Source organism: Colletotrichum chrysophilum (genome assembly GCF_026319265.1).
Source record: "Colletotrichum chrysophilum strain AFK26 chromosome Unknown scaffold_197, whole genome shotgun sequence".
NCBI classification, from domain to species: Eukaryota; Fungi; Ascomycota; class Sordariomycetes; order Glomerellales; family Glomerellaceae; genus Colletotrichum; species Colletotrichum chrysophilum.
In genome coordinates, this window is record NW_026517484.1 from 1 (window position 1) to 67,708 (window position 67,708).

The 67,708-nt window shown below is 55.4% G+C and overlaps 16 protein-coding genes and 1 non-coding gene across 17 annotated transcripts; 6 read left to right on the forward strand and 11 right to left on the reverse strand.

The window, feature by feature from the left end:
• Window positions 1–10: 10 nt before the first annotated feature.
• Window positions 11–710, reverse strand: CRN1 (Coronin-like protein crn1; the record flags this gene model as incomplete). The annotated part of the gene is made up of 4 exons (XM_053185565.1): window positions 11–157; window positions 237–379; window positions 498–586; window positions 677–710. Coding segments are annotated over 4 exons (413 nt in total), but the record flags the coding sequence as incomplete, so codon positions are not given.
• Window positions 711–1,890: 1,180 nt separating this feature from the next.
• On the reverse strand, window positions 1,891–6,688 carry COL26b_012934 (uncharacterized protein; the record flags this gene model as incomplete). Its single annotated transcript, XM_053185566.1, has 5 exons — window positions 1,891–2,352; window positions 2,409–3,142; window positions 3,192–6,396; window positions 6,461–6,604; window positions 6,668–6,688. The coding sequence occupies 5 exons, from the start codon at window positions 6,686–6,688 to the stop codon at window positions 1,891–1,893; spliced, it is 4,566 nt and encodes a 1,521-aa protein (XP_053030475.1).
• A 2,459-nt stretch (window positions 6,689–9,147) lies between these two features.
• HIS7 (Histidine biosynthesis bifunctional protein hisB) lies at window positions 9,148–9,994 on the reverse strand (the record flags this gene model as incomplete). Its single annotated transcript, XM_053185567.1, has 2 exons — window positions 9,148–9,434; window positions 9,505–9,994. 2 exons carry the CDS (start codon window positions 9,992–9,994, stop codon window positions 9,148–9,150), a joined length of 777 nt encoding a protein of 258 aa, XP_053030476.1.
• A 608-nt stretch (window positions 9,995–10,602) lies between these two features.
• Window positions 10,603–10,684, forward strand: COL26b_012936. Its single transcript has one exon. It is a non-coding gene; the product is annotated as a tRNA-Val (tRNA).
• A 1,370-nt stretch (window positions 10,685–12,054) lies between these two features.
• COL26b_012937 (uncharacterized protein) lies at window positions 12,055–14,744 on the reverse strand (the record flags this gene model as incomplete). The annotated part of the gene is made up of 2 exons (XM_053185568.1): window positions 12,055–12,089; window positions 12,128–14,744. The coding sequence occupies 2 exons, from the start codon at window positions 14,742–14,744 to the stop codon at window positions 12,055–12,057; spliced, it is 2,652 nt and encodes an 883-aa protein (XP_053030477.1).
• Window positions 14,745–16,232: 1,488 nt separating this feature from the next.
• On the reverse strand, window positions 16,233–20,709 carry COL26b_012938 (uncharacterized protein; the record flags this gene model as incomplete). Its single annotated transcript, XM_053185569.1, has 3 exons — window positions 16,233–16,463; window positions 16,514–20,527; window positions 20,620–20,709. 3 exons carry the CDS (start codon window positions 20,707–20,709, stop codon window positions 16,233–16,235), a joined length of 4,335 nt encoding a protein of 1,444 aa, XP_053030478.1.
• Window positions 20,710–22,068: 1,359 nt separating this feature from the next.
• COL26b_012939 (uncharacterized protein) lies at window positions 22,069–23,835 on the reverse strand (the record flags this gene model as incomplete). Its single annotated transcript, XM_053185570.1, has 1 exon — window positions 22,069–23,835. One exon carries the CDS (start codon window positions 23,833–23,835, stop codon window positions 22,069–22,071), a length of 1,767 nt encoding a protein of 588 aa, XP_053030479.1.
• Window positions 23,836–27,703: 3,868 nt separating this feature from the next.
• Window positions 27,704–29,380, reverse strand: COL26b_012940 (uncharacterized protein; the record flags this gene model as incomplete). Its single annotated transcript, XM_053185571.1, has 2 exons — window positions 27,704–29,164; window positions 29,237–29,380. 2 exons carry the CDS (start codon window positions 29,378–29,380, stop codon window positions 27,704–27,706), a joined length of 1,605 nt encoding a protein of 534 aa, XP_053030480.1.
• A 1,181-nt stretch (window positions 29,381–30,561) lies between these two features.
• COL26b_012941 (uncharacterized protein) lies at window positions 30,562–33,064 on the reverse strand (the record flags this gene model as incomplete). The annotated part of the gene is made up of 4 exons (XM_053185572.1): window positions 30,562–30,609; window positions 30,663–32,018; window positions 32,222–32,338; window positions 32,552–33,064. 4 exons carry the CDS (start codon window positions 33,062–33,064, stop codon window positions 30,562–30,564), a joined length of 2,034 nt encoding a protein of 677 aa, XP_053030481.1.
• Window positions 33,065–46,649: 13,585 nt separating this feature from the next.
• COL26b_012942 (uncharacterized protein) lies at window positions 46,650–47,553 on the forward strand (the record flags this gene model as incomplete). The annotated part of the gene is made up of 2 exons (XM_053185573.1): window positions 46,650–47,076; window positions 47,165–47,553. 2 exons carry the CDS (start codon window positions 46,650–46,652, stop codon window positions 47,551–47,553), a joined length of 816 nt encoding a protein of 271 aa, XP_053030482.1.
• Window positions 47,554–49,025: 1,472 nt separating this feature from the next.
• On the reverse strand, window positions 49,026–49,289 carry COL26b_012943 (uncharacterized protein; the record flags this gene model as incomplete). Its single annotated transcript, XM_053185574.1, has 1 exon — window positions 49,026–49,289. The coding sequence occupies one exon, from the start codon at window positions 49,287–49,289 to the stop codon at window positions 49,026–49,028; it is 264 nt and encodes an 87-aa protein (XP_053030483.1).
• Window positions 49,290–51,734: 2,445 nt separating this feature from the next.
• COL26b_012944 (uncharacterized protein) lies at window positions 51,735–56,724 on the forward strand (the record flags this gene model as incomplete). The annotated part of the gene is made up of 3 exons (XM_053185575.1): window positions 51,735–54,656; window positions 54,707–54,985; window positions 55,039–56,724. 3 exons carry the CDS (start codon window positions 51,735–51,737, stop codon window positions 56,722–56,724), a joined length of 4,887 nt encoding a protein of 1,628 aa, XP_053030484.1.
• A 271-nt stretch (window positions 56,725–56,995) lies between these two features.
• On the reverse strand, window positions 56,996–58,106 carry COL26b_012945 (uncharacterized protein; the record flags this gene model as incomplete). The annotated part of the gene is made up of 3 exons (XM_053185576.1): window positions 56,996–57,307; window positions 57,379–57,863; window positions 58,013–58,106. 3 exons carry the CDS (start codon window positions 58,104–58,106, stop codon window positions 56,996–56,998), a joined length of 891 nt encoding a protein of 296 aa, XP_053030485.1.
• A 448-nt stretch (window positions 58,107–58,554) lies between these two features.
• Window positions 58,555–59,449, forward strand: COL26b_012946 (uncharacterized protein; the record flags this gene model as incomplete). Its single annotated transcript, XM_053185577.1, has 2 exons — window positions 58,555–58,588; window positions 58,641–59,449. 2 exons carry the CDS (start codon window positions 58,555–58,557, stop codon window positions 59,447–59,449), a joined length of 843 nt encoding a protein of 280 aa, XP_053030486.1.
• Window positions 59,450–59,554: 105 nt separating this feature from the next.
• Window positions 59,555–60,629, reverse strand: COL26b_012947 (uncharacterized protein; the record flags this gene model as incomplete). Its single annotated transcript, XM_053185578.1, has 2 exons — window positions 59,555–60,227; window positions 60,289–60,629. The coding sequence occupies 2 exons, from the start codon at window positions 60,627–60,629 to the stop codon at window positions 59,555–59,557; spliced, it is 1,014 nt and encodes a 337-aa protein (XP_053030487.1).
• A 652-nt stretch (window positions 60,630–61,281) lies between these two features.
• Window positions 61,282–62,220, forward strand: COL26b_012948 (uncharacterized protein; the record flags this gene model as incomplete). Its single annotated transcript, XM_053185579.1, has 1 exon — window positions 61,282–62,220. One exon carries the CDS (start codon window positions 61,282–61,284, stop codon window positions 62,218–62,220), a length of 939 nt encoding a protein of 312 aa, XP_053030488.1.
• A 3,657-nt stretch (window positions 62,221–65,877) lies between these two features.
• COL26b_012949 (uncharacterized protein) lies at window positions 65,878–66,900 on the forward strand (the record flags this gene model as incomplete). Its single annotated transcript, XM_053185580.1, has 1 exon — window positions 65,878–66,900. The coding sequence occupies one exon, from the start codon at window positions 65,878–65,880 to the stop codon at window positions 66,898–66,900; it is 1,023 nt and encodes a 340-aa protein (XP_053030489.1).
• Window positions 66,901–67,708: the final 808 nt, after the last annotated feature.

Sequence of the window (67,708 nt, forward strand, 5' to 3'; positions counted from 1 at the left end):
CGCGACGAACCTCGAGTGGCCGGCGAGCTTGCTGACGGGAGAAACATGGCCGGGCTCCTCGGCATCCGTGTAGAGGGTGAAGTTCTCGGGAACCTCCCAGATAAAGACCTTTCCGTCCTCAGAACCGGAGGCGATGATGCGGTCGTTGAAGGGGTTCCTGGCACGTGAGCCGTCAGCATGTCGCGTGCGCTTGAGGCAGGTGTAGGGGGGGCAGGGCGGTCGCGGGATCGGCGTACCAGTCGGTATCCAAGACGGTGGCGGTATGGCCTCGAAACAGCGGGATCTGGTCGGGGAGCTTTCCCTTCTCGCCGAGGGGGATGACGGCGAAGGCGCCGCCGCCGCCAGCTTCCCAATTGACCGAGAGGTATTCGGGGTTGGCCTAGCAGTAGAGAGAAGTGTCTCGTCAGCTTCTTTGCGTCTCTTCAATTTCGCGGGCGACCCATTGACGTGTCTCGTGCCCGACGACCGTAGAAAAAAAAAGTCTAGTCCCCCCTTACCTTCACCAGGTTGGTATCCCACGCATTTCGGCTAATGTGAAGGTTGTCGTAGCAGAACTCCTTGCGAGTCGGCTTTCCAAAGACGTGTCCTGTGTAGAGAGGGGCCGGGCGTCAGCAGTCAGCTCGTCGCAGCGCAACGCGGGCGGTTGCGACAAAGGGGATGACGGAGAGAGACCCACGATACTTCGACGCTCGTACAAAGCGGCCCGCCATATGGAATGATGTATTATGTTAAACGGGTATGGAAAAAACGGGGGTGAGTCGGGAGAGGGAGGGAAGGGGTATCGCAAAGATGCAGACGATAGACGATAGAGAATGCTGTGTGCAAAAGGCCAAGGCCTGCGACGAGTTTTGGTGATCCAAAAGCAAAAGGGGACGACGAGGACGACGACTGGGAACGCGGAGGAATCAATAGCTACAGTTAGCATTACCTTACCTCAAGGTACACTAGTGTAGTGTAGAGCTGCCCGCTGTTCCTCCCAATGGCGGGCCCGGCGGGACCTTGACAGATGAGTGTGGTGCTGCTGGTTCCATCCGCAGCACCAGGGTACCTTATTTCAGGTACCTTTTCCACCCACCTCACTGGACCTGCCTCTTCTACCTTCCCGCCGCTACGAGGAGCGACACTGGAGCGACATTGCTGCTCATTGCGCCCATCCCGCCGCCCCGTCACTCACAGGCTCGCAACCAGCCCGCTGCCCACGTCCAAGGAGCTACGTACCCACTTCCACTTACTGAAGACGTCCAGCGCTGGAATTACAGATGGATACCTTGCGTGAAACTCCCCCGGGCCAGCTGCGCCTCCGTGGCTCCCTCCACTTACAGCAAAATGATGGAGCAAGGGTCCAGCCATGGAAGTTCTCAAGTTCATGCACATCACGCCTGTGCTGCACGTGATCCTTTTCCTCACCGAGATGAGAGGCTGCATGCCGCGTCGACTTTATCACGACAACCACCACCAACCCGCGCATGTCAAAATGATATAAACCTCCCATTTTAGTACTACATCATACGTACACCTAAACGGGAAACCCGACTCCAGAATAATGCTTCCAGAGACCGCGTACGAATCTAGTAGGAAAAGAGAAAAACCACATAGACAATGACTCTCACAATCTCCGGAACTTCCACCCTTTGCTTGCTTGCTTGCCTTCCAAACCATGCCCAAACGCCGTCCTATCAGCCAAATTATTAAACATTGGGGCGAGGGTGCGCGAGGCAGACGCAAGCCATCTTTTTTCGGTCAAGAGCGGACGAGACACATTATCATCCGATCACGAACACCTGGTCCAAGAGAATCATAGATCATGCCGTGTCTCCCGTTCCTTCGTCCTCGTCCTCTCCGATCGTCCCGGTCATGCCAAAATCATAAAGAAAAGAAGGGGGTATCGCTTTAGTTGAATGTGCTCTTGGTCCGCGAGTGCACGCGCCGGCCCTCTGCCCGACGTCGCAGCGCATCCTCTCTCTTGAGCACGAGCTCGCACCACTTGCCCTTGCTGCGAGGTCCGTCGTCGCCCTCGCCTCCACCCTCGGGTCGACCGACGACGTCCGTGAGCGCTTGCATCCAGCCCTCCTTGTCCTCGGCCGTGTCGGCGTAGAAGTCGATGAGCTCGCCGTTGTTGAAACGGATGCGGAAGCCTTCCTCGACGAACATGTAGCCTTCTTCTTCTTCGGCAAAGGCAGACCTGCGGCGACGGCCACCCTTGCCTGTCGTCTCCTTCTCCGTCAATGCGCGTCGATCGTCAATCAGGCGCTTGGCATTGGCGAGGTTGATGGTGGCACGGGGCTGACGAGTTGCCTCGTGGTAGGCCGTCAGCTTGGTGCCGACGAGCTTGAAGTAGCGACGACGCCAGTACTAAGAGTGATGTTAGCAAAGAAGTCAAGTAACAGACATTAAGGTATCTATCTTACCGGGCAATCGCCACCCTGCTGACTCAAGTGGCCCTCCCAGTTCTTGGAGAGACGCTCCTCGGCAGCCTTGATCTCCCGAATGCAAGAGTTCATGCTCTTGGGCATGTCGTCGTCCGTGGCTCCCTTAGGGCGCGGGACGAAGAGGAGCTGGAGCTCCAGCTTTCCAATCTTGTACGGGGCACGGCGAACAACCGCGGTGCTACCACGCTTGCTCTTGACGCTGGACGCAAAGGCAGCCTCCTCCGTGGCCCACTCGTTGAAGCAGGCAACGTTGACGACGTATGGGCGACCGTAGCAGCGAGATTCGTGCTCCTTGAGGCAGACGTAGGAGCGGGCGAAGCTGCCATCCTCGGCGGCGAGGGGTGACAACAAATCCCAGGCGCTGGGCGCAACCCTCATTTGTCTGGCCTGGGCTTCACGCTGCTGCGCTGCCTGTCTCTCCTCCTCCTCACGGGCGCGCAGCTCCATCTCCTTGCGCTTCTTGGGGGACGCGAACACCCTGCTAAAGGTAGACGTCTTGGGCTTGCTAGCCTTAGTAGGAGACGACTGCACAACGACCTTCTTCGGCAAAGGCTTCTCGAGCTTGACGTTGAGCGTCAGTTGGAACTCGAGATCATTAGGCACAACAAGTTCGAACTCCTGGCCGATGGGAGCGTTGCGGGCGAGCTCAAGCCAAGCCGTGGTGACACAGTGAACACCGTTGTCGAGGGTCAAGCTGAACCAAGTTCGCTCGTCTGGGAATCGTTAGCATCATATGGCGCTTCAACGAACAGTACGACTCACTTCTAGGGATGGGAAGATCCAGATCCTTCACACCCAACACCTTGATGAAGAGTCTGCCGCGCTCACCGCTCTCCTCGGTAGCCAACTCGGGGTTCAAGTCCTCCTCAGCCAACGGGTTGAGAGTGTGGGCGTTGCTCTCCTGGCCGGGCAAGGGCGGCGCCGGTCCGCTGGTGTGGGCGCGCGATCGTCGTACGCTCTTCTGTCTGGGCCTACCATTCCAGGGCTCGACGGTCCACGACTGCGGGCGGTCGGTCTTGACCGGGGAGTTGCCAGCCGATCTGGTCTTCCACTTGTCATCAGATTCCTTGTCACTTGCGGTAACAAGCTTTGTGTTCTGACGCATGAGGTATCCGCGCTGATTACGAGACTTGATGTTAGCATTCTGTGATTGTGTTTCTTCTGCGATGATCTCTCTGTTGGATGCGGTCGGCCTAGACGCTTGTCTGCTGAGGCTTTTGCTCGCAATCTGGGAGGCTTCGTAAACTTGTTGAGAAAAAGCAACCTTTTGTTGTTCGATGACGCGATCGAAATCTTGGTCGAGACTGAGACCAAAGTCAAGATCCAGGGTGAGACTGCGCTTCTTGAAGCTCGGGTGGCGCTGTGTGTAGTAGTCTTCACCGACGTTGGACTCCTCGGTAAGATCGCGAGACAGTCTGTTGCGGTGACGCTCAGGGATAGGGGGAATATCTGGCACCTCGCGACTAACTTGACGCCGGGCTTCCCTCATGGCAATGATGTCGGAGGGAGTGTTGGACGGCCTAGTCTTGAGCTTGGAGCCGGAGGCCTTGATGGTTGCCTGACGCTCGGGAATAGCAGGGGACTCCAGGGGCTCCTCGGCAATCGAGGGAGGATGCTCGAGCATGGACTCCTCAAAGTCTGACTCCTCGTCCGAATCCTCAATCGGGCGATGAATGACGGACTCGGGCGTACCGGGTTCATCGTCGTATTCATCCTCCGGCTCGCCCCAGCCAGAGCCGTCGTAGAGACCCTGAAGCTGGGGAGGAGTAAAGGGACGCTGAGCCTGAACGTCAGCCATCTTGGGAGGGGGCTGAAGCTCTTCCAGGTCTTGAGCTGTGGGCTCGGGAGGAGGCGGCAACATGAAGGACTGTAGACCCTTGGAGAACTCATTCTCCTTGGCTTCATCCTTCATCTCAGGCAGACCAGAACGGATGGAAGCAGGCGACTCGACCTGCTTCTCCTGCTCTTGCTCAATCTCCTGAATCTCGGGTTCCATCTCAGCCTCAGGCTCAATGACCTCCTCAGGCTCGGGGGTAGGCTCCTTGGCGGGCAGCTCCATAGGAGACTCGACAGGCGACTCAGTAGGGGTGTTTCCAGTCTTGTCGGACTTGAGCTCAAGAGGCCTTATTTCAGAAGCAATATCGAAAGACTGGAAAGCCTGCTGGGGGCTAGCAGCACGAGGAGTGAGGATCTCCTCATCCACTTGAGTGACTTCAGGCACGCGAGCGGGGCCGTCAGAGTAGTGGCTTGCAGAGTCCGCATCGTTCTCATCCTCGGATCGGGCGTAGAAGTCAGTGATAGACTCAGTCTCGGCATCAGTGTCCTCATCGCGGTGGATGATGACACTGCCTTCCTCATCCGACAAGTCGGAAACTTCATCGTCCAAGATGGAGTCTTCGGTGGAAGGAATAGGAACGTCGGGGTCAAGGGGAAGGGGGAGGCGACGCTCAGGGCTTGGGCGCTCCGGGCTGGAGCTAGGCGCCGGGGAGGAGAAGTACTCGGCCTCTTGTGCGGTTTCGCCAGTGTTAACGCGGCGGAGGATGGATTCGCGAGAGATGCGAGTTGGCAGCTCATAGTCCTCGAGCGCCGAGATGTCACCGATGGTGTCATCCTCCTCATCGGCCTCGAGCATGCTCGATTCAGCAGTCTCCGTCTCGGACGAAGGGCTCTGGAATCTATCGCGTTGAGCGCCACGACGGAGACGACGCTCTCTCTGCTGCTCGCTGGCCGACTTGTGGTCGTCCGAAAGCATCATAAGCTTCAGTCTCTCCTCCAGAGTCATCTTGCCGTTGCCGATACTTTGGATCTCCGACTTGCTTGCAGCAGCGGCCGCGGGCGGCGGTGAAGGCAAGCTGCGGTGGGTACCCAGCATCCTCTCAGCAGTAGCTGAGATGCCAGGTGAGCCACGAGAATCGCTGAGGCGAGACTCGCTGCGGGTGAATGAGCCACCCATGCCGGGGAGAGGCGGCAAGGGGCGATGGTCTGAGGTGGAGGAGTCGGAGCGAACATGCTCTGGCCTACCGGGGCGGGCGGGCAGTGACTCGGGCATGGGGCTGCTCTCGAAGGGGTCCTCCATGCGCTCAGCAGACTGCCTCCAGTCATCGGGGCCGACGACAGGTGTCTTATCTGTGTCCTCCAAAGAAGCGTCGAAGCTGTCCTCTCCGATGTCGTGGTCGCCGAGATGGTAGTGCTCCTCATCATCATCCTCGTCATCCATAGAATCGAAGCTGCCCTCGCGGGAGTTGGATCCGATGGATGAAATGTCGGGTGTGGCCATCTCATACTCGTTGATCTGAGGCGGCGCCGCATCAAAGGTGACGCTCTTGGCGTGTCTGTGGAGGGATTTGCCGGAGGGAAGCTCGCGGTCGTCAAAGGAGGTATCGGCAGACCATGTGCCGGTCTCGGGGTCGAAGCTGCTCTTGAAGTTGCTGCGAGAGAGCGACGACTTCATGGGTGATCCGGGCTCCTTGCCAGGGCTCTTGGGAGGGCTGGAGAAGCTGGCTTGCATCGGAGTGGCGTCGCCAGAAGCCTTGATCGGGCTCGTTGCCGGGCTGTAGATGGGGATGTTCGACTTGCTGCTGTTGTTGCGCTGGTGGCCGAAACCCCTGCTCAGAGAGTCCGAGGACCGAAGCCCGTTGATGATGGCGGTAGGGGCGGCTGATCCTCCATATGCAGATGCCGAGTAGTTGGCAAGAGGGCGTTCGATCTGAGGCACTCTGGTAGGGTCGTATTCCTGCTTCTGCTCGAGAGCGAGGATGTTGCTATTCTTGACGCGCGAAGCCTTTTGCAGGCGTTCGATGGATGTGCGACGGGTTGGTGAGGGCGAGCCGTGGCGACCGCCGTATAGGTTCTGGGTCTCGGTGCTGATGGAGTCGAGGTTGCGCTTCTGCCAAAACAGCCTAGGTGACGTGGTGGTCTCCATTGGAGACGACTGGAATGGAGAGGAGTCGGTGTTCAGAGTCATCTTCTGCGCGGCGTTTGTAAGAGGAGGTTCTGGACCGGGGGGGCTGTCTAAGACACGATCCGCTTACCTTGGATGGCTGCTTGAAGCTGGGAGAGTTTCGTCTCAGGTCCGAAGGGGACAACTCTGAAAGTGCGCGAGGGAGGTTCGCTGCCTTGGGAGGCGGTGATCCCGTTGAGCCCGTGGAGCCCTTGGAGATGCGCAAAGGGTGTACCTGAGGTGACGGTGTTAGTCGCGAGGATGCAATGAGCACTGGGCTGCGGGCAGAGGCACTTACTGGGTCCTCTTGAGATGCCATTTTAGGTGATGTTTCTGTGGCCGCGAAGGCGCATCTGGCGGAAAACAGTCGTAGTAGTAGATGAGTTTTGGCGATGAATGCTCGAAAAGAAATTCAGGGTCGGGCAGGCTTTGCTGCGGCGGATCCTGCTCTCGGGGATTGTCGTAGAATTCGGAGCGGCTCGCAAGACACAAAGGGGAAAACGCGATGCGTAAAGGTTGTACTAGAATGAATGTTTGACGTATTGCGTCTCGTGGGGACACTTCTTTCGCTCTGCCCTTTTTTTTTTCCTTGCCGTGGTAAAATTCCGATGCTCTGGTGGGTGTGATTGATTGACGAGGGATGGCTGGAATGGAGCAGGAGAAGGTTCGGATGAATGGCGGGATGCGGGTAGAAGGTCGCAAAACAACAGGCAACGCACACAAAAAAAAAGACCAAAAGGCGGTGCCGCCAAAGTGCAGCAACAATAAGAGTAGCGTTCCTGACGACGGGGGGAAGGTGGTGAGAAGGCAACAAGAGAAGAAGCAGGCCGTGTTGTTGGTCGGTGTGGTTTGTCTTGTTGTTTAAGGGCAGGCGGCGGTTGCAATCGAGGTTGAGGCGGGGAAGCGGTGATTGGTGCGCGGGTGCGGGAGAAGTAAACAAACAAGGAAGGCAGCTCTTTGTCGGGCGGGCGTTGCTCCTGGCGACGGCGTATTTACTTCTACGAGGTACCTACCGTAGACGAGGGGCACACACGGCAGTCAGTGGATGGGGGGGCAGCTTCAGTTGGCAGGTGCCCCAAAGGCCGCCGCTATCCACCAGCTACCCGCCTGGAGCACCACTCCATCACCACTGTTTCTGCCGCACGTTCCCACTCTTTCTGTGACCTTAGCGAGCGAGTAATGGGCCTCGATGGCCAACCCAAGGAACACACTGCAGGGAGAAGAAGCAAGCAAGCAAGCAACATGGAGAGCAAAGCAAAGCCTCTAGCCGTGTAGTGGTCGGATGCCTGCCTGTCCAGGGACACCAAGCAAGGAAGGGCATTGTACTTAGTATGCAAGGCCAGGCATGGGCATAGGCAAGGCAAGGCCAAAAGCTGCAGACGGGGAGTCAAAGTAAACAACAACCTGCTTCCTGTGTTGTTGTCGAGCCGCCGTACATGCACAATTCGCCGGGCCAACACGGCAGCTGAGAGCAAGGATCTCGCCATCCCATCAGACAATGCCATTCAACCAAGTCCAAGTCATCGTGATGACCGTGGCCCAGCACCTTGTTTCCCGTCCCTGGTCCAGCTCCATAGAGCTCGCTTCTGTCCGGCGCAAGGCACACGATGTCGTGCTTTCTGTCTATCTGCGCATCGCATCTGTGTCGAGTCTGACAGGGCCCTCTCTCAGTCTTGGGTAGGCTGTTTATTAGTCTTTAGCCTCGAGGCTTGGGTTATGTATCCGTAGAAGACTATTCGTACTGGGCAGGCCATTTATGGAGTTGCTAGGGGTACTGCAGAGGTGCATTGCGTGTTGGTAGAGTATCACCATGCCCTCCGAAAAGCGGATATCTCCTTCCCGCTGTCTTATCTTGCCGTGGTCCCTCACTTGCGCAACTCGGGTTGCCTAGCTGCAGCCGTCCGTTTGCCTGGCGTGTTTCTCCTCTCTTTTGAAAGGTTGTTATCTTCTAGCTTCGTTATAAACCGTTGCGTCTGTCAAGTCATGATCCGGCCTCTTTCACATGTAGCTAACCTACGGTAAGGTAGCCGCGCAATTGATCGCCCGGACTTTGTTCCTAGAAGCTGCACCATCTGCGTCCCCGCCCCCGCCGGCGCAAAAGCCATCGCTTTTTTCCCAAGGCCCGATGTGCGCCGCGCCGCAACTGACTGACTCCCCCTCCCTCCCCTTGTGGTTCCTCCTGTCAAGATCCCATGTCCAGACGCCTCCAGTCTCCAGTCTCTGTCTGTCTCCATTCTCCATCCTCACTGTCTCTCTCCACGAGCCAGGTGCACCATCTGCCCCCATCCCATCGGATTGCCCCTCCCTTCCACTGCCTCCCCCTCCTCTTCCTTCTGTCATCCTCCTCAGCCCCGGCGAGAGAGGGGAAGATCGGATACGAAGGAGAATAAATGCCCAGCCGGAAGCACATCATCGATCGTGCATCTCCATGTACGTACACATGTACGTAAATCTCGCAGAACGGGGCCCTCTTAGTCCCCTTAGCCTCATCGTATCGCCACGGGCACCAAACAAAGAGGAGTATCGTGTGTTTTACTTTACAACTGGAAACTAAACTAACTCGTTGTTTTTTTTCTCTTTCTACTCTTCCGCCTTCTCTTCCGGTTTTCTAGCGTCGCACTGGCTGAAACGACTCAACGCCGCCGCCCTCGTCCCAGCCGCACGGTCACCCACCCGAATGTGACGCCTGTCATCTCAACAACTCTGCGAGAAAGATAGAGAGAGGTGTCTTTTCAATGTCCCAAGAACTTTTTTTGATATGACTGCTACCCTACTGCCTCATTGCTGGCCCTTGTTCCACTCCACACACTCCTCCAGCTTGACCCCGTTGCCACCGAAACAGTCCAGCGCGCTGCCAATCGTCAGGTCCACCTTGCCCTTGCTCAGCTTCTTCACCATCTCCAGGTCCTCGAGGTTCCTGCCGCCGCCTGCGTACGTGACCGGCAGGCTGCACCACTCCGCCAGCCTCTCCACGAGCTTCTCGTCAATGCCCTTCTGCAGACCCTCGTTGTCCGCGGCGTGGATGAGAAACTCGGAGCAGTACGGCTCCAACTGCTTGATAGATTCTGGAAAAATGTGTTTACCTCAGTCAGCCACTTCTTCAGCAAGTGATTGATTTCAAACGTGAAAACCAACCTGCGTTGACCTCCATGTCCGTGATGGTCTGCCACTTGTTCATAGCCACAAACCACTTATCGTCCCCGCGCCGCCGACAGCTCAGGTCGATCACGAGCTTGCCCCTGTCGCCCCCGAGGGCCTCCAGCACCGCGTCCAGCCTCTGCTGGCTGAACCGGCCCTCGGGGAACAGGTACGACGTGATGATGACCTTCTCCGCGCCCGCCTCAACCCACTCCCTCGCGTTCCCGTCGTTGATGCCTCCGCCGACCTGCAGCCCGCCCGGCCACGCCTTGAGCGACTCCCTCGCGGCCTCGGTGTTCCCCGGCCCCAGCATGATCACATGCGCGCCCGTGAGGTCATTGTCCCGGTAGAGCTTCGCAAAGTAGGCCGGCGGGTGCGTCGACACGAAGTTGGTCTTGAGCTCCGCCGTCGTGCTGTCCAGCGTGCCGCCGACGATCTGCTTGACCTGCCCCGCGTGCAGGTCTATACACGGCCTGAATCGAGTCATATCTGCGTGTACTTGTGTGCTTTTTTAGCCGTGGCTGAAAGGTGTTGAAGGAGGTTCCTCTTCGAGATGCGTCACCACGGATCCGCTGCTGTCCACTGAACTCAACCCCTCCTGTTCAGGTTTTGCGTGGGTGGTGGGGTTCGCCCCGGTACCGGCCTAACTTTTTGGATCAGCGTTCAAAGCTGTTGTGATGTTTGAGCTGCTTTCAATGCTTTGATTTCAGTCAAAGCAAGCTTCTATCAAGAACTACTGAGTCTCAATGCTCACCTGTGATCGAGACTAGGATGATTTATATGTTCTGAAGACGAATATGTGATGTGCCCTGTTGAGCAGAAGTTGGACGCTTGTTATGAAGCAACATCCAGCGATCAACCTCGCAACTAAAACTAAGAGCAAAAACCAGATGAATAGGGAAGCTCTCTCTCCCTTTGTCAATTGATGAATGCCATTGAGTTTCTCAGCTCATGCAAAAGCATTTGTAGTTGTTCCGGAGGATGTTGCGGTTCTATTCGGCTCAATGAGGTCCAGGTCAACAAAATCTCGCTGTAATCAAGCCAGCTTGTTCTGCAAGGGAACTCAGGCTCAGAATTGGCTAAAAAGTTCAATAAGGTCGTGTGTTCTAGTTGGTTAAGATTCTCGCCTCACATTGATGTCCGCGAGAGGTCGCAGGTTCGAGCCCTGCCACGATCAGTCTTTTGCGTATTCGTGCGAATACCAATCTCTTTTGCACGGTGATGTAGTTTAGCAATTGGTCGTGGATAATGTGTCTCAATCACACAGATGAGTTAGGCGTCAGCCTGGGCCAAAACAAATAAGAGCTGTAGTAATTTTTGTCCCATCCCATGGGCACTCCTTTCTGCTGCCCACCGACACACACAAGTCACAAACTTTTGGTCGGGCCAAGCCATAGCCATCCCTTTGTCGTGGTCAACTGAATTGCACCGCTGAACGATTGAATGAAGCGCTCGCGCTGCTGATGGCCTAACCTCTGACGAGATACTGAACGCGTGGCATTCCAGCATTAGTGGATTGCGCAGCTAAATGAATCTATCAAGGTCACAACGAATACAGAATTGCTGAGTTGGCATTTGAGTTAAAATAGCATGCGAGAGGTGTGTTGCCCTCTTATCGTCGCCTTATCCGTCGTCAGGAGTGTTGGCATGGGGGCTGGTTTGACGTCATTGTAAGATGCGGCCATCCAGCGAGGAACCCGAGCTCAGCAGAGCAGCAAAACCACAGCAATGCAGCTTTCTTCCAAAAGGCCTAGTCCACCTGAGCTTCAATGCAACACAATACCCTAGATTTCTTAGAGGAACTACGGTGTGCATTCCACCTACCGTGTCGGGACTGACGAGTCAATCCCCATACCACGTACGAACATCATGGCTATGTCCGTCGGTGAGGGGAGGGTGAGCAAAGTATCTAGGCGGTCAAGCTCGACTAGCACACGAATGCAAAACATTGAGGAACACTAAAATACACATCCCCTGAACATGGGATTCATGGGCAGATCCAATGGATAATCTCGAATCCTACCATGTGACCCCCCATCTTCAGATTTAGCTCCAGGTTCGGACAATTGACGTGGGATGAACCACGTGGATCTGCGCCGTTCCTGGATCAAGCGGGGATACATGATTGGGGTTTCTGAGGTAAGCTCCGCGAGACTTTGGGGTGATCTGCAAAGCCGTTCAGATTCACAGGCAGACAAAACGCTGTCGGGCATCGATGAGCATCGGCCATGTCTGGCTTAATACCTGAGCAGGACAGGCAGTCAAATGGCGAGATTGAACATGCATGATTCATATTAATTGGGTCATTGCGAAGTCCGAAGAGTAGAGCTTGTTTCCGTGCTCAGAACACCAAGCATCGTAGGCCACACAAAAGGCATCACCTAGATGTGCCCTCAACTACGTTGCCAACCCATCGTCAACCACCTGCTAATCATAAATCACCTCAGATGGCCCCCCATCCAAGATCCTGTTCACTACAACTATCTGAACAAACTTCCACCTCATTTTCAACCCACGGCCAAAGGCACACACTACCCAAGCAATATCTCAACCCGATCCCTCGCAACCGCATCCCAAACTCGCTGCACGACATGCCCCAGTCCTCTCCGGTAGCACACACCTCCCACCCTCTCAACCCACAGCACATTAACAAAGTCCACAATCTCGTCCTCGTCCATGTTGTCCCGGAACGCCTGGATATCAAACACGTGGCTCCCGCCCCTCTCGCTCGCCGTCGACACGGCAATGAACTCCAACTTCTCCTCCCCGGTGTGGTTCGCCCCCTGCAGGCCGAGCCAGCTGTCGTGCGCCGTCACGTTCCCGCACCACTTGCCCGTCCGCGACCAGATGTTCCCGATCGCAAGCGGCACGCCATATCCCCTGCCGGGCCCAGCGATTCCCACGGCGGAAGCACCATTGACAGCAGCTCCCGCGGCGGCGGCGGCGGCACCTTTGCCATCCACCGGCGCAGCGTTCCTCGCCATCGCAAAGTCGACCTCCAGGTAGGCCACCGTGGTGCTGAACGATAGTAGCGTCGCGTTCATCGAGTAATCCCCTAACGGCACCGCTGCCGCGTCCGGCCCGTTCATCTCCCCCACCGGCACCGGGTACCGGAAAACACACTCCGGATCCCCCGCATACCGAAACCCGCCACCGCCGCTCCTCGACCACCCCGCCGGCAACGGCTGCGTCCTGCGGTGCCGCCGGTCACGGAACATCAGCCCATCGTTCGGCAGCCGCGTGTACGTCGCCCGGTCCGTAAGCTCGAAGCTGACCAACGGCCTCAGCCGGAACGCGTACGGGCTCTTGAACCGCTTCTCCTTTCGGCCCCCTCCTGAGACCGGCGGCGCGTCCTGCACGTAATCCGCCGCCGCCCTCCACAGCGACATGTCCGCGGGAACCCCGTCGTAGTGCCATCCGAGCCAGCTCCAGCTCGGGAGCGGGTTCATCCCCGTGACGGGCTGCACCATCATCCTCCTCCTAATCATCGCGCGGGGCTGCCACAGCATGGCGATGTCCAGGAAGCACACCGGCATCCCGAACACGAACCCGCCCGCGAAGGACTTGGACATGACCGTCGTGATGCCCCGCAGGGCCCTCGTCGTGTCGGACATGAGCGTCACCCGTCTCGAGCTGTAGTCCATCGCAATCCGCGCGTACTCGTCCATGTCGGGCCACACGGGGTGCAGGAATCCCGTCGCCGCAGGGAACGTCCGGGCCAGGCACGGCGCGTTCTTGTTGCCCCCTTTTAGTATCTTGCTGAACCGGCCCCCAGCCCCGGGCGCCCCCTGCCACACCTCGCAATGGCACTCCCACGTCACCGTCTCCTCGAACACGTACACCTTCCTCCGCGAGTACATACCCTCCTGCACCGTCCACGCCCGTGTGGCCCACCTCGACCCGAGGATCAAATCCTCATGCTTCATCTTTCCTGGCGGCGCCTTTGCTGGCGTCCGCCTCACCAGCCCATTCAGTCCGCTCTCCGCGTCCCCTGCCGCAGCCACAATCGTAAGGTACGCATTCGCAAACACGTACGCCATATTCTTCACGTACTCCTCCCTCTCCACGTCGTCATCCTGCACAATGCAGAACCGGTCCACCCACAGGTACTTCACCCCGACCTTCCTCGCCAACCACATCGCGTCCAGGATCGTCTGCGGTATATCCGCATCGTCCAGACTCGCCGTCAGCATGTCCAGGTTCTCCCTCAACGTCTCCACGGGGCCCCTCGTGCTCGGCAGCGGCGGCTCGTACACGTAGCTCAGCGCGATATACCGGTCCGTCGCCCGCGCCCTCACAAGGCACCGGTTGACGGAGTCGATCAGCCACAGCGGCCGCCACGTCTCCCCCGGCGGGCCGGAGCAGTGGTCGCCGTGCTCCGCGTTGCACGTGTCGAGCCACTCGCGCACGCGGGCGATGGGGTTGAACCTGCCCACGGCCGTGGAGGCGGACGAGGCGCGCCGGGAGGGAGCCGTGAGGGAATTCCCCGCCGGCGGCTCACCTCCCTTGCGCGCCTGCCACGTGCTCATAAGCCGCTCCGTGATGCTCTGTCGTTTGCTACCGTTGTGGTGGAGGGTGCTCTCATTCGCCGGCGGCGCCGTTGGTCGTCGGAGGTGCGAGGGGTCTACCGCGACGCTGTGCCTCTTCAAGTCCCGCGGCGGACTGTCCCGTTCTCTGTCGCGATCCCTCGGGCTGTCCCTGTCGCGGTCTCTGTCGCGGCGCGGACTCTCCCTATCCCAATCCCTATTGCGATTCCTCGGAACGTCTCTTTCGCGCCGTGGGCTTTCCCTGTCCCAGTCCCTATCGCGGCTTCTTGGGACGTCTCTCTCACGTCTCGGGCTCTCTCTTTCACGTCGCGGGCTCTCTCTTTCACGCCGCGGGCTCTCGCTGTCCCAATCTCTGTCACGGCTGGTCGGTAAGTCCCTTTCGCGGCGAGGACTCTCCCTGTCTCTGTCTCTTTCTCTGTCGTCGTCCTTGTCCCGATCTCGATCCCGGTCTCTGTCGCGGTCCCGGGGGATATATCGATCCCCCCTCGGCAAGTCCCTCTCTCGCTCCCGTTTCTCAACCCTGGCAGGCTTGAACGAATCCCGCGGTTGTAAAGGCGTCGGTGCTGGCGGAGGCACAGGCGAGTACTGCTGCTGCGAATGCCTCTTCTGCGGCGGGGGCCGCTTCTGCCCGTGACTCTGAGGCGGGGGCGTCGGCGGTCTATATCCGCCCGCATCCTCCTCGTCCGACATTGAAGATGCAGAAGAAATGTCGTCCGGCAACACTGACACAACTCCTGCTCCCACCCCATCTCCCCCAGGCCCTCCTCCCGCGGGCCCTGGACCCTTGGCCTCCGGACCGCTGCCGCGGGCGGACGGGGACGTGTGGTCCATCTAAAGCGTCTCACGATATCGGACGCAATGGCACTCTTTTCCCTCTCCCAACAATGGACGAACACCAATAAAAACCTTAGAATACGGGCATGCAATGGCAAGACCCAAAGCAAAGGTCGGGAAAATAAAAAAGAGTTTGGTGTGTGCGTACGTGTGCCTAACGCACACCACGACGCAGTCTCCCTCAAAACCTGCTGCGCTCGCTGCGCGCGCGCGCGCCCCTCTGCGCCGTGGCCCCTCCCTCTAAAGTAAGGAAAAGGCAAGGTAAGGCAGGCAGGCGATCAACCGTGCGACGGACGTCTCCAGTCCAGCTCAGCCCAGCCCAACCCAAGCCCTTCAAAGACAGACGGAGCCCAAGTGGAATCGATGCCGCAGTGCTGTAAAACTGCAGCGCCGATGAACGCGACCGATATCCGATGAAAAGCGACGTTGGTTCCGATGGTTTTCGTTGATGTATGCGTATTGCGACAGAGATGTCGAGGGAGGAAAAACAGAAAGAGAGAAGATGTACAGAGTAGAAATGCAGCTTTGCGACACGCGGCTTTCTGCCAGTGAGAGCGATCAGCGTGCGTGAGAGGGTGCGTGAGAGATGGATGAGAGAGGTCAGCGCTCCGCCAGCCCCGGCCCGCCCGCCGAACCAACCTCGATCGCTCCATCCTACCACCACCACCGCCCCCAGCCCCCTCTATTAAGCCAAAATTAAGGCCGCACGAAAAACAATAATCATGGGGAGCTTTGCTGGCTTGGGGGAGGGGCCTTCAACACTAATTACGATTGACACCCAACCCAACAGGGGCGTTCCCTACTCCATTTCAGGGCGAATTGATCAACCGTCGAACCCAATCAACAGGGACACAGTCGTGGAGAGACATCGCGACATTCGCCATGACACACTGGGCACTTTTTGGGTACGTTTTCAGAAAGTGAATCGGCCGATACATCGTGCTCACATCTATTAAAATACAATTGCTTGCTAATCTAACATACTCGCGAACGAGGCTTCTACCGCCGTGAAACCGGGGATAGAAGTCCTCGTCAGCCATCCTCCATTCGAAAGCCTCTTGCCCCGGTGGCCCTTATTTTGGCCCATGGTATTTGTTGTATGAGTGCCGTTCCGCCGTAACCTTTACATATTGCAAAAACCCCCCCTAACCGTTACGCCTGGAAAATGTGTAGAAGGGTTTGGCAGTGACGTCGTGGTCTTGGAGCCAGCCGGCACTTGCCACCAGATGAATCGTTCAGTTTAGGCCGCCGTCGTGCCTCGCGTCAAACCCGAATAAAAAACGACCCTCAAAGTTCATTAAACATCACCTTCCTGTGACCACTGACACGTCAGAATTGAAGACCCTAATCCTCATCGCTTTGAGCTCCGTTGGCACTGCCATTTGCTTCTTTCGTGCCGTTTGTTGACGAGATGAGCTTGATTCTAGTGCCAGAGGTTGTCGGTTGAGGTGTCCCAACGCTCGCACTAGCGCTCGGCGCCGCAGACCCCTCCTTGTTGGCCGCTATTTCACTTTCAAGCTCTCGTAGCTCGGAATGCTTCTCAAGCTCCTTTTCAAGCTCTGCATGGAAGAATTTCTGGTAAAGGTTAGCAAATTATTTCAATCGGCGGGGGCTTCGTCACTAACCTGAAGAACTTGGGCATCCTGGTAGAGCAGCGATGCCTCCTCGTTGTACGTCTGGCAGTTGTTGAACATCAGATCGACGTCCTTGCGCATCTCGCTCAAGCTGTAGTACTGATTCTTCTTGATCTTGGTCTCGATTTGTTTCATCGAGATGGGGTTCTGGATGATCAAGTAGTAGTCGGCGTAGTCGCGCTTGGGAGGCAGTACCAGGAACGGTCCAATGATAATGCGCTTGCCCGCCACTGACTCGTCGTCATCCTCCTCCTCAGGCGGCTCAGGATCATCGACTTCGAGATTCATCATGCCATCGTAGAGAGCACGCAGACTGGTCTGCAGGACTTGACGTTGGTGGGGATTAACACGTGGGACATCAGCGACCGCAGACACGGACACGGCTTTGGGTCTGCCCTGGGGACCGCGACGCTTCTTGGCAGGGGGCTCATCGTCACCCTCCTCTGCTTTACGCTTCTCCTGGTTCTTGCTGCCCGGCTTGCGGCCCCTCTTCTTCGGTGTCTCCACCTCTTCAGTGCTGGCGCGGCTAGCGGAAGGCGATGCCTCGGCGGCGTTCATGATGGCGGTCCTCTTGAGCTTGTTGGTCTCTCGCTTGTCCTTGCGAGCTTGCTTCCGGGCGGCCGCGGCTTCGGGAGAGTCATCGTCATCGTCCACTGCCATGAGCCACTGCTCCTCGGTTAGACCATCGTCGTATTTGACCTTCGTGCGCTCACGAGCTCCACGTCCCAGACTGGTCTCTTGCTCCTCTTCGATAACGGTTCCGTCGCCAAGATAAATATCGGGCAGTTCATCCTCAGCCATTAGACGAGGCTTGGCCTGTTTGCCGGGTCCGTCGCCGTAGATCGGATCATTCCTGCGTTCTTCATCTATCTTCTGGAAGACACCGATCTCATCGTCGTTACGAGCCAGAAGCATGTTGAGCTCATCATCGTCCATCTCGTCCTGCTCGCCCGTTTCAGCCATATCGGCAGTCTCGAGGAGTGTTCGCAGCATGGCATCACGGTCTGTCTCCGTAGATTTGTTGTCGAAACGACCGGCCTGAATAACCTTGCCGTCCATGTCAAGCTTGAACCTGGCTCTCTCAAGAATCTTCTCTTCAACAGAGTTGGAGCTAATGAGACGCAAGATTCGCACCTCGTTCTTTTGACCAATACGATGAGCACGATCCTGGGCTTGCAAATCCTGATGAGGGTTCCAATCAGAATCGTAGATAATGACAGTGTCAGCAGTCTGCAAGTTCAGACCCAAACCACCAGCACGTGTGGAGAGCAGGAACATGAAGTACTCGGAGTTGGGGGCGTTGAACTCGCGCAACAAGTCGGAACGCTCGTCTGACTTAGTCGTACCATCCAGACGCATATACTTCATGTTGCGGTACCTGAGATAGTCCTCCATAATGTCCATGATGGCTGTCATCTGGAAGAACATGAGCACACGATGGCCAGTCGCCTTGTACTTGGGCAAAATGCGGTCCAGCAGCTCAAACTTGCCAGCTGTTCTCCACAGCAGATCGTTGCTGACGTTCATCGGGTTCAGCAGATTTTCGACCTCGTCGAATACGAACGGATGGTTGCAAAGCTTTCGGAGCTGCATAATCATGTTGCTCAGACCACGAGCACCAGTCTTGCCACCCTGTCCGTCGCTGACGAGAATCTTGTTGTGGGTGACCATCTGCTTGTACAGCTTGGATTGGAGAGCCGAGAACTTGCACTTGATAACCTTTTCTGTCTTGTCCGGCAGGTCCTTCTCGACATCCTTCTTCAAACGACGAAGCAGGAATGGACGCAGCACTTTGTGCAAACGGCGAATGACGAGAATCTGCTCTTCTTCCGTGAGGTCCATCTTGTCTTGACCTCCCGTGTTGGCAAAAGGCGTGTTGAACCATTCATCGAAGGTCTTAGCTGACTTGAAAATGGTCGGGAGCGTGAAGTTGAGCATGGCCCACAGTTCAGTAAGATTGTTCTGCAGCGGCGTTCCAGTCAAAATAAGGCGGAATCGGGTGTGGTAGTACTGCTGAATCGTGGACGTCAACTTGGAGTTCTGGTTCTTCATGCGATGACCTTCGTCGATAATCATGTGGAACCACTTGATTTTACTCAAGATCGGACGGTCCTTGATAATGTACTCGTAGGTGGTCAACAGAACTTGGAACCGTCCCTGGCGGATCTTATCCTGCTGCTGCTTTCTGGCCAGAGGCGGGCCCTTGTACACAATCTTGGACACGGACGGCGCCCACTTTTCGAACTCTAAGGTCCAGTTGGTGAGAGTACTGAGGGGCACAATGACGAGGTACGGGCCTTCCTGCTTCTTGCGCTCAATCAGGTAGGTGACCAGACTGATTGTCTGAATGGTTTTACCGAGACCCATCTCGTCGGCAAGGATACCATTGAGGTTGTTGTTGTAGAGCGAGATCATCCACTGCAGACCCTTGATTTGGTACTCCTTGAGAGTACCACCGACCAAAATATTGGCTTGCTCTGTGACCTCTTCCTTGATGCGATGAGCCACAGCATAGTAGTCGATCTTCCGTGCGCTTTCTTCGTCGTCGCTGTCCACTTCACTGGGCTCCTCTTCCTCTTCTTGGATCTCGTCGTCGAACTGCTCTTGTTGGGCCTTCCGTTGCTGGCTCTTGACAGACGCAGCAAGCTGGCGCAAGAAACCATCGGTCTGCCTGAGAAGGTGGGTGATACGGGTATCCTTGGCTTCGTCGAGCAACTTGAGATAAGCCTCCTCGTCGTTAGCCTTAAGAGCCTGGAGACGCTGCTTCGCAGTGCGCTCAATTCTCTTCTGCTCTTCCTTCTCGATGTTGTAATGCTGTGCAAACATGAGTTTGTTGAGCTTGTTGGACTTGTTGCGCTGACTGGATGCGGTTTGCTGGATCTCGTTGCGATGTTGAGTAATAGCTTGGAGGAAGTCGATATGCCTCTTCTTCTCCCGGTTTTCGCGAATGTCTCGCTGCTGCTTCTCCAACTTCTCAGTAATTCTAGCCTCACGAACAGTCATCTTCTTTGTACGGCGGTATCCAGATCGATTAGTCGTCATAGCGAGGTTGTCGTAGAACATCATGGAACGGCCTATCTTATCTCTCAATGCGCGCTGCTTTGCATAGAGACCTAGACTCTTCATTTCGATGATGGCTTTGACCTTGGCACTGTCGTCAAGCTCAACATTCTCCTTGGTGGCATCCCAGTGAGCAATGTTCGCCGGGGTAGCTCTCAGCTCGGCATAGCGATCTCTCATGCGGTTGAAGACAACTAATTCACGCTCATATCGCAGATGTTCGAAGTCCACTCCAGTCGGGAACAGGCCAGGGATAAGCTTGCGGTTCTTGCGCTGTGTGTGTTCAAAGTGACTGATGGATTTGCGAACCAAGGTAGGGTCATCGTATGGGGCCTTGACGGTCTTGAAAGTTGGACCTTGAACCTCTGGCACAGATTCGGGCTTCGGCTCACCAGCAGCGGAACCGGGCTGGGCGGAGTCGCGAGATGGCGCTTTTGGTGTTGATGAAGCAGCATGGGCGGCGGCTTCTGCGGCGATGGCCTTGCGGCGCTCACGCTGAGCGAAGATAGCCTGCTGCATCGGCAGGGGTACTCCAGCGTTCTTTGTCAAGAGCTTGAATGCATGAATCTGCTGACGAAGCAGACTCAGCTGCTGCGGGTTGAACTGGCCAGCTCCAGGTCCAGCAGACGGGGCTGCAGTGGCTGGTGATCCAGACGCGGCGGCATTATTTGAGGTCTGTGCCGGCAGTGCAGAGGCACCAAGGGCGGTAGATGATGGAGGTTGTGTTGGTTGAGGCTGCTGCTGTTGGCCAGGCTGCGCGCCATTGACAGCACCGTTGGGGCCAGCCTGTTGCATCTGTCGCTGCATTTGCTGCTGTTGCTGCAGAAATTGTTGTTGCTTCTGTCGCATACGGGCTTGTTGTTGGAAGGACAAGACGAACTGTTCGGCCTTGATGTATTCGGGATCGGTGTTCGGGACGCCACTTTCTCTCATCTGCTTGAATTTCTGGGTCGTGTTAGCATCATCCATCGAAAGCAAGAGGATTGACCGTCGCAGAGATGCATGCACATCGCAGACTATGGGTAGAGAGATCTTACGTTAAATATCTCCTGGGCCTGTTGAGGTGTGGTGGCTGCCATGCCGGCGCCAGGGAGCTGGACGGCAGGCGGTGCTTGAACAGAAGCCATTTTGGCAGTGTATGCGCTGCAAATCTATGGACTGCTGGAATCTCAAGAGATGCAGGGACTATCTCGTGCGCATTATCTTGCAAGAAGACTCGTGTAGGTGGACAAGTGGAGCCGTGTGGAAGGTTGGTCGCGCGCTGGGCTCGTCGCGAAATGAAAGACTAGAATGCTAATAGTGGTTGTGATGAAAAATCCGGCGCGTCGTCGACAACACGGCGAGGCAGGGAGCGGCGGCGTCGGGTCGGGCTGAAAAACGCGATGCCGTGGGGAAACTAGATACACGGCGGTCGCGTGGATGTCGTTCACCGAGATGGACGATGGAGTTTGGCCGCCAACCTAATGGGCTGTGGTGCCGCGAATGGAAGCGTGGGGGGGGAAACGGGTGGAAGGGGGCAATCGCGGTTGAGGCGAAAATGCGATTTGGGGGGAAAGGCGCGACGTCGGGGCGTTGCCTCGAGCGGAATGCGCGAGGAAATCGCGTCGAAAAGGTTGCTGGACAATTTTTCGAGATGGTGTCGATGCCTGCAGAGGGGGTATGGCGATTTTTCGATGCGCGCGGTGCCGGTTGAGATGGAGAGGTGAGGACAACGACAAGATTCATTGATGGTTGGTGCGGTCTGTGAAACGCGGTCCCCGTAATTTTCAGCACAGCAAGATGTTGATGCCTGAGGCGTCATGCGCTAGGCTTATTACATACAAGCGAGGGCGCTCGGGCCATCTTTTTCCTTGGTCCGACGCAGGCAGGAAGCACTCATTTGACTGGCTGGCTTCGGACTTACAAGGTACCTACCTTCCGTGCTTCCTTACCAGCTTACCTGCCAGGTGCCTTGCCGGCCACCTTCGCCTAACGTAACGCCTGTCCCAGCCGCCAGAGAATGCCAGATCCACGCCGCTTGGCATCTGTGATTGCGGGAGGCTTCAGGCTCTGGTCTTGTTTCCAGGCACCTGAGAGCAGGATGAAATAAAGATACATGGTTCCGTCGCATCTAGGGGCGCGTCGCTTCATTCCTTCTCCAGTCGCGCTCCCTTCCCACCCCACGTAAAAGAATCCTGGGCCTGGCCCGATGAGTTGGCCGCCCGCCCAGGATGCCCACATTGCTGCAAGTCACAGTAGCGCTTGCGTGTCGCCCTGCATCCTCTCCAAAGACTACTCTCCAGCAAAGCTAATCGGAGAGATGAACGGGTGGAGTTCTGCTCGCAAATGTCTCGCCAGTAGCAGCTTTCCCCGGCTAGAAAACTCACCCAAGTTTCCAAACCCATCATGCCATCACCAATCGGCTCTCGACCGACCACTTGCCAAGAATATTTCCTACCCCAATTGCCCTACGAGGATACTGGAGAACATGGCTAACGGGATTATCATCACCGCTTAGCCTTCTTCTTCTCAGGTCCTTCCTCCTCATCGCTCAAGTTCGCATACTGTGTCACAGGCTGTGTTTTCTGCCAAGCAGCCGTGAACATTGGGTCTTTATTCGCGGCTTCAGCATACTTGAGCAACGCCTCTCGAGGATCCTCATGCAACATCTTCGCGAGCGGGATGTTCTCCGCAATGTGCTTCTCGTCCGGCTGATTTCGCATGAATGGCGTCTGCTCCAGCACCGCAGGTCTTCTCGGGTCGCGAGATTTGCCGGATGCTGTAACTCCGCCCGTCCTCCTGCCAGCCATCGCACCGCCCGGTGTGACGATCGAATCACCCGACATTCCCACAGACATGTCGGTCGTGCGAGACGGATCGTCATCAATGTGCCGCTTCTTTGGCGCTCGTGACATGACCTCGACGGCGCCGCGAGTAGACATTGTAGGATTGTACAAGACATGGGTCTCTCCATTCGCCGATCCAGTGACAATCTGGTTGATTTTCGGGTGCCAGTCGACTGTGATCAGAGGCGCTCCTGGCGTGATGGGTGTGACATGCTCGGGGCGCAGGTTCCCGGGGTTGAGAATGTGCAAATCGCCATTCGCGGAACCAGTTAGGATGCTGGTCGAGTTTGGCGAATACCGAATATTGCTCATCGGGAAATGGTCCGATGTAGAGGCGTGGTCCACGGTAACGAGAGGCGTCTTGAACTTGCGTGTGTCCCACAGCTTGATAGTGTTGTCTCCTCCTCGAGTGACCACCATTCGGCCATCGGAAGAAATGTCAATGCCACCAGTCCATGTATCCGGCTTGTGGGCATCGCGGATCTCGGCAGTGGGCCGTGAAAAGGGGCTATTGCCGCTGTACATGACCAAAGACCCGTCCAATGCTGCTGCGACAAGCACGTTGTTGCCTCCTTGCACTGGTGAGCCCCATGCGACCGCCGTCATCCTCGTCCGACCGGCCGACCCGGCTGCCTTCGATTTGAAGACAATCACGTCTCTCTGGCTGCGCTTGTTGTTGACGTCCCAAATTCTGAGGGTGCTGTCTGTACCAGCGGTGATGCAGAGGTTCTTGTCGGCAGGATGCCATGTGCCGGTTGTAACCTCCGAAATATGGCCTTTAGTGTTGTTCATGTCCCGAAGATACATGTCGCCCTTGACAAACTCGGTCAAGATATCGCCGTCCCTCGACATGATCTTTGCTTGTGGGTGTGCAGAGACACATAGGAAGGCGCTGCCCGACAAGTGATTGAACTCGACATGGTGGATCGGATGCGACTCGGCGCTCGCAGCAGAAGCCTTCGTTTCCCAAGGGTCGACAGTTCGAAATGCACGCAGTGTGCTCGGCGTCATGGAGGCGAAGTCGTGCAAATTGATTTTGCAATCGAGAGAAGCTGAGACAAGTCGTCCGCCGGCGGGATCCAACGTCACCGTCGTTACCGCTCTTTCGTGGGTCTTCAGTACCAGCTCATGGGAAACGGGGTAATCGTCGCCGTCATCCGAATCGTCCGAGTCCGAGTTTGCGTCGCTGTCACTGTCACTATCTGAGTCGGGCTTCTTCTCAGTCTGTTCAGTTTTGGGCGGACCTGCGGATCCTTCTTTAGAACCCCCCGCCGAGGCCTTCTCTGTCGTTCTTCGGCTGCGGTCGATTTGGGCGGCAATGTTCGCTTCCTTGGACTTCTTGCCGAATGAGGCGGGAAGGAATGCGCGCATGGGGTCATCCTCGGCGAGCTCTGGTCCTTCGACCACAAAGTCGTCTTCGTCGCTCATCGTGGCAGTTCTGTCGGTGTGTGGCGCGGAGGAGGTTTGGAGAGAGGAAAGAGAGAAGCTGGGCTCAAAATCTAGATAGAACGGCTGGGCCTAAAGTATGGGGTGATGTCAGGCGGAAGCCGTTCCTTCGGCCAGGGTCCTTGCCTAAGCGAAAGCTAGTGGAACGCTAGCAGCTGGATGGAGCTGCACCTGCATGACCAGAGCACTACCTACCTTGCCTATCCGCACCTCCACGACGTGGCACTCTAGTGAGGAAGGACCAATTGTTGCAGACACGGCAGAGACACGCTCAAGACAGTGGAAATCGAGGTCCATTTTCGTGAAGGCGCAGCCAGCCAGCTTTTCGGGATATGAGAGGCAGACTGCATCACTTCAAGTGTTGGGATATCCGTTTGGGTGGTGGAGACTTCGGCGCCGATCCCCGCAGGCATGTCGTCCACTTCATTTCGTCTCCTTTTGAAAGACCAGCCAGCTTCGCAATTGCATGCGAGCAAATCTTTCTGTTGGCCGTCTAACGTGATATCGCAGGCAACCGGTCACAGAATAGTTGGCCAAAACCGCACCAGTTCCGAAATTGGGGAAAGAGGCGGGTTCGTCCCTAGGTATGGATGCTTGGTGGTTGCTCAGGTTATGGTGAACATCCCACTGGTTTCTACGTGTGTACTTCGAAAAACGTTCCGCAAGTTAAAATGGAGTCAAAACTAAGAAATCGAAGTCTGCTTCAGGTTCGATGTCGGTGCACCTTGCGCCGTTGAACCAATGTTTGAGATGACCCAACAGCTGTGGCACAACGACTTCCTCCATTATCCAGAATGGAGACAGGTAAAGCACGCAGTTGGGACTCGGTCGACGTAGAACTTTTCGATAAACAACCCACGAGACTCTTGTGCACTCCACTCCTATATGTGGTATTGGGTTCTCATTATGGAAGCTATCTAATTGCAAAATTGTTTCTACACACAGCTATTACTACACATTTTTGAAGTGTGGTCAACTCAAAGGAGTCAGTAGAAACCGATATAACCAGGAGTAGAGAGACTCGAGAGAAACTTCAGACAGAAGAGAATCAGAAAGAGATGAGAAACGAATGTTGACTCGATTGACAAATATAATAACATAATTTCGAAATTAAGGCACACTCCCTGCAAAGGAACTACAACAAGTTCGCCCAATTCGCGGGCAATTTTCGCAATACGCTGTGCGGACACTTTGACCTGAGCGCTCTGAAGGGAAGCACTGTATTCATTCACTGCTGATGTGGACTCTCCGAATATCGGTCGTCAGTGATCCCCATAACACGCCTGCTCATCAAGAAATGACACTGATCTTTCTGAGGATACACTCAATTCTCCGGAATATGGACTGCGGCTGCTTTAGGTCACGAATGTTGCTTTAGGTTGAATACGTCTGCTTGCAGAGACTTCTCTGAGGGATACCTCTGTCCAATCTGTCCAATCTGTCCTGATAAATCTCTCAAGGGTTGCACGGCCAGACAGGTCAGCAGCAGCTGAGAAACTGTGGATTGAAGTTGACAACACAGTGAATCGTTCAAGGTCTTTGAATCTGGCCAATGCTGGAGACGTTGATACCCAAATTCGTCAAATGTGCATTCATCTTTGAATGGTAACATCTACTGCCAAGGTCTTCGGACGTTTGGGCTACATCACCCATCTCGACGAGGCCCTCATACACTTTCACGAATAGAGCATGGCCGACACATGCAGATTGAAGTTCGTCGAGTTGGTATCCGTCACCGCGCGGCCCTCCGTATTCTTCAAAAAGCAGTTCCCAGAGAACCTCGAAACCAAGTCGACAACGTCAGCATGGAACTGCACCCCAGCACAACTCTCAGATCCCCTCTTCCGGTTCGCGTTGAACGAGGAGCACGCCCTGAGACAATCTTCCAGCGACCACGAAACGACAGCGATGATGTCGATGCCGTCCCCGTTGTTGTCCACCCCGCAGTCGAGGTCGTAAGTTGACAACTGACCGCCTGCCGTTAAGGAAGCGGTGGTCCCTGAAATACTGGGACAGTCGAGCGCCAGCAGTCCGAACGTGGGCATCGATATTCGGGCGGTGGTTGTGGGTGAGCCTGTCGCTGACGCTTTTGCTGAGCCTGACGCTGAGCCCGTTGCTGAGCTTGTCGCTATCGTGGTCTCTGTCGGGATCGGAGTAGGAGTAGCTTGGGACTCTTGTGCAGACTGGGCGCCCCTGGATGCTTAACATTAGCTTTCTCATTTATGAACGCGACGAGGGCGTCTGGCCCTCTCACCTCTGGGCGTTCTTGACCGCGAGCGAACCACCGACACCTCCGCCGACCGATCCCACGATGATGACCACTGCAAGAACCAGCGCGAGGTAGAATGTCGAGCGATGCAATCCACATATCCTCCGAACATCAGAACCAGAACCCGGTGGAACTTGTTGGCTATACTGCCTGGCATCGATGCCGTGGTGGGCAGGCGTGGGCCAGTACTGTCCTGGTACGACCTCCGGCCCGTGATCCAACTCGTGAGCCACGATCTTCTCCGCCGGTTCCCTGTAGCCATTCATTCCGCTCATATCGATGAATATAAAAGCACATTGAGTATGTAGTGCAGTGATCGTCCGGGTTTGCTCTCGGAGGTCGTTAATTGAGGCGTTCGCAGTGTCAGCCGTGCCTCCCCCTTATGACACGCATCTTGACGCCTTCCTGTTCAGTCTAGGATGCGACACTAAATCAACACCTTTTGCATTTAAAATTAGATGAGGCACAGCTGGAGAATCTCTTGGCAGATCCATCAGATACTGCGGTTGGAAGCTCTTCCAACATGTTTTAGCCGCCGCGCAGCTCCTCAACCCCTGCCAGCCTTGGATGTTTTCGTGTTGGTCCCCACCAGAGCCAAATTCTCCGACTAGACAGGAGACGAGCAAGAAACTCGGCTGATCCGTAATTCATTTGGCCGTTGTGTTCTAGAGCACTTAGATGGGAGTGTTTTGACACAATTCACCTTTCTGCCGTACTTCCCCGTCAGATACCGTATCTGCTTAATTTGAGGAGGCTAGTAGTTAACCTGTCTTAAGGAATAGAAACAAGAGCACGTTATGACAATATGCGAGCCCTCAACTGGGGTTAGACTAACACAACTGGCTTGGCCCCATCTTCCGAGCTCTAGATTCAAGCATCCATATCATGTAAGATGATACAGCCTCCATGTATCCTAGATAGGCGCTGGTTTTAAGGCTCTCACAGCAGGAGAACAAATCAACATAAGGTCTTTGTTTTTGTGGTTAAAGATTGGCTTAATCTGACTTATGTACTTCTAGTCTCGTGCAGAAGACCAAAGAAACATCATGAGACCTGGAATTCTCCTCTGTCAAATGGGCGTTTGGACTTCGTTCATCCCGCAGGCATAAGATTTTTCTTCTACAGAATTTCCCTTGCAACGGAATGGATTTGGATATGTGAGGAGGCAGAGGTAAAAGAAAAGAGAAAAAAAAGCCCCGTTCGACCTTCGAGGGTTGAACTGAGAGAATCTTGGATTTTTACCAGTGGTATCATTCATCAGAATGCTTCACTAAGCGGCCTTCTTCGAAAGACATGCATGTGGTCAGAATTCGAAGGGCTGCTGCCTACTCTGGCCACTACCCACAAAGCAAGTAGCAAGGAGAAAGAGACAGTCAATGATTGACTTCAACTCATGTAAGCTGTTCATACTCGTCGCGATGAGGTGTCTCATTTGCCCTCCCAGCTCCCGTCACCCAACTGGTCGCCCTACATCGTCACTCATATCTCACACCAAGCAACATCGTTCATAAAGTTAAAGTGAGAAGGGGGTATATCATTTCCATTACTTTTCGTCTCCATCGTCAACCCGCAATCAACTTGTCACCCGTCTCCCAAGACCTTCTCCTCAACGCTCTTCTCGCCATTCACTTCCCCGTTGCCATTCTCCTTCGCCAACTTGGCCTTGTCCTTCTTGCTCAGCGAGACAGCCCCCTTGGCCATGGCCTCCTTCGGCAACGGCCTGATGATGGGCTGCACAACCCACCACGGCCTCGCACACCTCTGCACAGCCCCCTTGGAGCTCTCCCCATCCTCGACAATCTCCTCCTCCCCCCCTTCACCCTCTGTCTCAAACATCTTCCCATCGCTCTTCTCATACTCGATCAGTCCGTCCGCCACCTTCCTCTCCACCTTGCTCAAAATCTCCTCGTACGCCTCCATGTCGCCCGCCCGGGCGCGCGCGAGCATGTCCCTGACGTCGGTATGTTTCGACACAAAGTGCCTCAACATGTGGAACATGTGCGGCTGCATCGCCGCGTAGTTTGGGTTATTCGTGCGCTCCTTCTTGCCGCTCGCCTTCTTCCCGGGCGTGTCCTTCTTCCTCTTCTTCCGCGCAGGCTCGTCCTCCTCAGCAGCAGCCTGGTCCATCTCCTTCATCCACGCCGTGTCGTCGCCAGGCACAAACAGCGGACGCCGCGCAGGCGGCTCCACACCGGCCGCGTACCTGTGCAGAATGTCCATGTACCGCCTCATGACAGCGTCCACCCTCCACCCGCCCTTGCCGTCCCTCCCGCGCCAGTACTCCCTCTTCTCGACCTCGCTCCCGGGCTCGGGCTCCCTGCCGAAGATGGCCGGGTCGCTCAGGTTCCCCTCCGCGCTCATGATCCCGTCCGCGCCCGTCGCCTCCAGCGCGCGCGCCAGGTCCGCATGCTGCAGGATGTTCCCGTTCGCGAAGAGCACCGTCTCAGCCGGCAGCTGCTCGCGCAGCCACCTGATGATGCCCCAATCCGCCAGCCCCGTGAGGTGGCCCTTCTGCTCCCTCCGGCGGCCGTGCACCGTGACGATCGACGCCCCCGCCGCGAGCACGTTCTTGGCGTACGCGAGCGTCGCCTCCTTGGTGTCCAGGATCCTGATCTTGGCCGTCACGGGGATCGGCAGGTTCTTGTGCAGCGTGTTGATCAGCTTGAAGATGAGCTCCTGGTCCTCCTGCAGGAACGCGCCGTATTTGCCCTTGCGCGCGATGCCCTGCGGACACCCCAGGTTCAGGTCCACCGCATCGCAGTACGGCGCGGCCTTGAGAGCGGCGCCCAGCAGCGCGTCCGGGTCGTTGGCGCAGAACTGCACGAACAGCGGCCGGTCGATCTTCGGGTTGCCGTCGAGCCACGGCTCCGGCGTCGGCTTCGCCTCGGTGCCGCCGTTGGTCGCGGGGCGCACGGCCTGGAAGTGACCGTCGCGGTAGTGCTCCGTGTCGTTGAAGATCCTGGCGTGGAACATGGGCGTGTATGCGACCAGGTTGGTCTGCTCTTCGGGGGTAAGGAACGATCGACTCAGCATTCGCCATGCCTACATAAACGCCAAGCTGTCAGTCATGCGCCCGAGGCAACCGAGTTCATGGGAGGCCAAGGGAAAACTCACGAATTCAGATTGGTCCACCATGGGAGCCAGGATGTACTTTGGGCTCCCTATGCTCTCGTAAAAGGCCCGACCGTGAAGCTTCGGCTTGACCTCCGCAGCGGCCTCGGGCCCCGCGGCGGTTGTGTCGGTCGCGTGTGTCGCCATTTTTGTCGAGAAGGAGCGGGTAAGCCGGATGATGTGAGGCGTCCGGAGCCTCCGTAGCCTCAGTAAAATCTCCAGAATGTCGGTATTCTCAGTCCAGTGGGCATGCGACCAAGTGCTGCATCGTCCATGGGCGACTTTGATGGGTGATGGCGAAGGCGATAGGCGGGACCAAAAAAAAAAAGTTTTGAGCCTTGCGCAGGTGGGCACGAGGCTGAGGACTCTGAGCTTATCTGATTGGTGGGGCTGCGGGTCTCTGCCAATTCCCCCACGCACCCAAGGGGACCTCGACGCACGACGAATGACGTCGTCCCGCTGGTCCGCAAGGGGTAGCATGTACCAGGTACAACGAGGTGCCTGGGTCTCATCGCGCCGCTCGTCTGAATCTAGCACTGAGACGGTGTGTCAGACCAGTCAGGGCGCGGCAGGAGAACAAAGGACTTCGCTTGGTGGGTGGCATTTCAACCCGTCGTCACATGCAACCCGGGATAAAGTTTTGCAGGGAGGCAGTACGCTCTAAAGTATTCAATTCGCTGGAATGGTCGATACCAGCATCAAGACCTCGCTGAGACAAAAGCTGTTTTTTCGAGATGAAAAAGCCACACACACACTTTCTATCTGCCTCCTCTTGACTCCACGCAACTGGAAGGCCACAGAACGCGAATGGAACCGACAGATAAAGAAAACCCTTTGACCGCCGACAAAGCAAATACAAACACAGAAAAACTCGACCGAGTGTCGAGTGCAATGGGATCTCCGTAGAGTCCGCATCTCGTCCTCCAGAAGGCTTGGGCCCATCTGATAAAAAGTGTAAGAACAATGGAGGCTACCACCATTATCGCCATCGTGTCCCATGGTCCGTGTGATCGCTGCCCAAATGCAGACAGGCTTTTCGGCCCGTATATGCACTGACTGGCCTGTGTATGCTGTTCTGGCTGGCCGCCAACTCCGAGTGTCGCCCAGCCCATCCGCAGAAAATTAATCGATGGAGGGCGGCCCTTCAGCCATTCCAGCCAGGCAATGGAAAATGCTGTCGAGTGACGACTGAGAACGCCTTGACACCGTACGATGCTGTTCCTGAACGCCGTCGAATGGTAAATGTAGTTCAAATACATGATGGGTTGGGTGTGCCCATCATCAAGAAGCAAAATTTGGAAGATTCCATCTTGCAGGCGTAGCCGTCGTCAGAAGAAGTGCGTGTAAATCTTGGAGTTTTCGTGAACTTCCATTTCCTGCGTGCTGTTAGCGTTTGCGAGTCTGGAAATTTCCTGCAATACCAACGTACCATCTTGAATGTGTTGAGCTCCTCCTTGATCTGCTGAGCCAACATGGGCGTCAGACGGTTGCATGTAGCAATCTCGCCCCTGCGATCATACTCTCCACTTGGCCATGTGTCGTGAAAGACGATTCTCGGTGAAAATGTCGCGTTCCTCTTGGTACCTCCGGAAGGCGTTCCAGGAGCACTCTTGCTGTCTTGGCGGAGTCTAAGAGCGGTCATGAAATAATCCTCGCTGCCAATGGCGACCGACCCCGAACGCTTGTGGCCTTGTGCCTCATCATTCGGCGTGCTAGGCGCGGTGGAAATGGGCGAGTCGGAGACATTGGGGATGGCGGGGAGTTCGAAGGGCTTGGCGCCATCGCGTGCTGGGCTGTTTGATCGGCCGTTGTGCTTGAGGATGCCTTTCCTGACAGCAGCTAGAACCTCGGCACGCTGCCTGTCGCCACCCACGATGCTCTTTCGACCGGCGCTGTCGGTGCCAGAACTTCCAGCACGCTCGGAAACCATGCTAGGAGTGTTGGAGACGTCCAGCGAGTTTCGCTCCAGGTGAGGGAACCCTGTACCACCGCCATTTTGTGCGCGGGGGTCAGGGTTGACGTTGACTCTTTCGGCCTCGACAGTGATCATTGAGACAGCGGCCTGGCTAGCTTCCGGAGCCATGGCATCGGCGGCGGGAACGCCAATAACGGACTTCGGTCGGAAGAGACCCACTAATGATCGCGTGCTCTTCTTCATGCCGCGACCCATCTTACGGATCATGATAGAAGCAGAGGACGCCGTCGACGAGATGGACAGGTTGTCGGTCGATCCAGAAAAGAGCCTTCCGCCGTAAATGTTGCTGCCGATTCCCCCCTCCTCCTGCTTCTTGGCGATGGCCGCCTGCTCAGCCTCATACAACTCATCTGCGGTCGGGTCCTTGTGCAACTTCGATGCATCACCGGCGTTCACATTGCTGGGTTCCACCGGGGGTTCGGGACCAGCAGCTTTCTTAAAATCAGCGGCGCTACCAAAAGAGAATGCGCGGCGAAGTCGCGATGTCTTGCTCTTCGATTTCGTGCCATTCTGTTTGATTGCTGCGAGCTGCTGCGCGGCGGGGCTGCTGGCGTTGGCGTTGGATGCAGCCTGCTGCGGAGCATTTCCCAGAGAGGAAGGTGGTTTTTGGGGACTGGACTCGGTCGACATGGTCACCGGCTTGGAGAGAGGAGACGGAGTGGGTTGTCGCTTGGCCGCATCTGACGATGAGTTTCGTGGCGGGATGTTCACGATCTTGAGCTGGTCATGTTTTGATGAAGCATCATCTGGGGTTGAAGAAGACGAGAGAGAGGGGTTTGCCGTGGGGGCGGGTACGCTACGGTTGGCAGACTGGTGGAAATAACCTTGTTAGCGATGGAACACTTCAGGATGGTCGGGCCAATGCGTGATTGGGCAATCCATGAGAGGGATGAGGCGAGAAGACGCATCAACAAAAACAGGTAATGCGGCGTGCAGAGCGAGATGCTTACCGAGGACGGCCGCGAATGGCTGCTTCGACTCGACGCGACGCTTTCTGCGCTGCCATTGCGAACATGCATGTTGGTGTCGGTGGGAGGAGCGAGACTGGAAACCATGCGAAGCGATTTTTCGTTGTTTTTGGGAGTTGGAACGCGGTCGGGACGGGAGGATTCTTCCGACTGAGCGAATTCCTGTGGGGTTAGCGGCTTGGGATAATCGGCAGAGTCTAGCGAATGCATGCTGCGCCGCCTCAGTCGCATGGTGTCCTCCGCCGGTCGATTCAATTGCATGTCATCAACCGCGCCATAATAACTGCTTGGTCTGCTCTGGAAAGACGCATTCCGGCTTCGCACTGACGCGCTCTTCTGGTCATTGGAGCCAGGTGCATTGTACAAATGACTAACGGTGGCCATGCCTGACCCTGAAGGGGCGCTAGTCTGGCGAGGCTGCTGTTGCTGGAGAGCCGGGCGCCTGTACCTATCAGGTGTCGTCTTAGCACCGGCGGCCTGAGCGAACGTCATTTGCGGTGTCGTGCTGCCGGCAAGATACGCAGATTGAGGTCTCTGTGCCTGGGGATTTGTGCGAGCGGCGGGGATGGCTGAATCGTCTCTGGATCCGCCCTGGCTCGTACCCATGTTATGGCTGTATGAAACGGAAGAGCTTCCAGTGTGACGAGACCGGTTGCCATCATGTCCTTGAACCATACCCTGTGTCGGAACAGCGGGAGAAGATGCCGTGCGATAACCGTTGCCATACTGCTGCCACTGGCCAGTCGTGTTCAGGCTGGGAGTGCTGGTGAAGGCATAGGGCTGGATGGGAGCATTACTGCCGCGGTAAACGCCTGACGCCCCCGAGAAGTTTCGCTGCGCCTGCTGGGCGGCCATGTACTGCTGATTTGCCTGAGCTTGTGCGGGCATCATGTTTCCGGATGATCGGGTCTGGAGAGTGACAGTGCTGGTCTGCTGGGGATACGTTTGAACCAACGCAGCCATATTCCAATCAAACGACAACTGCAAAGGTGCCGAACGAGTGCTCTTACGTCAACCTCGTTTTGCTCCTAGGTCAGGTCCAAGCAGACTTGGACGTAACGGCGACAGATGGTTATAGACGGGTGAACTAGCAAATTGCAGCTCAAATGCTAAATACTGAAAATTAGTTGTTAGCCAAGATGTATCGCTTCCAGCAGCATATCCAAATGAAGCCATTCGTATGGCGAGGCTGCGAACACACACAAGCCTCGTTCGCCGTGAAAAGGTACAGGATGATTTGCGAGATAGGCGATCGACGAACCTTTGAGTTTCTCGAATGCAAGGGGAAGAAATATTTCTGCTGTATCCCGGGTGACCAATGACCCTGTGGGAGAAGTGAAGTTGGTGTGAATGGTCAGAACTCGGTGTGGAATGAAAGGTCGCCTGCGGCCAGGGGCAGTAACGGTGTCGTCGTGCCGAAGAGAGTAGACGCTTCACTGCTACCGCGAAGTCGTCGTCTTCGCCGTCGTCGACGAAGTAGTAGCCAAAATGGAAGAGGTGATCGACCGAGGGCAGAGAGAAGAGGGGATCAAGTGTCACGCAGACAACTCGAGTCGTAGCTAGCAATCGACCAAGAACATGGGAATGTCAGGGACTCGTATCCGGTTCGAAATCGTAACGCAGCAGTCGTCGGGAACGGAGAGGGATGGGTGATGACGAGTCAGGGCACGGGATCGTCTAATCGTTGTCGTCGTCGGCTATGGGAAGGAAGCTTTTCGAGAAGCTCCGTCGGGTTCACAAAGAGGAAGCAATCGTGAGAGGAGTCGGTTGTGTTTTCGGTTTGTGGTTTTTTTTGGTTGTTGGGTTGGGAAAGATGAATGGGCGACACGCGGAAGGAAAGGAGGCACAGTAAGAACGACGGTAAGAGCGAAGGACGAGTTGAGGTGTGATCGAGGGGACAACGTTGGACCGGGGATTTGAATATGGGGACAACCTAGGAAGCAGGACCCTGAGAGTCAGACAACCTCAGCGTTGGGGGGGGGGATTTCGTGACTTTTTTTTTTGGGACGAAAAAAAGGGGTCGTTGATGGGACGAATTGGGAATGATTTTTTTTTCTTTGGGGGGGGGGGGGAAAGGGCTGAGGAGGCTGTAGTAGAGAAGGGGGACTAAGAGAAGGGGGGAGGGAAAAAGGGAAGGAAGACGAGATGGGAATTTTTTGAGGGGATACAGAGAGAGGAAGTCAGGTGTGAAGATGATGAGGTGCGAGGTGAGTGAACGAGAGTCCTGGAAGGAGGAGGAGCACGCTGGACTGGAGACTGGAGACAGACACAGACGGTGGATAGGCAGGAAGGGTCTGGTCGAGATTGGAGACTGCCAGATGGGAAGGTTTTTGGCACTATCGTACCGATGCTGCATTGGCTTGCTGGAGCCAGACGGCGATGAAGTTCCACTTGGACCAAAGCATCCTGGGAGGGGACCCCGGCCGAGTGTCCACAGGCAGACTTACTGCACCACTGCCCACACCATGCACCCGTTCGACGTTCCTATTCGTACCCGCTACCTCGACTGGGGCTTGGAGCAGCGAGGAGCGAAATGTCCCGTCTACCCCGGCACCCTGTGATGTCCACGGCAGCCTGGGTGCCCTGTCCAGCGCCGCCGCCTCTGACTGGTCCAATTCAGCAGGTAGGGGACTTTCCCCCCCCATTTGCTGCCATGGCCTTCGATGTGCAATTCATGCCATGCCAGGCCATGCCCCTTTCACTCAGCACTCTGTCCGCTGTTCATCAGAAGATATTACGGATATCTGCTCAGTTACTCAGTGTGCTGCTGTGGTCCCAGGGGCACCTTCCGTCAGCTTCATCAGCCCGCCTTCAGGACGCTCCTGCCTGCCTAGGTGCCTAGGTAGGTTTTCAGAATACACAACGCCAGGCCTCACACTGCACCAAGCTCGCTCAACCACCTCTCTCCTCTCTCCTCTGCTGCTCGTCTCGTCCTCCCAACAAGACCAAGACAAGACCTGTGTGAGACCTTCCACCACACAGGGCGGACCTTCAGGAAGCCCCCAATACGGAATGGTGCGAACGCGTCTCTTCGTCTCGGGGAGTTGTCTCTCGGCTTGGAGAATTTTGGCATTTTGCCATTGGGCAAACGGCCGAGAGGCGGCGAATCACGACCATGCTACCCCTTGCTCCTGGGCGACAGACATGCCCGCGTTCGACACTCTCTCCTGAATGAGGTAAGCCGACGGTACTCTCTTAAAGGGAAACAAAACACACATCACAACATTGAACACGCCAAGGAACCGCCAACCTGCCCATGGGATTGGTCCGGCACCGTTTGGTGACGGCCAGATGGAGGCAAATGGCTGGATGGAATAGTGCAGCAGGCTGATCAGCACCACCAGTGCAGGCACAGGCGCTCATACTCACTTACGCAGGGCCTTGAAGCAACTGCAAAAGGCACATCATCAACATGTCCCGCAGACGCGCAGCAGCCCCTTTGAAGCACGGCCGACGCAGCTCATCAGCGCCAATCCCAACTTCCGGACTGACAGCTTCCTACCCGCCTACCAAGCCTACCTACCAACAAGCATCACGCGGCATCACACGCACACGCAGAGCGCAGAGCACAGGCCCAGGCACAGTAAGACGAGAGATGAGAAGCTGCATCCAGGAGACGCAACGCCTCCTCCGACACAACAAATACACGTAATGGCAATCCATCGCCTTCTGCCTTTGCGTTGAAACGAGGCACGAGGAGCGGCAACAAACGGCCCTCGTCTAGACCCAATACGAAAATCTTCACACTAAGACCCCGAATCGCCTCCCTCCAGCCTCACATCGGGACCCCTTACGCAAGGTACACAGACAGTACAGCGAAGACCTGCGCTGGGACAGAGCCAGCTATTCGGGATTGAGGCACACCACACACCACACACCACACCGCCGTCGCCCCAAAGCCTAGGGGACCAACTAGGTGATGCGCACCAACAAGTAGCGTACAGTCGTGGAGCACGAATACAACACAGTAGCTCGACCCTGCAGATTCCTCAACTCGGCCGGTCTCCCGTATCAGCAGCAGATCGCGCAGCTAAGCTCACCAAAACCAGGCTCGTCAACGCAACTCTCGGCGGAGGGCAAGACAGCCAGACCGCCACGGCGGTACAAACACATGCCTTACGAATCCTGCCCAGCCAATTACACCCGCCTCGCCTCAGTCAGTCTCTCTTGGCCAGTCCGGCCTGTATGAATATCTCTGTCTGCCTCTGGCCTCTGCCCCCCTCTTTTGCTGCAGTGCAGTGGTCATTCACCTGTTACGTGTGATGGGCCGGGGGATACGAAGAAAAAGGGAACGCTTTCCCCGTATTTGAGTTCGTGCTTACCCCACCGCAGTGGCTTCGCCTGGCTAAGATGGTGAGGTAATGCTACGTGCATATCGGAAGGGATGGCCTCCCCTGTTCCGGGAAGGAAATTTCACAGGTCATCTCTCAAGTTTCGACACCCATCTCCCACTCCAGAGTCCACGGGGGCCCGACTGCGGAACGTGTGGATTGAGGCCCGTCTGGAGATGCTGCCGGACTTGGTTTGGCTGGTCAGGGCGTCCCAGGTGCTGGCCGACGGAGGGGGGAGCGAAGCCGTTCACGATGGGCTCCGCAGCTCGGCCGCTTCAGCAAGCAGCAGCGCCGCAGCCATCACGAACAAATCACAGACGGAGAAGCCCTGTCGAACGACGCACTTTATATCCGGACGTCCAAAAAAGAGTGTCCTGTCTTACGACTCCGTCCCAATCTACCTCCGGCGCATTTAATGGCCTGTTAAAGTCACTTGCTTGGCTCAGAATGCTGCACCACGGCCATGCCTAATTCTCGAGGCCGGCCGTTGAGGTTTGACAGCCTCCCATGATGTTGACTGAGGCCCGGCCTCCGATCCGATCTCAGAGTTTGCAGCTGCATGCCGCATCATCCCATGGTTGCCACATTTTTCTTGCTTTCATCCATTCTTTCTTCCTCACGCTTGTTCTTCGCACTTTCGACCTTGAGCCTTAGCTCAGTTTTATACACTATATTTAGTCCGTGGCCAGAGACCAGTCGGGGGTCCACCAAGTCAAGTAGGGACCAACGACCGACGGGCTGCCAGTGGCCCACGAGAGAGAGGCGGGCGATGGAGAGACATTCGAGGTATGCTGTACGTGGGATGCACCGCGGCTTACATGCAAAAGGGAGGAGACCTCGCCCGGTCCACTAGGTACTTGTACCCGTATTGTATCTATGCCGCGAGTGGCGGCGACTACGAACCAGTGTACGGCTACGGCTACGACCACGACCACGACTTCGTCCACACGAGATTCCCACAGGCTGAAAACGGGGTCAACAACGACAACGGGGCGGGAATGACGCTAGCAGGCTAGTGGGTACGCAGCAACATGCTTGACAACAGGCCCTGATCGCTTCTGGCGGCGATGCGGCGACGGCCTTGCGGTCCCCTACAACTTTCCGGCGCCCCCTGCCGATGAGATGTGATGCTTCCGCACGCTGACCACTGTGCAATTTGCCTTCAGGATGCAGTGAGGGGGATTATGGGGGCATGAGTAAACAATCCCATGTTATCTCCCCTGTGGAAGGCTGCATATCAAAGCAAGCTACGGACGCTTGATCCTGATGCCACTGCAGCAGCGCTAGCGGCACGCGTCTCTGGCGATGTGAAGTGAGTTGCGGTGAGTTGCTCTCTGCATTTCGATGCTGGCAAACCCCCATGAGGTACTCCAACGCATTACTCCGCAACGCAGTCTAGAAGCTCATGCTTTGGAAATGAAGTTTTCCTGTCAGCGACCAGAAGAAAAAAAAAACCCCAGGCCAGGTCCCGCTAACATGGTTTTACAAGGAGCCGCCTGGTCGCCCGCAATCTGCTTCTTACATTGAAGGCTATGCTACCTACGCACAACTCATAAGCTAATGAATGATACTTCAGCCTTGTGATGCTCGATCTGCTAGAAACTATTGAGCCACAGCTGGGCCGCTGAGCATAATACAGCACGCGACAGCAGAGCTATTTTGGCTGTCAGTGTTGCTTTTCCCGCCCATCCGTGCATTGATGCAGAGATTCGTGTCGCTGGCTAGTGCTGTTTGGACGATGCGCGCCCATGTCCTTGGTCCTGGGCTGTGGTGCTGTTCGCGATGAAGAGAATGTCAGCAGCACAAGACCCTGCGTTGCGCCTGAGGTAAGCATCCAGTTTAAGGTTGATCAGGCGATGTCGATGGTGTGTTCTGATGATGAGCAGCATCGAAATTAAGATTGAAGGACACGAACGACAAGATGGAGAATAGTCAAGCGATGAACGGCCTGAGCATTATCTCATCGAAGCCAGCATCTGTACTCTGCTTCCTTCAACCGCTGTCATTATTCCCGACAAAGCCTTCCCCAGGGAATAACGCAATCAAGACATCCCTGGCCGCCGCGCTCTTGCAACGGGGAAGCCGTCGGCGCCAACGTCTGGCGAATGTTCCTGCGACTGCGAGATGAAGAAGCCCAGACCAGGTGCACAAGTCTCAATCTCGTTGGAAACGTCCCGCTGTCTGCTTGAAACAGCTGTCCCAGACCGATGCTTCACTGTCACCAAGTTTACGAGAATTTTTGTCGTAGCGGAGGGTGACGCTCACGCCGTAGAGCCTACCGACAACCTTTGCTGGGACTTATTTGGCTGCTTATTGAGGGCCTGAATGGGTAGGTTTTTAGCATCATTTGCAACAACAGAGTTGCGTCCTGCAGCTTACAACACTGCAAGGGAAGGCAACATCATCCCGTCTGGTCTTTTTCCAAGAGCCTCGGCGCCGCAGACATCATCAACTCATCACCATCAACAAAGTTTCGGCAGCTTCCAGCAACGTTTTCTGCCTCATCCCACGTCTCTGGAGCAAACCTTCCGCTCCTAGGCCAATCAACCCCCGTCCCTGTCGCTCAATGCCCCCGTGGGCCGTCAGCAATCAATCTGGTCTTCAAGTTCCTTCCAGAGGAAAATGCGGAAAGCACTTCACCAACAGACAAAGACCCCAGAACCTCGCCGTTTTTGCACCCGTCACGATGCTACCGTAACGTTGACAGTATGTAGGGAAAACAAGCTCAACATCAAAAGGGGTCCCCGTTTGGGATGCACTTTTGGTGACTAAGTCCGGAGTCTTCGCCGACGATGGCATTGATTCGCAGAGAAGAAAGGGGCAGGGCAAAAAATTGGCCGCCACTCTTCCACAAAGATGGATTGTTCCTGGCTCTGCCGTTCCCCTCCCCGCGAACATGACCCGATCGGGCAGCACACGACCGAGATAGCTGCCGAATGCCAGGACTCAATGACGCGGGCATTTTGCGGCTTTCGGGGGCAGCCAAGCCGGGCAAGCTGGGGCATGGACGGCTGCCATGTGTATCAACAGCAAGGAGGACGGCCGAACAAGCCGGGTTTGATTATATGGGAAACCTCTACGGACACAACTGCATCGCAGCTCCAGCCATAAAATGACACGATCGCGATCTGCCTAGATGCCTGGCGGCCAAGCACAAGCAATACTTTAGTAAAGGCTTAGATGCGTCCAGCATCCGGACTTGCAATGTCGGACCTACTGAGTGATCTGGAAGGTGCCATCTGAGCCGCCGAATCTTGTCCCGAGGCATGCTCTACGAGACCAGACCAGAGGACGAGAGACGGGCCACCCTTGCCCGATCGACCGTTGCAGACTCCCACAACGCCTTCCAACGGCTTCCCTGCATCGCTGGCCGCACTTCTCGAATCGTTCGCTTGGGTGAGCCAAGTCGTGCTGGGACGTCGGGCTAACTCCAACTAGTATCGCGGACACGGTTCTTTTCTTCTGGCGTTCGGCTTGTTTCAATCCACCAGCACCAATACAAACACGGGTACACCCACCAACTCCTGACCACCAAGAGATGAGAGACACGACCTCAATTAACGCGCCAGAGTCTCGCGGGCGCGCCCAGAGCGTCCAGTCGCGCTAACAAACATTGACAACAACCGAACGCACAGAGTGCCATCCATGCCAGGCCATGCTAGGCTCTTTTCTTCTTCCTCAAATCTCGGTCGGCTAGGGACTGACCGACTCCAAGGGATCTGAATCCCTATCATTTCCTTCTTGCTTGCTAGTTGTGCGGGGGATCAATTGCACGACTCTATTGGTCAACCGCACAGATGCCCACTGCACTGCAACCAGGAACCTCGCATGTGCAGCTCTCAGCAGGCGCGGCGGGGGAATACCACAGGGACTGGACACTCACGCACTTTGCCGTTTGCTTGGAAGTAGCGGCGCAATTCAGATTCGGATTCACGTCAGATTCAAACAGCCCTCGACCTTGGCCACCAACAACACAGACTGGACAGATACGCAGACGGCTGACAAGGCGCGTGGTCCCTGGATCTCGCCTCGCCGCGCCGCGCAATGTGTATTGTAATCTCCTCTCCAGCCCGCGGTTTAGGACGTTCCGTCTCGTCTTTCGCGCACAGTTTTTTCATCTGGATCAACCTTGCAACCTGCAGGACAACTGCATACCGACACTGACAAGTCGTCGCCCGCTCCAAGGTCATTCCTGTTGGTGTCCTGGCAGCAGTGTCGAAGATCAGACGCACCTTGTGGAGATTGTACTATCATGATCACCTTGGCTGTGGACCGACTTGGTAGTGATCGCTTCGGGGGTTCAAGAAGAGCCGTCCACCGGCAAAAGTCGCTGGCCAACTGCGACCCTGCCAATGCCAGCAACAATCACTGGTTGACTGGCAGCGGCTCAAGGTCCCTGAAGCCTTACTGCGTACGCAACCAGGTCTTCTTCCAAGTTTACCCCTGTCTTCAACATCGCCGTCACTGCTGATGAACAGTTGCTAGCAGAGCACGGCATCCGCATCCACGGACTGGCAGGCTGTTCCGAACCCGGGCTGTTTGGCTAGTGTTTTCCATCCAACGCGATGTGGAAATTGTCAGAGTTGTCACTCGTTGAACCGCCTCACCATTCGCGGCCCCGTCGTCCTCCACAGACTTGCGCGGCAAGCCACCAACATCTCCAAGGGCCAGGAGGTCCGCCCTCGGACGCAATCGCATCTGTGGGTGAAAGAAGAACGAGAACTGACCTCCAACAAGCAGGTTCGCTCGTGCTGCATCTCACATGGCCCCACGATCAAGACTGTGGGTTCCTGGTGGCTTGTCCTTAGGCTGCGGCACCAGTCTACGACGCCATCGCCCGCGCTAGTCTAGCGAGAAGATGATGGGCGACGATCGTGTCTACCAGAGACAGTCCGTCAGTGTTCGCACTCCGTCCTGGCGGGTCTCTGTGCGACGACGACGAACAAGTTGCGCAAGTAGACTTCAAGAACGAAGCAGAAACATGTTGTGTGCTTCGAGCAAGTTCTAGGTGCAGATGCGCACGCAATGCGAGCGCTTTGAAGCCGCTGCAAGCGATGCAGGCGCAACCACAATACCGCAAGTCAATCCCGACGAGGCCACACTGGCCGGTCAATCGGTGATATGTTTGCAGGACCCATCATCCTCCACCCGTGGGTACGATCCCGAGGCTTGCAAACTCGCACGGCCAAGACCGGCCATGGCTCCGAGTTTGTGCAATGCTGGAGGGGAGGTGATGACGCCCCATCCAAGATGACAGATCAGTTGCGGTGAGATGAGGGCAACCAAACTTCGTCCCCCGCACTTCTCGACATGTCCATGCCTGCTCGACGTCTGGACAATTCCCATAGTCTTGCCGAGGCCGGGAGCAGCAACCATTCTTCCGAGAAAGATTAGCGAGATACTGAGTACAACGACAGGCGTGCGAAGGTATACTTAGCGACCGCCAGTAACGCCAGTAACCCCCAAGTTGTGGTTGAGTTGCCAATAAAAGAAATCAATTCAATAGACAGCAGAAGCGAGACGAGGCGACCGCGCATTCCCATTCAGTGCTACCGGGCGGCCCCCAATAGCATGACACTTTGAGGCGGACGGGCGGCTGATTTCCCCCAAAGGGCCCGGACAACACAAACATCCCCGTCGTATGGCCCGCCGCCCTGGGCGATTCAACTTCACCGAACCCACTCAATACGGCACCTGCTCAGTTCCAACTTGGAAGCGCTCATTGTCCCCCATGCAGATGGACTCCAGCCCTGGACACTGGGGGGCATTAGGACGCCTGTTATTCCCCGCCGGTTGCCGTCAACTGGCCATATTTGGCCTAAAAGACACCATGCCTACCACGCTCGCTTCCACAACGGAGGCGACCTGCCAGGGATGAGCCGGTGACAGCAGTCGAATAGACGGAGCAGCGCGCCCACACAGCGTTCCTTCGCAGACGGTACGCCGTAGCATCACCGCCAGACCGACTCGCGTCCTCCCTCAGAGGGCTCCATCCAGTCCGGTAGAGTCAGTATCCCGAGCCAAGCCGGGTGGAGGTTTCTCCAGCTGCAGGCGGCGACCGCACCGTAGGACGGCGTTCCGGTCCACTCCGTGTGCGTGTGCGGCCACATGCAGGTTGTTCGTCCCACGCCGTGCGACTGTGTCAGGGCTTCCGGCCTCCAAGGAGGACTTGCCGTCGTGCAGAGATCGGGCTCTGATGCCTTGGGCTGACAGCCTCACGCATCCGAGTTCCACTGAGTTGTGCGCCTGGACTGTTCGCATTTTCTGCTTGTGGTGGGAAAATAGGGCACAACTCTCGTCCGGCCCAAGAACTGGGTTGCCAGGTTGCACCAGCTGCGGGAGCTGAGTGAGGCCGAAGACAAAGTCGAGGCTTGTTCTGCGGGCTGGAATGCTTGGGAGATGCCACACGGGTTGTTCCGGTGTTGGGATAACTGAAGTTTTGTGGTGTTCAGTACCGCTATTCAGGATTGGGTTGTGCTCCGGGAGACTTGTCCGGGGACGGGGGGTGGTGAGCCTCCAAATCCCCACCGCCGGCGCCGAGTGGCCGCCATGGGCCGGGATTTGATACAACCGCGACGGGAACGACCTCGATGTTTTGGAATCAAGAGTCATCGCAATCCAAGCCTGGCTGGCTGGCGCTGGCTGCTTGGTGTTTAAAGATGCGTATGTGCCTATGGCTGCTGACCGAAGCTGTTAGTTGCAGCAATGACATGCCATTCCACGATGGGTTCAGCTGGGTCATCTCATCCCGCATCCGATCATGATTGCAACGGGCGCGCCTGGTGATATACATTCATCATCGCTGTAGTGCTTTTCAGAAAAATGGCCTTACTTGTTGAGGGGTCTGCAATGCGAACGTATACTTGCTTTCGGGCATGTGCATTGCCGCCTTGGTCACTGTGCGTCTGCCTGTCAAGTAAATGAACAGCATATTGTCAGGCAGATGATCATATAGCGATCGGGCACCGACGGCCGACCTTTCGCCTCAACCGCCTACCGACGTGGGCCTCAGCACACGAGGGAGCAACGCTCGACTATCTGCCCATCCCAAGGTTTGTGATATTCGATGCAAACATGACATCGATCAAACTTCTGGGGACGACGCGCAAAGTCTCATGCACCTTTTGGATAGGCATTTGAAGACCTTCCCATCTGCCACATCATTTAGCCGTGCCAAGTGGTAAGATTTGTCGTCGAGTTTATGAGCCCACCGATCAAGACGAAAGCTCTTCGTTCTGCGTCCACGTGGCGTTCCTCTCGACCCGAACATAAGATTAGGCGAGCGGGGAGAGTCTTGCCAGTCGAGGGTCAAGAAACGCTACCATACGAAGCCATTTTCCAGTCCTCGCTGCCTGTTCCCGACAAAGACATATGTGATGGCACCCGGCAAGTCTGGCATAGCATTGCAACAACGCAGCACAGGTTGCTGCGCTGGTCGACTGAGGAAACACACGGACTCTTGCTACTCCCTCCGAGACGCCTTGCTCTCAGATATTCGCCAAGATGTGCTTCGGGAAGTTGCATGCAGAGTTGGGGGAGACATATGTTGGACGCCCTTTGGGGCGACTGTTCGGCCATGAGGCGTTTCATGTGATGAGAGGATGCGGGATCAACTTCTACTAATCCTTGTTATTTCTCAAATCTTCCTTTGAGGGGATGCATTGCTCGCGAAAATCCGAGGAATCCATCATCCTTGACCTTCACCTTCGTCTGCTGACAATCTTGTTTACGCAATAGGGCGCCGAGGGCTTCTTGAGAACGAACTTCAAGTGAAGCTGCATCGGGTGCTGCATCGATGGTGACGGCTTCACTGCCAGTGAGCTGATCAAGTGGTCATGCCCATGGATGGAAGCAATGAGGACGAAAATGCCCATAACGGAGGCGTTCAGCGAAGCGTCTGAGGAGTGTGATATTAGCCAGTTCAATGAAGGCAGACTTGAAACTGTGTTTGCCTGCCAGACGTGCGATTCTGGCATCATCATGACGTTGATGAGCGAAGTGCCGAAATGGTCAATATCAGAATGGAGTATGTGAAGAAGTCTTGACATGCCGTCATTATCTGGATCCTAATTCTCTTGGCTCCAAGACCTGGAACGCTCCTCGACAGCTGCGGCGGCGTTGTCATGAAGTTTGGAAGCACTGGAATGACGCAGGACACAAACAAAGTGCAATATAATACACAAACGAGGGCCGTCATCAATATCCAGAATCGTTGATAATATCGCCTCCCAAGATGAATTTGCTGCTCACATCCGTCAACCCCGCAGCGCAGCTTCGGCCATCCTCCGACCGACGTCAATTTAAACACCAAGACCGTCGTTCCTCGGACCAAGATGAAATGTCTCAGCGAATCGAAAGCGCAATCGACCAGACGATCACCTCCTTTTTTTTTTTTTTTTTCTCCCCCAGACTTTTTCTTCGATTTTCGTAGGTCGTGCTCTGCCGCTAGCTCGAAAATTAACCGGCACGAAGCTGTTCCAAGGAAAGGCGCCCAGCCACTGCGGGACGACCGTTGGGACTATGGACCTCGCTTAAGGCTTAGCGGTCTTGGAGTCGATCACAGTAGGCAAGCTCGACGGCAAAGGCCCGTACTTTTCTCTCTCCCTTCTTGTGGACTTGGCACATCCAGACCGGGCGAAAGCCGTTCAGTTCAGGCTTTGGTTCGAGTTCTTTCTGTTTGGCCTGGCTGCTTGCTTCTTATATCCGTCGGCCATGTGCACTGTCGCACCTTCAACGGCGTCACACCAATCCCAAATCTCCGAGGCGGTGATAGTCAGCAAGCGCTGACGTCCAGCGTGGCTTGTAGCTGATGGGCTTGCTGTGGTCTCTCTTTCAATAGAGTGGCCTACGAATGTGGCCTCTCGGTGTCTATTATTGAAGGATTCACTAGCCGCTGAAGAAAAGCTACTTAGACGCGGCGTTTGTCAGCGTCTAAAACTGGTGGTGGCGTGGTGAGCATTGAGTAGGGCTGCGATTTGCTGGGAAGAAGCCCTTTTAACTCGACTTGAAGATATGCTTTCCGAGGATTCGGGACGAAGGATGGTTGTCTCACAGTTTGCGTGGTTTTTGCCGTTTGTGTCCTTCTGAAAGCACGTTGTGGGCGCTTGGCTAGTCGCCTCGTGACGGGGAGAGGATCTTCCGCGGGTGACCGTTGTGCCGGTGAGCGTTGGCAATGCGTCTTGGCGTAACTTGCCTCGTGTGCGTCGAGGGACGACAACGAGCTTGTTTGCTTACGGTTCGGGAGTTCATGTGAGATCATATACCAAGACCCGAAGGTAGGGCTGAGCACACACGGGATTTTTTTAGGGAAAGGCTATGAGGATAAACTTGGAGCGAGGCTCTTCGAGTGGCTGTTCTCTATCAAATATGGGCAAATTCTGTACGTGAGAGTGCCTGAAGGGGGAAAAAATATTCCATCCGTTGTACTCCGCGCCTCGCTCGCCGCGGCAAACGGCCTTTTACCGACCCGTTCAACGACGTGTCAGCCGTCTAATTCCTTCTACGTAGACCGGAGCATCTTTTTTGTCATCCGCCTTTTCTCTCCCCTCCTTTCTCATTCATCCAGCCAAAGAAGAAAGGCGACTTTATTACAAGCCCCTCCTTCTCCTCCTGCGCCTCCCGCCTTTCGTCTTGGCATCTTTCATTCTTGCTTCTCGAGGGGATGGAAAGTGGACTTGGTGATCTTCATCTGGCAGACTGACGCCCCCTCCCTCCCCCATGGGACTCCTTCGTGGACCCCCAGTCCGGTACCCTGGCCGTGGGGGAGACTGGAGTATCCGTACCTTACCGACACTTTTTCGCGGAAACGGGGCTCGCCAAGATTCTGGACGCCGCTTGAATGGGGAGGAAGCCAAGTTGTTTTGTCACACCCAGCCTCGTGAGATGACGGCTCATTGGAGGTCGAGTCGAACAATGCCTGCTTGTTCTTTGTGCGTACCCGCCAGTCAAGCGGCGCACACCCTCCTCTAAGATCTGACGAGATCGTGTGCCCAGAGATCTTGAGGAGGATAAAGAGTCCCCAGCTTCCCGCCCTCAGTCTCGAGGTTTATCTTATTCTGTAGCTCTCTACTCCTTTGCAGTCTACTCAACTCACACCAGCCAAAATGAGACCCTCCAACCTCCTCCCCTTCGCAACCCTCACGATGGCAATCTGCCACCACCGCACTTCCCTCTACGCCCGCTCCGCCGCAGAGGGCGAGGTCGAGGTCGCAACCTTCGGCTACAACGACCTCGTAGGCCCGCTCAACTGGCACGGCCGCAACAACGCCAGCTCAAAGTGCGCCACGGGCACGCACCAGTCGCCCATCAACCTCAACGACACCTCGGCGACGCTCGTCCCCGGCGCGAGCCTGGGCTTCGACGTGCCGGCGCACCCGGACGGTGCCGTGTTCGAGAATCTCGGCAGCACGCTCGAGGTGGTCGCGCAGAACGGCACGCTGACGCGGGACGGGCGGGTGTACGCGCTCAAGCAGTTCCACTTCCACACGCCGAGCGAGCACCGTGTGGACAGCGAGTACTTCCCCATGGAGGTGCACTTTGTCTTTGAGGCGGACGAGGAGGCGAACAAGAGTAAGTTTTTTGTGCCATCTTTTCTTCTCTCGTATTTGTATCAACTTGGCAGTTCATAAATCTCTAACAATCTTGCTCCCCCCCACAGACTCCACCGGTCCCGCCGCCTCCGTCGTGGGATTCCTCATCGAAGTCGACAACGCCGCGCCGTCGCCGTTCCTGGCCAACGTGTTCGCGCACCTCGACGAGGTCGCGGAGCCCGGGTCGCACGCGGAGACGCAGGGGCTCGACTTCTGCGAGCTCAAGGACCTGCTCGCGCGGTCCGACGTGTACCAGTACAGCGGCAGCCTGACGACGCCGCCGTGCACCGAGGGCATCGCGTGGAACGTGGTCGCGGAGCCGCTGACGGTGGACGACGTCACGTTCCGCGCGGCGAAGCGGGTGATGAAGTTCAACTCGCGGTACACGCAGAACGTGCCCGGGCAGAAGAACCTGCTGGATCACTCTAGAGTCATGTTGAACGCCATGTCGCCTTAGGTGGTTTGTTGGGGGAAGGGAGTTTGCGGAGTAAGTGCGTGGGGAAAGAGGTTGAGATGAGGTGAGGATGCCCACTTGGTGGTCGGGGTTACGCCGATGTGGATCTCATGGAGAGAGTTTTTCTGCTTTTTCACTGGCGTTTTCTGTGATGGGGGCATACACGGGCACAAGTACAAAGGGCTGGCTTTTTAGACTGGTACTTATTGCATCGAGGAGGGCGACATGGCAGGTACATACATGCATGACATGCGGTCATATCCATATGAAGAGATGAGAGGCGCGAGAGAGCCATGGTATCGACATCATAAGCGTACGAGTTGCAGGGGTTAGATTTCTCGGCGACAGGGTCACGAATTGGCATTGAGATAAGACATTTGTTTGTTTTAATGTAGTTTTTATTGTTCAGACCACAATATGTTAAACATTTGCTAAACAAGTGCTTTGTAGACTGTTTGACTACCTGGTATCATTGACAAAACAGAGACAAGAACAAGGAACTTGGTATCAAAAATGAGAAGACAGGATAAAAAAAAAAGCAGAGCTGTCTCAGACAAGAGCTGAGGATGAAGGCTACGGAAACCATGGGGCTTTATCCGCCTCCGAGTTGTCTTCGTGAAGACAAACCGAAATCCGGCTAATGCGTTTGGTCCGCGGGCGGTGTCGTTGAGAAGAGATCGCCATCTGCTTGCCAATTGGAGCAGCTGAGAAAGAACAGGACGGATTCTGACCGGAGCGATGTCACGTCGTCCATGGGGTCAATTTATTTCGTCTGCCTTTCTCCGCAATGCGGCGGCGAGCAAGCAGCAGCAGCAGGCTGGAAGTTGACGAGGGACGTGGCCAGAACGACCTCTGATTGGCTGGAGCGTCTTCTGTTTCAACGGTCCCGTTGCTTGGCACAATTCAAGCTCATCCTCCTTACTCGTGGCTTCACCGCTGCCAAGGCGCCAGCAATCAGTTCCCCCGTAAAATTACGAAAGGTGAGATGGGATGAGGGGTGGAGTGGAGATGTTGTTTCCCCTTGCGCGCCCCCAAATGTCTTGTCTTGTCTTGCGTGACGTGACAGAAAGGAAGTTCTTGATGAGAAGGGGAGAGGAGGAGGAGGAGGAGGAGGAGGCTGGAATGCGCTTCTCGTCCCGGGACGGTTCCACGTCTTGGCGCCGAGGGGACTTGCGCGTTTGTTTACGCCGCATCCGGTGTTCTGCAGATCAATGTTCCGCATCAAACAAAAGGGACACTGGCAGGAAACATCGGAGGGCGGTTTTTGCGGGTTCCCGCTTGGCGCCGCCTTCTGGAGCCGTTCGAGCCGTTGTGGAGCCCTGCGGTCACGCCGTCTTCTTGGCGGGTCTGCTGCCGGTCGCATTCGGCGACGGCGAACGGTTGGATCAACCGTCTGTGGGTGATGACTTTTGCTCGCTAAGGTGCTTTCTGACTTCTTGTCTTTTCTTGCAGAAGAACACCGGCTCACAAACAAATTAGTCGCGCTTGAAGATGGAGCGCGCCATGTCGGTGAATGAGCGACCGCCAAAGAGAAACTGGGAGCTGTGACGCCCGCAGTGGGTGTAGACGTTGACCGTCTGGGAGTGGGAGGACTTTCTCTTCGCCGGGCGCGGAGAGTCCTGGGAGACTGCCCTTCTGGTGGTGAAGGAGTCAGTGGAGATGGAGCTTGCGTCGGAGCCGGCGCGGCTGCTCTTGGGCCGCTGCATCTCGAAGTTGGGGGCGGAGAGGTTAGAAGACATTGTGGTTGGTGTTTGACTTTGAAAGTGTTTGATGTGTGTTGAAGCCGATTGGTTTGTGGCTTTCGATGTTGCTTGATGTGTAGGTGTGAAGTCGAGGCAAGATTACACGATGAGTTGGAAAGACTCGTCTAGACCTCGGGGTGTCCCTCTCTTAAATGCTTGAGAGGATGTCTGTTCTGGATGCGGCTGCACGGCTGCTTATTCTTGGCTCGCGCTCTCGGCCGCTTGGTCGGCATGGATTGACGTCGCCATGGAGCTCGGTGGTCTAAAATGCTGTGCCCCGAGTGGCCGTTTACCGACTTGGCCGGGTTGCCGGTCGTTGGTGGACCCACTGAGGCCGGTCTGCTGAACATGCTTTCCCCATCGATGCGACCGAGTGCGAACCGCAGGTGGGGATGGCCTCGTAAGGCAACAGCTAACGCAGGCTGTCCAACGCTCTCCCTGTGCGTGGTTGTTCCGCATTCGTCCTCCCTGTTAGCTGCAAAATACGCGAGGATCTGCAGGACGACATTACTGGGCTGATTGTTGGGTGATGGCCTCAAAGTTGGTGCTAGGCAATTAGCTTGCACATGCCCAGGAGAGAACAAGGGACAGGTATGCGACGGTTGGTTTGAGGCCCGTCGATGACGACCGCATGAGGAAACTCAAGCTGCTGCTCGTAAAGAGTTCCGAGCCTCATTTGGCTGGTCGCGAAAGCACGAGGCCCGAGGGACGCGAGAAACCGATATTATGCAAGGCTCTGCATGGTATGAATCCCGTGACTCCTTGTCGAGTTTCCGTATTTGCGTATCTGCGAATAGGAACGGTTCGTCGGCACAGCAGCGTCGTCAGCAGCATTGGTTTAGTCGCATCCGGCCCGCATGTTCGGACGACGCCGATGGTTTAGCGTCGTTTGCTTCTGGGCGCCTCTGCACGTGATGTTTTGATAGATTGCTGCCTGCTTACTCGGGCGCACCGAGCCACGTTCAGGCCGCAAGGCATGGATCCACTTCTTCCATGCAGATGCCTTAACCAGGGGGCATCAATACACCAGCCACGTTCCCCGGCCACGTTCCTGAGCTTGGCGGCCCGGAACCTAAAAACCGCAGGTTACCCCAGACTCGGACTCTGTAGGGCTGATAAAGGGTCGAATTGGCGAAGCTTGGTGTTGAGCCGCCATGATGAGGATGCGATGATGAAGTTTGGAAGTTTTCTGGCGGACTGCAGCTGAAAATTTGACGTCGGGGTTGAGATTACTTGGATAGACATGCCCTCAAAAACTCCTGGAGCATTGGGCCTCTTCGAGAGCTGGAAACCGCACCGCAGTCAGAGACGGCGCAAACTGAGGCCCGACAACGAGGAACAATCTGAAATGACATCATTGCTGTTCATCGTTCGATGTTTCGCAGATATCTGCGCCGCAGTCCACATGCCCACGAAGTCGGTGTGAGGTCTCGGCGGCCCGACTTGCATCCCCTTCGGCAGTTCAGATGCACTTGACCAGAGTCGCACTTCGTCTCAGTAATACCAGTCTCTTGCTGTCCTCGAGTGGTACCGTGGTCGCGACAACGCGACATTTTGTGGTGGACACTCGACGCCCACTTACCCCGGGCCCGACTTTTTTAACCTCGCGCGCCGATGAGCACCGTCAATCCTTGCACGGTGATTGACATGCTTCAGACTTGCGGTAGGTCGAGACGAAAATCGGTTGACAGGACACTGACGATGCTTGAGCAGACGCAAAACACATGCCGACCAAGTTGCTTCGGGTCGAGAGAATTCGGTATCAGAGATGCGCGATTGTTGAATCTGAGGCCCCCAAGATTTCCCGTTGAACTGCGGAAAGATGGGTCCAGCCAATGGCTGCTGCTTGAAATGGCAACCTCAGAGGTGGAAAGGAGCGCCGCTCGGACCACTTGTGGCTGGTGTCTGCACGTGAGACCCACTCTACTGACTCCCCGTCCTTCTCGCCCAAGAGTGTGAACGCCTGGCGCGCAAGACGTGGAACGCGCGATGGTGATTTTTCTGCGAATCTGAACCTATCACCAGCCTGTGGTCAAGCCCATCTCCACGCAGCCCGGGATCGCCAACGACGCACGTCGCAGACATCAAGGCCACCTTGACTTTTCGCGTTTGCATCGTCGCAACCCCAATGGCGCACTGCTGCACCACCACCTGACGTCCGCTTCCATTGTTCTTGCTTTCTCCCTAAGCGCTAAGACAGAGGTGAGCCTTCCTTGCATCCACCAACCTCCCAATAGCCCCAATACAGATCAACTTTGATATCTTCGCCATCTCAGACACTTTTTTGATGATACTCAAGTGCATGTGGATGCTGACACCACGTAAACAGACCTCTTCGCGACAACAGGCAGCAGCTGCTCATCGCCAACCAGCGTGCACAACAATCAGAACGCGAAAGCACAACCGATCCGCACCTGCCATTAATAATCCACCCACGCCACGATGCCGTCCAAACGTAAGCGCGACATCGAGGACTTCGATCCTAACAAGTCGGATTCCGATGATGAGAACTTCGAGCCCGGTACCGACCAGCCACCCGCACGAAGCAAGAAGCGATCGCGCGGCTCAAAGTCCAAGAGCTCTGGCGGTGGAGGCGGCGGCAGCCGAAGACGCACGAACAAATATCGTGGATCTGACATCGACGACGATGATGAGGATGTCTCTGATAGTATGGCAGAGGGCTCATTCGTCTCGGAAGAAGAGGAGGAGGAAGAAGATCTTCCCGTCAACGCTGCCGGTCGCCGTTCCAGGAAGGCCGCAACAAAGCACAACAGCTACAAGGAGAGTGAAAGCGAGTCTGAGTCTGAAGAAGCTGAAGCGTCCGAAGACGAGCTTTCCGAGGACCACGCCAAGCCCAAGAAGAAGAAGGAATCCTTGATGATCAAGCTGAAGGTGCCCAAGAATCCGGCTTCTGCTGCACCTGTCACTAGGAGATCTACCCGCGCCCGGACAGCCGAGGTCGAGGAAGAGCATGTCGAGTTGACCAACTCGGGCAGGCATATGCAGCGTGCTTCTAAGAGTCGAAGCCCGGAAACCTTTGCTCGCACTCGTAACTCCCGCTCAGTTAAGGGACTGAAGAAGGCACCAGACACGATTGAGGAAGCAACTCAGGAGAGCAGCTTCCGTCGCGACGATGACGCCGATGCCGATGAGTTGGCCGGCGATGCGGAGCCAGTGGCTGCAGACACCGAGGAGATTGTCGATAGCAAGGATGCGGTAATGGAAGATGCCATCAAAGAATCGACCGAGGTGGATCCCGATGCTGCAGCTGATGATGACGATGAAGAGGACGAGGGTCCAATCACACGGCGGACCCGAGCCAAGAGGGGAAGTGCATCTGGACCTTCAGCTGCGGAACCTGAGGAAGACCCCAAGGAACCCACTGATGGCGACGCCCCAACACGGCGTCTCACTCGCCGTGGACTTCGAAAGTCGAAATCCCTTCAGGAGCCCAGTAGCGATTTCGAGCCCGGCGAAGAGTCGGCGGAAGACGCGCACATGTCCGACGACTCGCCCACCAAGAAGAATTCCGCCGATGCTGAAGATGGCGACTTTGACAGCCCGGCCCCGCGCGGTAGAGCTGCTAAGCCCAAGGGCAGATCCACCCGAAGCTCGCGCCGTGGGGCCGAGTCCGGGGATGAAGTCGAGCTAGACCATGACGAGCTTGCCGAGGAGCTCCACGAACTTCGACAAGACTCGCGCTCTCGGCGCACAAGGCGACCTTCACCCGCAATCATCTACCAAGAAACTGCGTCGAAGCGTCGCAGAGCCGCAGCAAAGCCAATGAACTACTTCATGCCTCCTCTTTCCGCCGTTAACATAGAGGAAGACGATGGTGAGGACCCCGCCCCGACCCCTGCACGGCGCCGTAACGGACGTGGAGGCGCCAGTCAAGCATGGGACCGCGCTCTCAACACGACTTTTGGTCCCTTCGGAGGCGGAGGCGGTGCAGGCTCCATTCTCGCTGGACCTTGGGGCACCGGCGCTGCTGGAGGTGTTGACTCCGACAGCAGTGACGATGAAATGGGTGGACGTTCTGGCGCCGCCGGAAATGTTGGCATGACTCCCACGTCGGCTGCTGCTCCAGGTGGCCTGCTCCCTGGTCTCGCGCAGCCTGTGGGTGGTGAAGGTGCTGGTGTCGGCGCAACACCCAACGTCGGCAAGGTCAAAAACACAAAGGCCCTCGCTGATGCCGATCCTCTTGGTGTCGACCTTAACGTGGACTTCAACCAAGTTGGTGGTCTCCAAGGTCACATCGACCAGCTGAAGGAAATGGTTCAGTTACCTCTCCTGTACCCCGAGCTCTTCCAAAAGTTCCACGTCACACCCCCGCGAGGCGTCCTCTTCCACGGTCCTCCCGGTACCGGTAAAACTCTCCTCGCCCGTGCCCTCGCCAACTCTGTTGGTATTGGTGGCCGCAAGATCACCTTCTACATGCGCAAGGGAGCCGATGCCCTGAGCAAGTGGGTTGGTGAAGCCGAGAAGCAGCTGCGGCTGTTGTTTGAGGAAGCCAGACGAACGCAACCAAGTATCATCTTCTTCGACGAAATCGATGGTCTAGCTCCAGTACGTTCTAGTAAACAGGAGCAGATTCACGCGTCGATCGTGTCAACGCTTTTGGCGTTGATGGATGGTATGGACGGCCGTGGACAGGTCATCGTCATCGGAGCAACCAACCGTCCAGACAACATCGATCCTGCGCTGAGAAGACCTGGTCGATTCGATCGAGAGTTCTACTTCCCTCTTCCTGACGTAGAGGGCCGTCGATCAATTCTTGAGATTCACACCAAGGACTGGGGTCTTTCAGAACCTTTCAAGCAATCGCTTGCGGAGAACACCAAGGGTTATGGTGGTGCCGACCTCCGAGCACTTTGCACTGAGGCTGCTCTCAATGCCATCCAAAGAACGTACCCACAGATTTATTCCTCAAAAGACAAGCTCATCGTCAACCCCGAAAACATCAGCATTCATGCCACCGACTTCATGATCTCTATCAAGAAGATGGTGCCCTCTTCAGAAAGATCTGCTGGCACAGGCGCAGCTCCGCTGCCCAAGGGAATCGAGCCACTGTTGCGTGATCAATTCGACTCTATCAAGAAGGCTCTCGACGAGGTCCTTCCTCGCAAGAAAAAGCTCACAGCGCTTGAGGAGGCAATGTACGAGCAGTTTGACGACGAAGACCACGGGTTTGGACGCGAGGCCATGCATCAAGAGTTCGAGCGATCTCGTGTGTTCCGCCCACGCTTCCTGATCCATGGGTTTGCCGGCATGGGCCAGAGTTACCTGTCATCTGCGCTTCTTCACTACTTCGAGGGTGTCCAGGTGCAAAACTTCGGCCTTCCCAATTTGCTTGCTGATGGACGGGTAAGTTCTTCTTTTCACTTTTTGTGGTGTTTGTACTAAACTATCTGTAGCCCATGGAACAGGTCATCGTTGGCCTTTTTACGGAAGTCAAGAGACACAAGCCCAGTGTCATCTACATTCCTGGCATCGAGTCTTGGTATGCATCACTGCGGGACAGCTTGCCGTTCATGACCTTCAAGGCCATGCTAAAGTCGATTCCGCCAACGGATCCTATCTTGTTGCTGGCGACTTCGGAGTATGAGGCTGGCGAGAGCCTTTCTCAAGCCCTCGTCCGAGAGCTGTTTGCATTTTCTCGCAAGAACCGGCTTCAGATCGAGCGACCCAAGCATGTGAGTACTCGCGCTTCTCTTTTCATAACTAGGCACTGACTGACATGACCAAGCCCAACCGACGCGAATACTTCTCTACAATCGTGGAGCATGTCCGCAAGAGCCCGGCCGAGTTCCCTGACCCTGCCAACCGGAAGAAGAGGATCTTGGACCAGCTCCCAGTCGCTCCGCCGCCACCGCCCAAGGTGCCTTCAAAGGAAGAAGTCAAGGCCATGCAGAAGCGCGATCATCAGCTTCTCAACATTCTTAAAGTACAACTTCAACCAATCATGGACCAGATCAACAGAAAGTACAAAAAGTTCAGACAGCCCGTCATTCCACAGAGCCAACTCGACTACCTCTTCGCCGAGAACCAAATTAACTTCGTGCGCCCCGACCTGGCAGGTGTCGAGCCTCGGCCATTCGAGATCGTGAAGGACAAATACGGCGATGACGTGCTTCGCGAAACGGCCACGGGCAAGACGTTCTCCAACTTGGAAACCACGACCATCGAGGAGCGTCTTTCAAACGGGTACTATTGCCGTCCCAAGGACTTCCTCAAAGACATAAAATCTCTTGCGAGGGACTCCAAGAACATCGGCGACAAGGAGCGCACGTTGAAGGCGAACGAGCTTGTAAGCAATGTCGAGGTTGATGTCGCGACTATCGAAGGCAACACAGCCACCGTGGACTGGGAGTCTCTGTACCAGAGACAAGTCCAACGTGCCAGAGCTGCAGCCGAGAAGGAGAGAAAGAGGAAGGCTATGCAGTCCATCGTCGATCGCGTCCAAACTGATGCAGCCGGAGGTAATGACAGCGACTCTCAAGGACCTGTCACCTTGGGCGAGCGCATCCCTGGCTCTTCTCATGCCATGGCTCGCTTCCAGGTTATGAGCCCGGGACCTAGCGGCGGCCCTGCTGTTCCTCCCCAGAGCAATGGAACGTCCAACCCATCACGGCAAAGCGACGTTCACATGAGCGGAGTCGATGATGACACCACCCAGGACAGCTCATCTATGCAGCCTCCTCAGTGGCCGGCACAGGGCAACCAAGCAACGGGCGCGATAACCGGCACAACCGTGGTTTCTCAGAAGTCAATGATCACCACGGTGCCTCCTGGCATGTCTCCTTCAGATCTACTGAACGATGCGTCAACGACTAAGACGTCCGATCCGTCTCAAAGATCGTCGGGAGAGAAGTGGACACAAGGCACTAATGGTGTGCACGGCGAGCAGCAGAGCCAGGGCGATAATTCTCAGCTGCAAGACACGCAGATCCCAGCCGGCATGCAGGCTAGCCAGGCCACCTCGAGCGACGAAATTTGGCCACACTCCCAGGCCCAAGGCATCGCGCGCGGTGTCATACGTCCCTCAATGGGCGGGCCAGGTAGCCAGAACTCATCACCTAACAAGTCTAGAAGCTCGGGGGATTCCAAGTCGCATGCCCCGACTCTGGTTAACATCCTGAACGACTCGCCAGGCGAAGAGATTCGAAATTCCGGCTCGTCCTTGTCGCAGCAACAGCCTGTTATCCACGAGGAACAGGTTGAGAATTTCCTTGACGAGTTGACCGAGGGGACATCGGGCTGCACCATTGAGCAACTTGAGCAGATCAACCGCGAGTTGATGGACGAAATCTGGCGCACGAGGCATGAGTGGAACCGTATGAAGGTTCTTGGAGACCTCACCAAGGTGTTTAATGAGACGATAAGCGACATCGAAAACACCCAAGGGCTTTTCCAGCAGAGCCAGGAGGTGTAAAAGGAGAGAAGATAGTGTTGCAAAGGGTTTGTAAAAATAGTACATTTGTTGTTTGGTTTTTCAAAACATTCTTTCGGCATTGCGGAGAGAAGGATTTGGCGAGGGGGAAAGGGGACACGGAAAGGGTCTACTAGTTTGCGAGCGACAGGACGACCTCATTTTCTTTGATAAAGTACACTATACCGAGAAGCACCGCATCCTGCCTGCGTAGCGCGGCAGGCAATAGACAATAGTTGCATCAACATCACGTCAGGGCAGTGATTTGTCTCTTTCATATCTTTGCTTTTGCACTGCTGTACCTCTTCCCCTCATCATCCTGCTCCTTGACGGTCAAGTCCGGGAGCTCTGCAGGCATAATCCTACGCGGACTTGATCCAGGCACGAGGGCATATTTGGAGAAGTCCGTCACACCCGCGTGGTCTCTTAAGAAGTCCTCATCGAGCACAAGTTCGCCATTCACGACACTCGCCGGGGCTCGCACGATAGCAAGCACCGCATCTGAGAAGATGGTGGGTTTACGCAGGTCCTTGGTCTCGTCTGGATTTGACGCCTGAAACTTTTGCGTGGCTGCGGATTCGATTGCCTGGAAATTGCAGATAGGTGAATATCTTGTACACTGCCGAGGACTTGATTGCAATAAAGGAGAAAACATACCACAGCGGGCCAGATGCTGGTGATGGCCATCCTGTCCAACCCCTGCCTCGCGAAATCCATGGCTAGACCTTTGGTCAAGACGCTCATGCCGACCTTGCCCATCGCGTAGGCCGTCTTTCCGAGGAAGAAGCGGCTGTAGATGGGCGGGCTGACGACGACGATGCGGCCGGCTCCCTCGCGCTTGAGGTGCGGGAGGCAGGCATGCAGGGTGAGGTAGAGGCCCTCTGGGTTGACGCGCTGCATGAGCTGGAAGCGTTTGGGGGGCGTGTCTTCCACGGAGGCCCACCATATTGCGCCGGAGTTGTAAACTAGGACGTCGAGACGGGAGTATATCTTTGTGGCGATGGGTGAGTTTTGTGAGTGTGCGGTGAAGGAAAGGGATTGTACCTGGATTGTCTGGTCGACGAGTCGCGTGATGCTTTTTTGGTCACGAACGTCCACGGCAATGGGCGTTGCGTCGCCGACGGCCTCGTGGATTTCGCGGGCTACGGTGCTGATTGTCGAGGCTTGTGAGTTTGGGTCTGGTGGGAAGGGTGAGACTTTGGAAGCGTCGCTTGTTGACTTTGCGGCTACGACGACTGTAATCCTTGTTAGCGGTCGTAAGGTAGCTGGGCAAAATGCCGAGGGGTTGTACCGGCGTAGCCATTTTTTGCAAGATCAATGGCAATTTGACGTCCTATGCCTCTTGATGCGCCTACGACGAGAGCGACTTGCTTCGGTGAGGCCATCTTGACAGCTGAAGTCTGAGCTTGGCAGGGGTTGCTATGTATGAAAGATGATGGATTGTGTGAATGACACTATTAACCGTTTGAATTGACGGGGTTTTGAAGGTCTTTCAAGATCCACAAGATTTCTTCTCCTAGAATTAGAATTTGAACATTCTCGGCCTTGATTACTTCGATTTGTCGTGTCGCACGTTGTCGGTTGTCGGTGATGTGTATTAGTGATCATCCACCCCGGAGCTAGGAGCTTCCCCAGATTCCAGCTGTGCCGAGGATGTAACCCCACTCTGGCGACTTCACCTCATACCTACCACATCACCCGGTTATTTAACAACTTTCCCACTTTGAGCGATTGCGACATCGCGACTGTCGGGGTTATCCATCGCGTTCTCGAACCCATTCGTCCAGAAAGACCAAGCCTGTCGAAAAAATAGTTCGGTCCTGCGTCGCCAAGATGGGCGGCAAAGTAGATGTGTACATTGATATCGGTGAGTCTCGGTGTGCAGCAGATAAGCCTGTGAGACTGACTGGGCAACCAAGCATCTCTGTACAGCTACATCGCATTTTACTACATCATCAAGAGCCAGGGTGCTCTCGCCGCACATGGTGTCAGGCTAGAGTCCGTTCTCACCCCTCACCTGCTGAACTCAGTCTCACCTCTCATCGCCCGGCAGCCTCCATCCCGTACTTCTCGGCGGTATCAACGCGGCATCCGGTACGTCAGCCCCCTTCCATTCAGCCCTGCCTCCACTAAGACCGCCGCAGGAAACAAGCCGCCATGGACACTCCCCGCAAAGGCGAAGTACGGCACTCATGATGCCCGGCGCTCCTCCATCCGCATCGGCAAACCCGACATCACCACGCCCCCAGACTTCATGGACCGCAGCATGACGATCCTGCCCCTGCGCGCCCTGCACTTCATCAAAAAGACCTACCCAGACGCAGCTTACCAGACAGCCTGGCACTGGCTCCTACACTGCTTCTGGGAGCCGCCTAACATGAACCTCACCAAGCTCGACGTCCTGGTCAAAGCGCTGGCCGACGCGCCGCAGGAGTACCCGCCACCTGCGGGAGCCCAGGCCAAGCTGTTCAGCGAGGCCGACGTGAAGAAGATCATGGAGGGCACCGCGACGCAGGAGATCAAGGACGCGGTGAAGGCTAAGACGCAGGAGGCGGTTGAAAGGGGCGCGTTCGGCGCCCCGTGGTTCTGGGCCGTGAACGACGAGGGCAAGGAGGAGCCCTTCTTCGGCAGCGACAGGTTCCATTTCTTGTACGAGTTCCTGAGCGTCCCGTTTCAGGACATTGCGATTCTGCCGCCCGGCTCGCAGAGGAAGGACACGAAGCTGTGAAAGAGGGACAGCGAGAATGTAGTTATCTGTGTGAGCAAGGGGTATCTCTTCTTCCAATCTGCCGTAAACAAACGCCAAAGCCACCCAATATCCATATGAAAGTTTTCATACACGCCCCGAAATCCTCGCCCGCCGGGCTTCCTCCTCCCTCTTGGCCTCGCTGCGCGCCAAAAAGTCCTGCCTCCCGGCGTAGGACTCCTTGGACCTCCCCGCCAGCTCCAACTCGTCCTTGAGGCCCTCCTTGTCCACGTACCCGGCCCAGTCCATCTTGCTCTTCTCGACCGTGTTGAGCTTCTTCGCCTGCGCCTGCTTCTCGCGCGCCTTGATCCGCACCGTCATGCCCAGGTTCAAGTCGGACCGCTGCCCGACTATCTCAATGGTGGGCTCGAACGCCGAACGGAATGCCTTCTTCAGTACCCTCTTGGGCTCTTCCGGCTCAGCGGCGCCTTCATCAGCGGGTGCGTCCTTGCCCAGGGAGGCGAGGTAGAGCTTCGCCTCGGCCGAGTCGCGCGGCACGAGCTTCTCCTCTGTCTGCACTTTTCCGGCAAAATTGTACGTTCGCTTGATGCGGATCATATCTGAGGGCTCGGTTTCCGGTGCGTCGGTTTGCTTTTGCGCGTCTGTTGTGCCGCAAGGCTGCGCGGTGGCGTCCGCTTCTCCGGCGCCCTGTTCTTGGCTCGGTTGCGTCGTCGTCTGCCCCGCGAGCATCTGTGCCCAAATCGCGTCGACGTCGACCGTCACCGGCCCGGTAGCAGCAGCCATCTTTCGCTCTACTTTTCTGATGCACCGAGTCAGCATTTGAGGACCACTGTGTGACTGAAAACGACGCGACAACTCACTCTGCAGCGCGCATGCTCCGCGTCTTCACCAGCCCTCCCTCGCCGCCCTCGTCATCCCCGTCTGGCGCCCCATCGCCGCTTCTCGCCTTCTTGCGCTTCTTCTTCGCCTTCTTGATCAGCGCTTCGTCGCCCGAGTTCTCAAACCCCGCATCGTCTGCCTCATCGCCCGCGGCAGCGTCGCGTTTGCGCTTGCTGGTCTTCGCGGTTTCGGAGTCGGAGTCGGAAGAGTCCTCTGCCTCAGACTCGGCACCGCCATCGGCACCGGCTGCGTCTTCGGGTGCGAAGTCAGAGTCTTGGGAGGACTCGTATTCCTCGTCGTCGATCGTTGGGTCTGGCGGCATCTTGAGGTTCTGTGATTTCGGGGTTGTAGAAGCTAGGCTGGTAATGTTTGTCCGCCTGAAAGATTTGGTCGGTTGGTATCGGCATTTGATTGACCGAGCTTTCGGTGAGTGGGTCGGTCAATGACCAATCAACGATTCGTGGTTAATTCGACGACTTATGATGGGCTACCCCCAACCTGCACTTGGATGACTCGGCATTTCTGCCATTATCTCCCGAATTAGACTCGTCCTTCGCATTGAAGGCCGTCAAACTTTTGGATTTTCTTCTAGGTGGGGGATCGGCAAGAGACCCATAGAATTTCCATTTAGCCGGCGCGGCCGTTTGTAGCTTCAAAACCGTCGAAGTCGCTGACTACATATGAACCCTCACGACGGCATCTTTCCTCCGAGCACTGCTTGCGTTGACGTATTTGAATTTTTGGACATCTAGTCTCTTCTGAGGTCTCAGAAAGTCTTGAAACCAATCCAATCAGACGCAGCTTAATTGACTACTTCTGCATACCTTATTCCGGACCCCGCATCTCCTCGCTCCCGTTCGAGGGACTAGATGCCGGTCCCTGGCTCCTTAGTGGGGGTCTATATCAACCAAGCACATTCTCCCACCCCTACGACTCATTGCCTCTTCTCGTCTGCTACCTTTCATTCCTTAATCATGTCTCCGATAGCAGAACCTCTCACCGAAGCCCAGAAAGAGCACTTCCGGACCACCGGCTGGCTGAAGCTAAGCAACTGTTTTACCAAAGAGCAGGCAGAATGGTTGACAAAAGACGTCTGGACCCGTCTGGGCATGGACCCAATCGATAGGTCAACCTGGAAGCACCGTACAAACATGCCCTCCCACCGCACGTTCGACTGCTCCGAGTTCGCACCGAAAGCATGGGCAGCCATCTGTGAAGTCTGCGGCGGCGAAGACCGCATCGCACCCGACTCGAAATACTGGCGTGACTCCCTCATCGTGAATCTTGGCAGCCCCGAGTTTGAGGGGCAAGAACAGAACCCCAAGGACCTCGACAGCTGGCATGTGGATGGCGACTTCTTCGTCCATTATCTCGACTCCGCAGAGCAGGGCCTGCTCGTCATACCCCTCTTTACGGACATCGTCCCCGGCGGCGGCGGGACTGTGATTTGCCCCGAAGCAATTCCAAAGGTTGCGAAGCATTTGTACGAACATCCGGACGGGGTCTCGCCACGGATGGTGCCACGGGGTCATCCCGACTTTGCCGCAGAGAGGAACCTAAATTGGTTCAACTCGCTTGCTGAGAGCTGTGGGGGTTTTTTCGAAGCTGTTGGGCAGGTTGGCGATGTGTACCTCCTCCATCCATTGATGCTGCACAGCGCGTCGAAAAATCAGCTGCGGAAGTTGCGTATCATCACAAACCCGCCTGTGTCACTGAAAGAACCGCATCGGTTCCATCGACCGGACGGATCAGACTTCAGCTTGGTGGAGCAGGCGACTCTGAAGGCTTTGGGTGTAAAGTCATTGCCTGAGTGGGGGATCACGGCGCCTAGGGAGCGAGTCATTCCAGGAAGACTGAAGATTCAAGAGCGCATGAAACAGGAAGAGCTGAAGAGGCTTCAAGCTAGTGCATAAAGAACTTGTACACACCATATGACAATTGACTCGACTCAGGATATATTCATTATGATCAACGTTGTCAATTGCAGCTGGACTAAGTGACCGCTTTAGGATGGATAAATGTAGGAATGACTGTACAACAGTCATAATCGGCACAACTCAGCTACTAATACTAGAAGTCTGACGACCTGAAGTATTACGTTAAAAGAAGATGAAGGGATGAAGAGATGAAGAAGATAAATCCCAGAGTTACTGCCTTACTGGCAATAATACGGCAACTCCACCGGATCATGTGATGCTTGTTTTGGCACTGGCCGCGATTCGAGCTCACTCATAGGTGCCATATCGCTAGGGGAAGAGCCATGCATCTCTGCAGGGCCCTTCTGATATTCAGCCATGACCGTTTGATCCAATATTACAGCTCTTGCTTTCCTCCGTCAATAGTAGAAAAAGACCAGCGCGCCAAGACCAGCAAGCGCTGCCACAGAACAACCCAAACCGATGCCTACCTTGGCTCCCGTTGAAAGAACAGCAGAGTCTTCTTTCTGACCGTCATTGCTCGACACGCCAGACTGCGCGGGAGGTTCTACGGTAGTGGTGCCGTTTGCCTCGTCTTCGGTCAAGGCCTTCCAAGCTCCCTCCCACGATCGTTCCCAATCATTGCTGCCACTTTTGATGGAAACATCATCTTCGGTAATCTCAATAACGCTTGGAGACAGCTGGATGTTGGGTCCTGGCGCCTGACCAAGCCACCACTTAGACTGCCCCCAATTTGCACCGAGAAACGCGTCCTGGAGAAACGCTCGACCTAAGTTGTATGTGCCAGGGCCGCCAGTAAAGCAAGGAAAGTATTGCATCGGTGAATCGACGAGGGGTTCGGATAGCGTCAAGTTGAGATGGTAAAACGGCACACGGACCGTAGTCGTCTTCGTGTTCGAGTCGGAGAGGAAGGTGAAAGATAATGCTGATGCTGACGAAACGATTTGGCGATATTTTGTAGACTCTGTGTCCCAGATATACAGCCCGAGATTGGCGTTGAAAGTAACCGGGAGATTCGCAGCAATATTGTCGCAGGTTGATCTTGGTAAAGTAAGGTAAGGGGAACATCAATCAACAGCCACCGGGAGCCCGTTGGCGATAGACGTATTCCCTGCGGCTAAGAGATCACTCTTGGCGGTGAAGTCGAACGGCGAAGCTCCTTGGATGACATCAATAGCGATATCTTTGAGAGTTATTGGACTCCGAACAAAGTCCTCGTCTGCCACCCAAACGTCCCCGATCAACCTGTTCTGATCGTATACGCCAAACCAGAGAGATCCCGCCATCTGCGAAGAGACCGATCCAATATGCATGCTGAATGAGTTGGAAGGTATTTTGTCGTTGAACCAGAGCGCACCAGGTATCAGGCTGGCATTAATCGGATACGACGATGTTGTGAAGGACTGATTGACAGTTGCCGCAGCCCCAGTGCCTAGGCACCCAACAAAAGCAGGATACCATGTACCGCCGGGATACGCGATCATCTGGCTTTCCACCAGTGTCAAACTGACATTCTCGACCTGATGTGTCGGTCCAGAAGTTGCGGCTGACTTCAACGCTATTGAATCCACCCAGGAGGTAGGTAGGGTGCCACGCACGTCCATCCCAGCCATCCACTCGTGGAGCGGTGGTTTGTACTGAATTCCAGACGCAGATCCGGTACCATCTTGGAAAGCTTGCGCTCGATTATACGTCCCTGCTTTCGGTGCGTAGCAACCGTTGGAGCTATTTAGCTTGCAATAGTCCGTGGATATGACGAGGGACTGGAATGTGTGTCCCGGATACAGAGCGACTTTTGAGTTTTCGCCGACGTGGACCTCAACTGCGTGCCACGGGCCATCGGGACCGAATGTTGCTGATGACCATGTCGCTTCGAACGGGGCCGAACTGGCCGCTTGAGTGAGCGTAGTCAAGTGATGTATCAGCCAAAAGTAAAAGGCTGCAGATGAGCCTCGGAAACTAAGTTTCATGACTAGACACTGGACAAATCTCGACAAACATGAAGAATACAAATGCATGGAAGAGAGGGAGGAAACAAAAGAGAGAAGGGGATGAACATAACATGGCACACCAACAACACAATTTGGCTGTGCCTCACTCCCTTCCCAAAGGAACACAAAATTCATAACAACTGCAAAGAACAATGCCCATGAAAGTGTCAACCATGGTGGGTATTCTCCAACTTGCCCTGCTTTTCCAGTTGTTGGAGCATGCGGGCCAGACTTCGTCGCTGTGCCACATCGTCGGTGATCACTGCAATTGGTAGATTCTCGTCAGGAATTTCACTCAAAGTACTACCAACACGATTTGGAGTCTGGGGGCTGCTGCTCTCATGCTTGGCAGCATGCACGTTAAATGAGGTCCAACCATGGATTCATACCGAGGAAAGCTGTACCAATTTGACATTTCGCACTCAACACCAACACAGAAGTTTCTCATCCCTTTTGTGACACAGATTCTGGCATTGAAGAATCTAGTTTGCCTAACAAAGAAGACGTTTAAACTGAGTAGGTACGGAACACAATTCCCGTCTTTTTTGATGCTTGAAGCAAGTGCCAAGGAGACCAACGGCTGTCTACCTGAATTCAGACACAACCCCTTGCATCATGATCCCACTCTTTACATTACGTGACAGGGTTCAGTGCGGCGCACAAAGAGGTCATTCGCAAGTTCATTTGTGTCATCAAGGTTGAGGAGTAATCGCATCGCCGGTCCTCTTTCACCAGTCCTCTCCAAGACCAGTATCTTCCACCAAATCGATGCATCGAATCAAATTATACGAAGGTTTAAACTTGCAGCATAGTAGAACGGCACGATTACAAGTAGTGAGGCGCGCGCCAGAGCGGAGCGGCGCAGTCAGGGGGTTGCATCTTCGAGCGGCAAATCAACGTTTCTGATTGGGTCCGAGCACCAACAAGAGATGCAGCACCCCGGAACCAACGACATAACTACAAAGCGTCCTGCAAACAGGAGAAGGCTGGGCCATTTTGATTCTCTCCTAAACAACATTCTGCTTCCTGTGGGCCAGTCTTGCAGACCCTCCAAGCATCAGTTCCGCGACGCAAACGATTCGCACGACGCTTGATGCACTCACTGGACTAGCTGCTCGCAACCACCAACATGAGCACACTTTTCAGTCAAAGGCGGATCTCCATAGCGGGATTCTGGAGAAGACAAAACGTCTCGGCACGTTTGTGCGTCACCGGAATTCTTAGTCTGGTGCTCCTTATCTCGGACTCTCGCGGATGGGCTCTTGACCCCACCTGGTACGAATCTTCTTTGGCCGAAAATGATTCGACATGTTCTGTCATCCGGCCAATAATTCAACTGACTGGGAGTGTTTTGAACGCTTTACACATCAACATCTCAAAACGCGCTGCTTTTGAGCTCGTCGCCCGCCTTGCCGCCTACGCCATCACCATCTCACACTTCTCTGCGATTGCCTATCTGATCCATAACAATGTACTTTCGGGCTTTCTCGCCAATACGATCATGCCATGGAGCGATACAAAGAGAGAAATCTCGCACAGAAATCTTGGAACACGCAGAGATGTATATTCCACGTCATTGTCTTGGATTGTCATCTTGTCTATCTTTGGCGTATTCTCATCAGCACTATGGACTGGCGCAATAATGCCGACAAGAAGTACTGCGGTTGTTGCAGGCAGCATTGCTATCCCATCCTTCGCAAACACGACGTTCATAAAGAACTATGTGGCCGACACGAATGACGGAACGTCCACTTCTTCCATCAGCCCAAACCTTTTGAAATCTTTGATCGGATTCAAGCTATCTGCGTCAAGGCAACCCAAGCTCGATAACACAGACTATATCTTTGAAGGAAGGATGTACGGAGTTGCCTCATCGGTGAGCATCACAGACAACGGCCTCAAGAAGTCGGTCCGGAAATACCGGTTTGAGGAGGTCGGCTACCTCCCTCAGGTTGGGTGTCTGTACAACAGCAGCACAAACTTCCGGATTGGGAAAGAATATCCTCATAGAACTTTTACCGTCACTGGGTTCCTACCCGACTCTGTGGGGAGTGCTCAATGGTCCGAGTACATTGGCGCAACTTCAGACTCCATCGTCGCCATTGGTGTCGCCGACAGCCCTCAGTCACCTCGACGATACATCTCCATCGCTGCAGGAGAAAAGTACCGAGTTTTGAACACCACGCAGTGCACAGTGGACTTTGTGCCTACGTGGTTCCAGGTAACGGTCGATGTCAAAGATAAGAGCGTCGGTGTCGTTCCAATGAGCGGTGATGACGTTCAGGACATCGATCCAGAGCGCATCTTGACGCGAAGCGCCGTCAGAGAGCTTGACTCGATGTCAAACAGCTTGCAGAGCTTCTCCGGTTCTGTACTTGGAGATGCCCTTCTCGCGAGCATTGCCGCCTGGAATAGTTCGTTCAACGCACAGGGTCTGGTATCAGAACGAGATGCGACATTGTCTGGACTGGAACACGCCTTTGCCTTCATGACTGATTCAGTACTAGCGGGCTATGGACAGATTCAACTGGGTCACTTCTCCAAGCCAACAACAGCAGAAGTCGAGGTTGATGTTTATGTACTGGGAAAGAAGGCCTTCACCAGCGTGGCTGTTTTGATAAACGCCGCGATCACTGTTGCATTTTACTTTAATATTCCACCATAGGGACTTCATAAACTAGAAAAAATTCAAATTATCTTCAGAGATAGGTTTCTTAGCGCTCTTTTAATCAAAGTATTGTGGTAATATCTGGTCTGATTTATCTTTTTCTTTTCTTCTTCATCATGAACAGCTTTGTGGAAGTTGTTGGGATGTAGCGCAACACGAGTAGAGACAAGGTTAGAGAATTGAATTTCAGAACCACTGAATGATTATTCAGAAGCACTGCATGTATGATGTAACCATTATGGTATGAGGCGAAAAGTTTAAACCAAGAAAGCGAAAAAGGTAGACAAGTGACAGGGGTTAGGGTTAGGGCCTGATCGTACATGTCTATTCAGGTACGAGTGCATGTAGTAAGTTTGATTGAGTATGATCGATCCTTCGAAGAGTTCCGTTGTCTAGCCCATGGACTTTCATTGGCTCTTAGCTTGATAGTCTTGAGAACAGTACTAATTACTCAAATCCAGCCAGGTTTTGTCAAGATCAGAGGCGGCCCAACATGTGAGTGATGAGACCTTTCGAAAGCTGACCATTATTCTCAACCAAGTCCCGGAAACTCTGCCACGTCCACAAAATATCTATCTTGCAAGCCGCGTACAGAGTGACCAGATGTCTCAGCGGCTCCTTGTCATCCTGCTGGTGCTTCGTAGCTTTGTAGGTATACTTGACAAGATCTGCGACATCGCCGATGGCTTCGTCATTGAACTCATCTAGAAGAAGTTCCTCAAGGGCTGCCCTTAGCTTGCGCAGTGACAGTTCCTGTAGACTTTCAATGTCGTGCTTTTTAGCAAAAACATAAATTTCCGCGTTG